Source organism: Drosophila miranda (assembly GCF_003369915.1).
Source record: "Drosophila miranda strain MSH22 chromosome Y unlocalized genomic scaffold, D.miranda_PacBio2.1 Contig_Y2_pilon, whole genome shotgun sequence".
In the NCBI taxonomy this organism is placed as follows: domain Eukaryota; kingdom Metazoa; phylum Arthropoda; class Insecta; order Diptera; family Drosophilidae; genus Drosophila; species Drosophila miranda.
The window spans coordinates 14103023-14175111 of record NW_022881614.1 but is presented as its reverse complement, the minus strand read 5'-3'; the positions used below and the strand labels follow the sequence as shown (position 1 = coordinate 14175111).

Genomic DNA, 72089 nt, shown 5'->3' with positions numbered 1-72089 from the left:
ATTAGAAGCTAAGTCAATTGTTGTGTTTCTACAACTGCAACGTAATGAATATTGAAATTGAAGTCTCACATTATATTAAAATATGAATCTTTTTGGATTGAAATGAATCTTTAAAATCATAAAAATGGCCTGTCGAGGATCCGTGCCAGGATCTTATAAAATGTGGTAAACCTTAGTAAAGGATTGATCAAGGGACAATGCAAGTACTCGAACGCAATGTCATGGTAGGGAGGGTACAGAAGAGAGGGACAATCAACACCTAGGTTCTCTCTAAATAGAAATGGTTCAGTAGGGCTTTTTTTTTTGGCGTGTCGGCGCTATCAGTATTTCAGTTTCCTTTGTTTTATATAATCACTTATAGTTCCCGTAAAGTGCACTAATTAAATGTAGTGGAGTACGATAGTACAATTAGGCGAGGAAGAACCCCGACCATCCGGCGAGCTAGACCCGAGCCTAGCAAGAGTGCACACGACCAACCCTATTTGTACGCCGTCCTTAAGTCAGTCATGGTCATCTGCTGATGCCGAGGGCCTATATATCTGTTTACATATATATATATTTAAACTCTGGTACACTACATATGTTCCCTCAGCACTGGCTTCAAACACATTCAAACACATCTAACACATTTGCGAATTATTCCCGCAACATATTTGCGTCCACCAATAGGCCAGAATTTTTGCCGAAGCAGTCCGAGCAATCCTTGAGCTCCTGCGTTGGAGAAACCTTTCGTGAAAGAAGATAATAATAGAGACAGTGACAGGATGTCTCTTAGGAAGCAGGATCGGGTGCTTCGCGTCGTAGTCCAATTCGGCATTTTGGAGGCGGCCTCCAACACGTAGCAATCCAAAGCTATCCAGAAATGGATTCAGTGAGGCCATCGTGCTTTTTGGGGGTAGGGCCTGTTTGCTGGCGAGGGCCCTTATCTCTTCCGAAAATTGTTGCTGCTGTATTGCCCTTATGAGCAAATGCGTACCATTTTTGATGTCGATTACGGTAAGTTGACCCTTCGACCGCGCTATGCCTTTGTCCTTGAGAATGCAGAATCGATATATGTAAGCAAAGACGCGCTGCATGGATCCGAATGAGTTTTGAAATTTGCAATCGTACGATACATCCCTTTCGTTTGAAACAACCAATGCTGCATGACGACGTTCTGGTACATCGGTCGACAGACGGACAGACGGACGGACGGACAGACGGACAGACAGACATGGCTCAATGGATTCGGCTATTGATGCTAATCAAGAATATTTATACTTTATGGGGTATATAAATATAAATATAATATATATAATATATAAAAAATTGTGAGATCTGTAACAAAAACAAATATCACAGACACCCTGTAAAAATTCCAATTGGGGAAGCTCCCATTCCAGCAAAAGAAGGAGATCAATTACACTTAGACATATACTATGCCCAAAACCTAACATTCATAACTTGTATAGATTCTTATTCCAAATACTTGGTGGTCAAGGAAATTCAAAGTAAATTAAACATTGAAAATAAGGTAATGGAAATTTTGCAACACTTTCCGTTAGCAACATCATTAATGACTGACAACGAACCAAGCTTTACTTCAGCACAATTTAGATCATTCATACAAAGAAGTAACTTAACTATTTATTATGCTGATCCCAGACACAGCACCTCAAATGGTCAGGTAGAAAGGGTACATTCCACACTAACAGAAATAGCGCGGTGCATCAAGGATCTAAATCTAACAGATTATTCGGAAATAATAATAAGGGCGGCACTGAAATATAACCTGACGATACATTCAACGACCAATCAAATGCCATATGAGATGTTGTATAAAAAAATAGAGCACAAAAATAATCCAATATTACTTAAGGAAGCTCAGACCAAAATGCTTAAGCTACATAACAAAGATAGAAGAGAACGAAGGGGAACGTTGTGAGTTGCTGCGGACACCGCAACTCTACAGTTATACCCGATACTTAGTCAGTATGGCTCTCCTCCGGCAGACGCCGCTAATATTAAACGACACGACAAAGAGTGCGTGCGAGAGAGACAGAAAATCAGTCTGAGCGTGACGTCGGGCGCTGCGTAGCCAGTGCAAATTGATTTGTTCCTTTTGGGTATAAAAATGATCCGATCTGATCCAGATTCAGCAGTCTGATAGATATGGTCATTATCTATGATTCAGCGTTTTTAGTTTTCTCGAATCTGCAATATTGTGGATGCAACAGATTTTCGTCCTTTGTGGGGGCGGAAGGGGGTAGGGCGAAATTCTGAGATATACGTTTTATAGTGAGATCTAACAGAAGTGCGGATACCAAATTTGGTTAATCTAGCCTTAATAGTCTCTGAGATTTGTGGATGCCCCAGATTTTCTTCCTTTGCGGGGGCGGAAGGAGGTGTGGCGAAATTTGGACACGAAACGGTCAAGGTCCGATATCACAGGAGTGTGGATACCAAATTTGGTTGCTCTGGCTCTTATAGGTTCTGAGATCCTTGAACTCATATTTTGCAATTGGCAAAGCCGACCATGAAACCTGTGTGTTAGAGAGAGACAGAGCGAGAAAGTATGAAATTGTTTTCTGGATTGTGGCTATAATAATTATACGATCTGGTTGAGATTTTACACTCTAGAACATATTGTCATCCTCTACGATTCTGCGTTTTTGGTTTTCTCGTATCTTTAAAATTGTGGATGCCACAGATTTTCGTTCTTTGTGGGGGCGGAAGTGGGCGGGGCGAAGTTTTGAAATATTCTTGTGGCAGTGACATATCACAGAAGTCTGGATCCAAACCATCGTTGCTCTAGCTCTTATAGTCTTTGAGCACTAGGCGCTGAAGGGGACGGACAGACGGACAGACGGACAGACAGACATGGCTCAATCGACTCGGCTATTGATGCTGATCAAGAATATATATACTTTATGGGGTCGGAAACGATTCCTTCTGGACGTTACACACATCCACTTTTATCACAAATCTAATATACCCCAATACTCATTTTGAGTATCGGGTATAAAAAGAATATAAAATAGGAGAAGTAGTTTATGAGAAGAAATTCGGGGAAAGAAATAAACTTCAATCCCGATACAAAAAGCAGGTAGTTAAGGAAAATCGACCGAATAAAATTATAATCAACAATAGAATCAGAATTATACATAAAGATAACTGTGGAGATAATGTTTTTATCCCCAATCGGCCGACTAATTATTTCGAATTAAATAAAACTCGGCGCAGAAATAAAATTACGATGTGTTCTTTAATGCGTGACATCCAAATTGCAAGTGTGGCTTGCCTGCCCTTTATATTGCCGCTCCGATCGCTAAGCGCAGCTTCGCTCGGCTGACGTCGGTAGGCAGACGCAAAGCGGAGATAGCGAAGTGCGAGCTGGCAGAGAGCGTTTAGCAGGGCAAGCACGCGCAAAGCTTTAACAAACAAATGAGTGACATAGACATAAGTATCAAACAAAATAAGCGGCTGAGGGCCAAGAATTAGGTGCTATTTGGCAAGAAGCTAATCGGCTGGGTTCTGCTCCGAACATTCACCCCCGTTGGAAGGCAAAGGCTTTCAACAGATCCATCCTGAAGGGGCAGAACCGCTATTTTTCCAACGGCCCTCTTGAAAAGGCCTTTTTGAGTGCGGATGACGGCTACTCTGATGGTTCCATCTTTTCCTGGGATGACGCTCTCAATGCGGCCAAGCGGCCACCTTAATGGTGGCAGCGTTTCCTCCTTGATCATGACGAGCGCTCCTAGCTTGATGTTTGGAGACGATGACCGCCACTTGCTCCGCTCCTGAAGAATCGAAAGATACGCCGTGCTCCATTTTCTCCAAAACGCCCGCCTCAACCAAAACGGTTGACCCGGAGATGCGCCACATCTGGCTTCCATTGAGAAAGTGGTTTGGCGTGAGCACATCTAGATCATCGGGACTTTCTGTAATTGCATAAAGCGGACGGGAATTTAACAAAGCAGAGATTTCACAAGTCAAGGTCTGAATTTCATCAAGAGTAAAAATGTAGGTCCCGACGATGCGATGAAAATGATATTTAGCTGCTTTAACAGCCGCCTCCCACAAACCCCCAAAATGAGGTGAGCGAGGGGGGATGAATTTCCAATCGATTCCACTAGAAACGCAGAGATGTGACACAGCCGACGTATGAGGATCGCTGAGGAACATTTGCCGAAGCTCCAAAAGCTCATTTTTTCTGTGGACGTTGACATGCAATGACTGCATCTTTCAAGAGGCGATGCAGTTACTGCACCGTCAAGTGGCCCGTTTGACACCAGCAGAAGGCTGTTACGCGCGGATCCCAGGCAAAACGCAGCCCTCCTCCCGCCCAACCGACCGAGGGGCGCTGCCGCATGACGCGCGGTGCGTAGCCGAACCAAACGCGAACATGCAAGAAAGATAGCTATTAGACTAACATTCGAGGAAAATTAGTACTAAACTTACTAAGAAACTAGGCATGCAATCAAAGTACAAATACCACTACAGTTACTAATTAATAGAAAGGTGTGTAAGGATTAATAATTTAATAAGAGGAAGAGAATTAGTGGTGGATATAATATGATAGAGGGAATTATAATCCGAGCATAAGACCCTAAACGGTTCATGCAAGGAATAATTCGATCTACAAAGTGGAAGGAACAACGGTATAAAATTTCTAGTCAGTCTAATAGGAATCGCGAAGTTTATGCGGCTCAACAGATCAGGGCTGTCTATGTCACCCCTGATCAAGTTGTGCATAAATATCACACCAAGCATTTTTCTACGGTTAACTAAGGATGGGAGGTTTACTAATAGTATTCTACTAGAGTAAGATGGGAGTCTTACACCCGCATCCCAGTTAAGGCCCCGCAGAGCAAAGAGTAAAAAGTTTTTCTGTACTGATTCTATACGGTCCTGGTGTACTTTGTACTGAGGGCACCATACACAGGAGCCGTATTCTAAGATCGGACGAACAAGCGAGGTATAGAGAGTCTTTGTTATATAGGGGTCGTCAAATTCCTTTGACCACCTCTTTATAAACCCAAGCACGCCCATGGCCTTATTTACCATGGTAGAAATGTGTTCGGAAAACTTTAACTTGGGGTCTAACATAACACCCAGATCATCCACCAGGGTAATTCTCTCAAGAGAACCACCAAATAGGGTGTAGGTAGCCAACAAAGGGCTAGAACGATGAAATGTCATAACTTTGCATTTCGAGGCATTAAGATGTAACAAGTTTGCATAACACCATGACTGAAAGTTATTGAGATCGGATTGCAGGCGAGAATGAAATGAAATGTCCTTGTACTGGACACAGAGTTTAACATCATCCGCATACATAAGTACTCGAGAGTATGTTAATACTGAAGGTAAGTCATTAATAAAGAGTGTGAAGAGTAAGGGGCCTAGATGGCTGCCTTGTGGTACTCCCGAAGAAACCTTTACTGGGAAAGAGAGGGAGTTTTTGAAGAGGACTCTTTGAGACCTAGAACAAAGATAGCTAGAAATCCATCTCAGGAGGTTGGGCGGAAACCCTAAAAGGTCAAGTTTATGAGCTAAAAGGGAATGGTTTACAGAGTCGAATGCTTTACTAAAGTCGGTGTAAATAACATCCGTCTGTAAGTTACATTGAAAGCCTTTAATAATGAAAGAGGTAAACTCTAACAAGTTCGTGGTGGTTGATCGCCGCCTTATAAATCCATGCTGAGTTGGAGATATAAGTGACTTGCAGAGATGTTGCAAGTGCGGAGTTAAAACCCTCTCAAACATTTTAGGAATAGCGGATAACTTTGCTATACCTCTATAATTTTTTGCATCAGACTTGCTACCTTTTTTATGGAGAGGAATTATAAACGATTCCTTCCAGATCGGGGGGAAGCAAGAAGAATCAATGGATAGGGTGAATAGTTTAAGCAAAGGTCCACACAGAGCCTCGGCGCAGTACCTGAGTACACAACCTGGAACCCCGTCTGGACCCGGTGAAAACACCGGCTTAACTAGTCGAAGATCATGAAGTAGGGAACATTCATTTAACAAGGGACTGAAAATGCCGTTCGACCTCGGTAAACCGTATGGGTACGGATGACCAGAGTAGCTTTCCTCAGAATAGGTGGTTTGGAAGAATTGGGCAAAAAGATCGGCAATTGCCTGATCATTATTTGCCGACGTATTACGAAATGATAGCGAGGATGGGTGTGCGGACGTTCTACGCTTACTGTTTACGAAGCTGTAAAACTGTTTAGGGTCCTGAGAAAAACGTATCCTGCATCGAGATAGGTAGTTCTTATAGCATTGAGCATTAAGAACTGAAAAGTTTGACGGAGCTAATACATAGCGAGAGTGAAAAGTAGGAGAACCCACTTCTTGAAATTTTTTATAAAGTCTTGATTTTAAGTTTTTTAGACTGGATAACTCTTTGGTAAACCAAGGGGGTTTTCCAGATCTAGTCGGACAAGAAAGCGGGACACAAGAATCGAAAAATGTGCCAAGAGCATTGTAAAAAATGTTTGTGCCTTTTATGATATCAGTGCACAAGTACAAAGCGGACCAATCAAAATCCCTAATGAGGTTATTAAGCTTCGCAAACTCGGCTTTACGAAAGCAGCGGACACGTTCGGGCAGCCTACTCGACCGATCCAATACAGTTGGTCCTATATCTAGCGACACCTCGAAAGTAGGGTGGTAGGCGTCTTCAGGTATAGTGAGCGGAAGGGCTCGGGTTAACAACACTATGGTCAAATCCGATACAAAGCACAGATCAAGCAATCGACCCAAGGAATTTTTCACATGGTTGACTTGAGACAGGGATAGGTCAAGCAAGCCGTCAACAAAGTCATGTCGTGACATGGGCACTAGGATACTAGACTCGTTTACCGAAGACCAAACAGTTCCTGGCAAGTTTAAGTCACCAAGAACTATCATACGATCTTTATCAGATAGCGAGGAAGAAACAGCGGTTAAAGCGGACAAGTGCTGCTCATAAATTGAAATATCCGAAGAAGGTGGGATATACGAGGAAGTAATGAATATAGCGAAAGCGGGAAGAATCAGTTTTACACACAGGAATTCCAGTTCCTGTTGAACTTGGACTGTGAAGTGTTCCGACGTGAAGTAAGAGTCCACTGCAATTAGAACCCGCCCTGCACGTCGAGACGAACGGTCCTTTCTAAAAGTTGTGTACCGACCTGCCAAAACCTCGGAACTAAGAATGTCCGGCTTTAACCAGGTTTCAGTAAACACAATAACGTGGGAAGCAAATGCAACACTATCCCGGAAAAGAATGCTGAGCTTACTACGCAAGCCTCTTACATTCTGATAGGTTACTAAAAGAGAAGTTAGTTTTTTGGAAAGGTGGAAGCAAGACGGGAAGTTGAGGAAGAGGAAGTTGAGGTTGAGGGTGGCACACTGGAAAGATTTGGAAGGGATATGGGGGGCCTATTCTTCTTCTTAGCCTTAAACTCCTTCACCACCAAATGCTCCGGCCAAAATTTGGCGGAGCAAATGGTGTCAAATTGAGTTGGGCAGATGCTTATCTTAAACGAGGCTATCTCCCTGGCATAAGAGAAGTTAAATTTCTCCACCTTTAAACCCACGGCTTTTATTTTGCTTTGAATAAAAGCAATTACATCATTAGATGTGAGGTCAGGGGCCAGCCGTGAAACAAAAACTTGTCGTTTTGGTGGGACTCCCACCAGTAGTTTAGTCACCACAGGCCTAGTACCTGTGGTGGCAATATCCGGAGGTCCGGAACGTCTATTTACTGGTGGGATCGGGATAGACGGGACAACTAGCGAACTTGCGGACACCACGGACACGGACGCTGCAGACGTACTTGGCTGCACATTCTCCGAGGCGATGAATTCGGCTACCGAATCTGCATCGCCAGCAGCTGTCGTTGCCCTTGGAGTGGCAAACGAGATCAACTGCTGCACACTTGGAGTGGTCGGAGTTAGTTTTTCGGCGGCGCACGGCTGAGTGACGGTTGGCAATTGCAGATCCCGCGGAGTGACCTTTTTGCGCCTCGGAGACTCATTCAGCAGTTTTAAACCGCTAAACTGAGCCTCCATGGCTAGGAGCCGATTGTATTGGTTTTTAAAACCAACGGTCAGCTCCTTAAAGCCACTCCGCGTCTGAAAGCAACCATGTCTTTCTCCACCGCACGGCATGCCTCGCAACTGTAATGCAAGCCATTACGCTTGGCTATAGCATCACTCACGAGGCCAGAAAATCCAGCGCATTTTGCGTGCACTACGCTGTCGCAGAGCCAGCAGGGGACATTCGGCTGATCGTGGGTGATCTGCTTCTTGCAGCTTTTTTTGGCACAGACCACAGCGTGTTCCATTTTATTATGTATTTATATACTATTATTTGCAAAACAAATTGGTATCAGACCAATGTGCCAGACAACGCTCAAAGCGGAATTGGTAAAAAAAAGAGAGCATAGTGGAGAGCGGTTATAGCGAGAGCTACTAAGCAGAGAGCGCTATTGCTCGTAAAGTTTGAAGAGCGAGAGAGAAAGAACAGTTTTTGCTCGTACAAAATTTGTAGCGTTGTCTGACCAGATGATTCGAGGTTTGGGACGTAGACTTATAAAACGCCTTAATGCTGCCAGAAAGGATTCTTTAGATAGATCGGCGACGGCAACTCAGCGTCAGCGCCCGACTGCATGTGGAGCAGTGTGTGATGCTTGGCTTGGCAATTTCTACATGCCCCTGACTTGCAGCGTTGCAATGAATGGCCTTTGTTGAGGCAGTTTAGACATAAATGGCGCTTCTTCACCTCCTTGTATCGAGGAAAAACAGGGAGATCTAGAAATGCCTGGCATCGGGATATGTAGTGATCGGAGGATTTGCAATACTTGCATGTTGAGCTATTATGATCGTTAATGGAGGTGATTAGGGTGCTAGGTTTACTTTCTCCCACCTGCTGGCTAGGAATTGTTACCATAGCCGATCCCAAATTTTCCAGCATCCGACATCTTGCTTCCAAGAATGAGGCCATGCTTGACCACCGAGGCAATCCTGACGTCGGCAAGTTCTCTTCCCATTTCTCCTTGGTCTTGTGGTCCAATTTCGTGCCTATGATGAAGATCAGCAACCCATCGGAAATCTCCTGCGGGGTCGCCAAGGTCTGAAGTGCACGCAAGTGCGATAGCCGAGCCCTTCTCCACCCCTTGCAGCCCGAAAATAGCCTTGACGTGTGCCTGAAAATGTAACAGAATCGCAACATTAGCAAATTCAACGCCTTGTCGTAATTCTCCTCAGAAAGTTCCAAGGAACGAATCGTATCCAGCGCAGCACCATCTAGACATCCACGAAGATATTGGAATTTTTCGATGATTGGTATACGATGGTCTTTGTGCACCATTGCCGAGAACATCGAGTGGAATTCTGGCCAATCCATGTAGTTCCCACCGAATCGCGGAAGCTGCAACTCGGGCATTCGAGAACGGCCTATACTATTATAGGCGAACAACGACGAATTCCCCTCGAGAGTATGCCGAGCCGTTGAATTGGCCACATTTACCGTGCGAGCAGCCATCAACTCCCGCGACAGCCTGGACCTAACCTTGACATAAACATTCGAAAAGTCCAGCCGGGCATCATGGGCTAACTGCAGGAAATCCAGCCTTTCAAGGCTCGTTTGAGCGGCATCGAAATCCGCATTCATTCGCTCGATTTGCTCTAAGCGAGCTTGAAGTTCTGCCTCATATAACTCGGCAAGCTCTTCCTTGGTGAGAAAGCGATCCATGGCCTTTAGTTGGCGCGCGATGGACTCGGCCTTGTGCTTGTAGAAATCTACATCACTCGGCATTGCTGCGTTCGCGACATTGGTAGGCTCAGGTGCTGCCATATTGAGGTTTTAAAAGAGTCACTCAGCACGACCGAAAAAGACACCCTGTATACGTATAAACGTGGGAACCGAAAGCAAAGGGATTACAGCTAACGCCTTTAGCTGTGCGGCTGTGCGAGCTGTCCGATTCCGCTTTGTACTCCGCTTGTGTGTATTAGTGAGTTCGCTGCACTGCCTACCTCACTGCACTGACCGAATTGTCGCGACAGAGAAATTAATAGCCAGCAATGCGTGTATGCAGGTGTATGTAAGTGTGTTTTAGCACCGAATTGTGCTTAACCGCCGAAAATTTGCTAGGGCTAACGAATGCCGATCGCGAATGATTATTAATTGACACCGCAACTCAGAGATCACGTCGGGGTCACCAAATTTTATGTGGAGATAATGTTTTTTATCCCCAATCGGCCGACTAATTATTTCGAATTAAATAAAACTCGGCGCAGAAATAAAATTACGATGTGTTCTTTAATGCGTGACATCCAAATTGCAAGTGTGGCTTGCCTGCCCTTTACATTGCCGCTCCGATCGCTAAGCGCAGCTTCGCTCGGCCGACGTCGGTAGGCAGACGCAAAGCTGAGATAGCGAAGAGCGAGCTGGCAGAGAGCGTTTAGCAGGGCAAGCACGCGCAAAGCTTTAACAAACAAATGAGTGACATAGACATAAGTAACCAACAAAATAAGCGGCTGAGGGCCAAGAATTAGGTGCTATTTGGCAAGCAGCTAATCGGCTGGGTTCTGCTCCGAACAGTAACATAAAATATTAAGGAAATGCTTTCCATTTTTCCAGAAAATGTATGCGAATATACTTATACTGACTTTTGTTATATTGACGACTTCGGAAGTAATTGACTATACGCATAGTGACTATCTATTGTTCAAAGACGACAGAGACGTTTACACTTATGAAACATACGCCGAACTTTTCCATATTACTAATTTGAGTTTTTATAGAGAGATATGTAATTGATATAGAATCCAAATATGTCAACAAATCAATTAATTCAGACGATGATTGGGAAATATCAATGGACTTAATTAATTTAATTAATTTAAAATTAATGATTTCAGAATTAGTTCCAAAACGGAATGAAAGGGGAATTAATGAATTAGGTACCATTTGAAAATGGATAGCAGGCAGCCCTGATCATGACGACTTTTTGAAAATACAAAATAAAGTAAATGAATTAACTGAAAATAATAATAAACAATTTATAATAAATTCCAAATTTTTCAAAGAAATTGAATTGCTATCAAATTCATTAAAAAATGTCATCTTCAATAAAGAAAGTCTCAGGCAAAAATAACGTAGACAATACTACTTTGGTAGGTTCGTATCTCCTTATATTCAACAACACAATTATAATAAATAATATAACCCACATAAATGATAAGGGTAAAATTCTAAAATACATATCGCATCATAGATATAGCGATTTTGAATTAGTTGATTATGTACAATCGAATGATAAACAATTTTCTTTTGATAATGTTAATATTTTAAATCCCCTTATAACATTAGGTAATACGGCCTTACCATTAACAACATTATTTTTAATCATTTTGATATTGATAATGTTATTTTACTTCGGCTATAAATTAATCAACTTTGTACTTATTAAATCAATAAGAATACCGACAGAAGAAATAGTGGAAAGCAGCATTCAAATACTATCAGAAGAAATTAGAGCTCTATCAGAACTTCAAAATGTATCGGGACGAAAAATTTAAGAATGGGCGGAGTTAACGTACCCAATTCTATTGAGCTCTTATACGAGTTGTAAACAATCTTTGGCTTTCTAAAACGAAAACAATTTCAAACTTGGGCCTCCGCCTAATTGATTTCTAAGATGTACAATCTCAATGGCTCCCGCCACAATCCCAATCTTTGACCCTCGCCTAAATGGAAAAACAATGTTTGGCCACACCCGGCTTCCCATAAACAATCTCACACCCGGCTTTCTGCAGACCCTGCACTTTGGGCATTTTACAGTTCTCTCTTTGGATGACGAAATCCAATACTCGGGATGGCGAAATCAATTGAGATGTTTATAGAAAAACTATTCCCGAAAGGGATCGACGATGCAAAGATCAAAAAGTTCAAGTCAGTCTTGATCCAGAAGCGACACCGAAAAGTCGAGCTAAAAACTAAGATCGCGCAAACCCTTTGTCCGGAATCCTTTGTGACCCTCAACTTAAATCTATATCTGTAAACTTAGAAGTTAAATAAAAACTTTTTAAAAACGCAATCCTCTACCGCAGTTATTTAATTTGTATGCAAAGGGCAAGTTTTGAGAGGCTCGTCGCGTGACATCATCACTGCCTAATCAAGAGCAAAACAACCACCGTAACCTCATCTCCCTCTCCCACACACCAACAACCGACGCGAGCATCACTATAAGACAAAGAGAGAATGCATGCGAGAGTGAGAATGGGAGAACGAGAGATCGGCCAGACTAAGCATAAATAGGTGGAAAATTGCTGAAAAATTCAATAAATATTGCAATAAATATAGCAACAAATATTAGCAGCCACTCGCCGCTACGGTATTTTGTTTTTGTTTTTTTTTGTGTGCTTCCGTGTTTTATGACCTCTGTATGTTTTAAGCTGTGTGTGAAAAAAGCTGAAATAGGAGTACGAATACGGGCAACAAGGAGGAGGAATGGAATTCACAGTTATTCCTATATTATTTGCAGTGGATATGACTTTTCCTGGCGCAAGTCTGTTTAATTATTCACCAATTTCGATTAATTGATACATAATATAATCTTCAAGTGGTAGATTTCCATTCCTATCTTGTTCCCCCTCCCGTTTTGTGCGTCTGAAAAAAAAACCTTTTATGAGAGCACCTTCTGGGATTTAATTGTTACACTCGTCCACTCGGAGGAGGATGGTACTAGGAAATCAACTGCAAGATGAAGTCTTTACTTGTTTGTTTTATTTTGACACAAATCGAATGTGCTTCTTCTGCCGCCGGCCGGATGGGGAGGGAGATGCAAACAATTCTGAAAGTTTCAATGGTGCTGTTGAGGCTTCCTCCCATGATATATAATCCACTGCGGAAGTTAAAACTTGTTGGCAAGTTCTGGTCGGTCTGATAAGCATAAATCATGACCAGAAAAGTTCAAAGCAAAGCAGCTCCATCGATAATGTTCGGAGCAGAACCCAGCCGATTAGCTGCTTGCCAAATAGCAGCTAATTCTTGGCCCTCAGCCGCTTATTTTGTTTGTTACTTATGTCTATGTCACTCATTTGTTTGTTAAAGCTTTGCGCTTGCTTGCCCTGCTAAACGCTCTCTGCCAGCTCGCTCTTCGCTATCTCAGCTTTGCGTCTGCCTACCGACGTCGGCCGAGCGAAGCTGCGCTTAGCGATCGGAGCGGCAATGTAAAGGGCAGGCAAGCCACACTTGCAATTTGGATGTCATGCATTAAAGAACATATCGTAATTTTATTTCTGCGCCGAGTTTTATTTAATTCGAAATAATTAGTCGGCCGATTGGGGATAAAAAACATTATCTCCACATAAAATTTGGTGACCCCGACGTGATCTCTGAGTTGCAGTATCAATTAATAATCATTCGCGATCGACATTCGTTAGCCCTAGCAAATTTTCGGCGGTTAAGCACAATTCGGTGCTAAAACACACTTACATACACCTGCATACACGCATTGCTGGCTATTAATTTCTCTGTCGCGACAATTCGGTCAGTGCAGTGAGGTAGGCAGTGCAGCGAACTCACTAATACACACAAGCGGAGTACAAAGCGGAATCGGACAGCTCGCACAGCCGCACAGCTAAAGGCGTTAGCTGTAATCCCTTTGCTTTCGGTTCCCACGTTTATACGTATACAGGGTGTCTTTTTCGGTCGTGCTGAGTGACTCTTTTAAAACCTCAACATGGCAGCACCTGAGCCTACCAATGTCGCGAACGCAGCAATGCCGAGTGATGTAGATTTCTACAAGCACAAGGCCGAGTCCATCGCGCGCCAACTAAAGGCCATGGATCGCTTTCTCACCAAGGAAGAGCTTGCCGAGTTATATGAGGCAGAACTTCAAGCTCGCTTAGAGCAAATCGAGCGAATGAATGCGGATTTCGATGCCGCTCAAACGAGCCTTGAAAGGCTGGATTTCCTGCAGTTAGCCCATGATGCCCGACTGGACTTTTCGAATGTTTATGTGAAGGTTAGGTCCAGGCTGTCGCGGGAGTTGATGGCTGCACGCACGGTAAATGTTGCCAATTCAACGGCTCGGCATACTCTCGAGGGGAATTCGTCGTTGTTCGCCTATAATAGTATGGGCCGTTCTCGAATGCCCGAGTTGCAGCTTCCGCGATTCGGGGGGAGCTACATGGATTGGCCAGAATTCCACTCGATGTTCTCGACAATGGTGCACAAAGACCATCGTATACCAATCATCGAAAAATTCCAATATCTTCGTGGATGTCTAGATGGTGCTGCGCTGGATACGATTCGTTCCTTGGAACTTTCTGAGGAGAATTACGACAAGGCGTTGAATTTGCTAATGTTGCGATTCGTTAATAAACTGTTACATTTTCAGGCACACGTCAAGGCTATTTTCGGGCTGCAAGGGGTGGAGAAGGGCTCAGCTATCGGCTTGCGCGCGCTCAGCGACAAAATCAATTCGCACTTGCGTGCACTTCAGACCTTGGCGACCCCGCAGGAGATTTCGGATGGGTTGCTGATCTTCATCATAGGCACGAAACTGGACCACAAAACAAAGGAGAAATGGGAAGAGAACTTGCCGACGTCAGTATTGCCTCGGTGGTCAAGCATGGCCTCATTTTTGGAAGCGAGATGTCGGATGCTGCAGAATTTGGGATCAGCCATGGCAACAAGTCCTAGACAACAGGTGGGAGAAGACAAACCTGTCACCCTTATCACCTCCAGTAACGACCATCCTAACCCCATATGTAACCTTTGCAATTCCTCCGAGCATTACATATCTAGATGTCAGGCATTCCTGAATCTCTCTGCGTTTGAACGATACAAAGAAGCAAAGAAGAGCCGCTTGTGTTTGAACTGCCTCAACAAAGGCCATGAATTGCAGAGGTGCAGGTCAGGACTTTGCAGGCATTGCCAGGCCAAACATCACACGCTACTCCACATTCCATCGGGAACTGGTGCTTCATCTTCCTCTTCACCGGCCGAGGAATCGATCCAGCAAGAGGCCGCGACTGTGCTTCTAGCAAGCGGGTGTTCTAGCCCTCCCCCTCGATCCAGAAATCTCAGCCTAGCCAGAACGTGTTGCTACCTACTGCCCTCGTCCATGTAACAGATCGTTATGGAGCACTTATCCCATGTCGTGCCATTTTGGATTCTGCATCACAGGCAAACTTTGTAACATCTAGACTTGCTGATCAGTTGCAGTTGGATCATCGCTCGTCTTATGTTCACATCTCTGGAATCGGAGATTCCATTCTACCTTCGAGCAAGTCTGTACATATAGTTGTACAATCCCAGGACGCAAGCTATCGAGCTTCCTTCGCTGCAATTGTCACCAACTCAATTACGGAAATGCAGCCTAACTTCGGCGTAGACGCAAAGGATTGGCCAATGCCGAATAATCTAAAACTAGCTGATCCTAATTTCTCCAAGCCCCAAACGAATCGATCTGTTGATAGGAATTGATCTTCGATTTAATGTGCGTCGGACAGATTCGACTATCAGCCCAATTGCCAACATTGCAGGAGACAAAACTTGGTTGGATAGTATCAGGAAGCATTGATAGCTCGGAGAATAAGCGTGCAGCTTTAGCCGCTTTTGAAAATTCCTCGTGCATCTCTATTGACGATTTTCGACCCACAACGCTGGAGTACCAAAACTAAGAGCAGCAATGCAGGAAGCAGCTGCTCGAGTGCCAGGTGCAAGTGGAAAAACTGCGATCGGAGAATCAGGAACTGCAGCGCGAACTTTTCCATATATTAAAAACCTACATATCCACGCTAAATGAAATTCAACTTTCAACAATTTCTACATTGCCAAATTTCCTGCCATTCTATGCAATTACAGAGGTTCCCGATGATCAAGACGTAATCACGACAAGCCGCCTTCGTAAAGAAGCGCCGATTGCTGCGTTCGACGATCATCCCAGCGTAGCCGTCAGCTGCGCCCAAGCAAGCATCTTCAAGAGGGCCGTTGGAAAAATAGCGGTTCTGCCCCTTCAGGATGGATCTGTTGAAAGCCTTTGCCTTCCAACGGGGGGTGAATGTTGTTTGTTAAAGCTTTGCGCTTGCTTGCCCTGCTAAACGCTCTCTGCCAGCTCGCTCTTCGCTATCTCCGCTTTGCGTCGGCCGAGCGAAGCTGCGCTTAGCGATCGGAGCGGCAATGTAAAGGGCAGGCAAGCCACACTTGCAATTTGGATGTCATGCATTAAAGAACATATCGTAATTTTATTTCTGCGCCGAGTTTTATTTAATTCGAAATAATTAGTCGGCCGATTGGGGATAAAAAACATTATCTCCACAGATAGAATTTATTGCTTCATATTCTGCCCTGCCCTGCCCTGGATGGGACCTACCCCGACCCATGATGCAATTATACAAGGTGGTCTCGTCGGCAAAAGTTAGTCCCTTAACGTATGCTAGCAATAAGTGCGAGTGAAGGGCACATAGTATAGTGAGTGTGAGTGAGACGGTACATTGTAGTATGTTGTATGCCAAATAGGCATATGCCCACCGTATTGTAGTGTATACAATATGTCAAGTGGTCATATGACTAAAGTTAATGTAGAGTATCACGCTCATAAACATAAAGACACTTTGTCACAATGTTTACGTAACACAACCACACTCAAGAGCCGTAATACGATCAGTCCCTTATATGTGGCCTGGCCTGCAGCGTGAGAACTGCAGTGTCGGCAATATATTCCAAGTGGTCAAATGAGCATTCCAATGTATATGCCTTCTGCATGTACATTAATACAAATATGCATACACCAATATACTTACACATAAATATAAGACATAGATATAAGCATTGCATGTTTCGGGTTAGCTGAACCCAACATGAAATTATAAGAATCATTCGGAATAAAGTAACACTGCGGAGCAGACGCTCCAAGAATTGAAGTTATCTTGTTATCACATTATTACTATTATTATCACACTTATTACATGGCGACCGTGACAAGTTTCACGAAGCTGTAATGCAATTACAAAAGCATTATTAAAAATTACATAAAAAGTGCAACAATATATAAACAATACGCAAAAATGTGCGACAATTAAAAATATTCAAAATGTGTGTGTATTCTGATTATTACTTTAACATACATATATAAAGAATACTACCAAACAATAAGACAAATTAAAAGTAAAACAACACATGGGTAGCCTGTGCGATGACCAGCGCCGGCACCGCTTAACGCGCCCAGTTAAGCCCTTATGAGTGACGACAACATAGATTCTGCTCCTATTGAGCAAAGGGACGCACCTTCCATTCAGGAGTAACTGGAGGTGTTTCCAAACGATGGACCACGCCCACTCACAATAGCTGAGTACCGGGCACGGCAGGAGAAAAAAAGTACAGAGAAAAAGAAGACAAAACGTGGAGGACAAGTGAGAAAGCTACTTCAACAAAAGCGCCTGCAACAAGATTTGCTGGCGGCAGCGACGACACCAGAAGACCGACAGCGCTACATAGAGCGCATCAACAAATTAAAAGATGAATTAAAACTTCGCAACCGAGCGAAGCCACGCAAGGGGGCCGCAAATATGCGTAAGCCTTAACTTGCCATAGATTTAATTTCTACATGCGAATTGACGCACGTTAGTGCAAGTCGCAAAACACTAAAACCTGTTAGGCTTTCATTACTAACATATGTGGTTGGAGAATTTTTATATATATATGAAATGTAACTTTGAATTGTGAGCCAACCACATAAACTAAATAACTAACTTTTCCATGTCTCTAGCGCTGAGTATTTATACTCAGCTGCGTTTAAAAACTTTGTGTAAATGATAAATCTTGCAATAAGTTCATTGCAATGAAAATATCACTCAAATTTTTATATTCGATTTTCAAAGGGAGGAATATATTTTTTCTTTCTTTATAAAATCCCATATAAGATTAAAAGAAAAAGATTAAATGAAAGACTAAACCAAGATTTTGGAAATAAAATTCATTTTTCTTTCATGAACGTTAGAACGAAAAAAAAATTCTTTTCATTGAATATATAAAAACAATTAAAACTACATAATGCGGTGGTTTAGTGATTCTAGTGAGGCAAAAGACAATACTGCCAACGTTGTAAACAACGTCAAGATAATTGATCACACGGATGACATAAGCTCATTGTGGATCCTGTTATTAATTATCACGATAGTATTGGTTTTGCAATTTCTGCTTACACTCTATGTTAAGCATAACAAAATTATCAAGAAAAGATACATGAGTAGGGCAAATAACCTAGATAATATCTAGAAATGAATAAAAAGAAAATAGATCGCGTCTACGAAAGCTATCCAAATTTTCGCATTAATGCGATTAAAGTTTTACATTCGTATAGCGAATACATATCAGTACATCAGTTTGAGACTGATTATATAGAAGCTTTCGACGCAATCTGTAGCCCACTTATTCACTGCGATAAAGCAGAAAAGAAGACCCATATTTAGGTATAGGAACTATATATGTACGCTTACAAAAGTAAGATAATTCCATGAAAAGAATGGAATGGAACGAAATCGCGAAAAATATAGACTCATTTCGTTACAAATTCGATAACTCTTACAAATGCATTAATAAAGATGCAGTCGTAAAAGCGGAAACTCTGAAAAACCATATAGAAATATTAGTAAGGGAACATAATAATATAGTTACCTTAGTAAATCGTTTCGAAAACAAATTCACATCTGAACCCAAAAGTAAATGTTTAAGGGTAATAAAATCCCTAAACACAAGATTAATTACTGTCACCAATAGGCGACACATTCAGATAAAAGTGCCAGAAAGTCTAAGTCAATTGCCGGAATTTGATCCCGACCAATTAAAAGAATTAGACGAATCGACTCTGTCAAGCGACGCTGAACCTGATAGTGACATCGAAACACTAGAAGAAAGCGATACAATCGAAACGAAACCGGAAACGATAAAAATCTCTGAAATGGCACAAACAGTTGCAGAATTTATCAAGCTAGCCGCATCTATATTACCAGAGTTTGACGGTAAGCAGGAAAATCTGCAAAGTTTTCTAGATTCTTTGAATCTATTAGATACCTTAAAAGGCACGCATGAGCTAACAGCCATAAGCCTTATAAAAACAAAAGTTAAAGGCCATGCGAGAAATCTAATTAGTAATGAGCAGACAATTCCTGCAATCATTACGCAACTGTCAAATGCAGTAAAAGGAAAATCGGTAGAAGTTGTATCTGCCAAGCTACTTAATCTGCAACAGAAAAACAAAACGGCTAACCAATACACCCAAGAGGTGGAAAAACTGGCAAAGGCCCTTGAAGGAGCCTATATCAGTGAAGGTCTAAGCCAATCACTTGCAAACAAATACAGCACTACATTAGCTGTAAAAGCTATGACCCTAAATTGTTCGATTGATAAGGTAAAACTTATCATGCAGGCAGGCACATTCACAAATATGAATGATGCCGTTTCCAAATTTGTCAATAGTTGCACGGAGGTAACAGGTCAAAGTAACACTGTCCTGTATTATCGACGAGGTGCAAATCACAATAATAGAGGAGGCCGAGGTTATAATCGTGGCAGAAATTACAACCAAAACTATTATAACCGAGGTGGTAACTGTTAAAGTTATTTTATTTGTAAGACAGCAGAAGATCAGTATACAGAATTATATGTGCTTCCGAGTAACATACGCAAGAGACAGACGCCGAAAGAAGAATATCGATATGAGAACATCGATATGAGAACATCGATATGCAGCAGGGCACATGCGCAGTGTTGTTAGAGATCAATATCTAATTATCGTGGCGGTCACTTTGAACACTCCTCCTCAACACAACGCATGTTTACAAACTTTAAATATACTTAGCTAATATTTAATAACATGTCAAGCACTTATAAACGATCTTTTAAACCAAATGCGAATACAAATTTATGGTGCTTAACCTTGGCTAAGTTCTTTGTGAGGACATCTGCTATCATCTCATCGGTTGGCAGATACGCAATGTTGACTTCACCTCTCTTGAGAACCTATCGAATATGATGTATCTTGACGTCGATGTGCTTTGTACGTGCATGAAACATGGGGTTTCTAGCAAGCTGCTGTGCTCCAATGTTGTCGCCGTACATCTGAATAGCTGACTCCTTGGACATCAGCTTCAAGTCAATCAGTAGGCTGCGAAAGTATATCGCCTCTTTTGCTATGATAAGGCTATGTACTCTGCCTCCGTGGAACTGAGGGCAACCGTCGATTGCTTTCTTGACTCCCAAGAAACCGCTCCTCCTGCCAACATGCATACATAGCCAGTGAATGACTTTCGGTTCGTCATATCACTTGCCCAATCCTTGCTTTGTGTAGCATATCTCCCAGTCGATAGTTTTTGCCAAATATCGAAGGATGTGCTTGGCTGCCGCTTCATGCTCGGAATGAGGATCCTTGTTACGTTGTGCTAATTTGTTCACCGAATGCGCAATGTCCGGACGAGTCATAACAGCAAGATAAGATAACTCTCCAAATAGCTTTTGGAACGATGTGATGTCGACCCTGCGGCAGTCTGTCGACAATCTTTCAAATTGTACTGTTCGAGCAACTCTCTTAAATACTTCCGTTGGCTGATTGAAATCGCACCCGTACTGCCTTCACGTTTCACCTCAATACCTAAAAAGTATTGCATAGGCCCGATGTCAACCACATCAAATTCTGCTGCGATCTTTATCTTGATATCAGATATATCATCTAGGTCCTTGAACGCCAAAATAATGTCATCTACGTAGACAGCTATTAGACACATATTTTTACCTGGCTTACAATACAGACAGGGTTCGTTGACAGTCGGTATAAAACCAATGCGTCTCAGCGTTGCATCCAACGTAGAGTTCCACACTCTTCCTGATTGTTTTAGGCCATATATACTTTTTTGAAGCCTCAAAACGTGATTTGGGTGAACTTCGCTGATGAAGCCCTCAGGTTGTCTCATAAAAACCTCATCTTCCAATTCGCCGTTGAGATACGCCGTGACAAAATCTATTTGATGTAGGTGGAGACCATGTTCGACTGCAAGTGCAATTATCAACCTGATAGTTGCGTGGCGTACAACTGGTGCAAATGTTTCCTTGTAGTCGATCCCGTAGCGTTGGCTACAACCTTTCGCCACCAGACGTGATTTGAGCCTGTTCACGCTTCCATCCGGATTGTACTTAACTGCGTAAACCCATCTGCATCCAATGGTTTTTTTCCCGCTAGGCAATTTAGTAAGCGACCACGTGCCGTTCTTCACGAGATTCGTACTCGTCCTTCATTGATGCCTTCCATATCTCGCCTTCAGTAGACCGTTCAGCTTGTGCGTAGTTTTGTGGAACTTGTACGTCTGCTGCCAGTATCGCATTGAGCATATGATACTGCTTCCTTGGTCGTCCTGGTTTGCCCGTCCGTACTATGGTTGGGCGTCCTGGTCCTCTTATTGGTTCTGGAATTACAAGAATGTCATTACTAGACCTAATCTCCTCCTGATTTTCTGGCTCATTTTCTGGATCTTTAAAGTGCTCGCTATCCATTTCGGGTTCAGAGACCTGGTTTTGTTGAACCTCAATTGATGCCATGTCATTGGAACATGATGCATCTAGTTTGCCCCCTTCAGGTTCTACAAAAATGACATCCCTACTCTCTACGAGTTTCCTGGTTTCTTTACTGACCAAACGGTATGCCTTGCCCGTATCCGAGTAGCCCACCATTATATACTTTCTGTGCGAACTTTGATTTCTTTGTTTTATCTAGAGCTATCGCTACTGAGCCAAAAACTCTTAAATGCGATACCACTGGCTTTCTACCTGTCCATATTTCAAAAGGTGTCACCCCGCTCAAGCAGCAGCTTGCCACTCTATTTCGCAAATACGTGGCAGTTCGAATCGCTTCTGCCCAATAGCATTCACTTAACCCAGCATGCAGCAGCATACTTCTTGCCATTTCTACCAATGTTCTGTTGGCCCTTTCTGCAACTCCGTTTTGTTGAGGTGTATATGGCACTGTTAAGTTCCGCTTTATTCCATTTTGGTTTAGGTAATTATCAAAAACGTTTGATATGTATTCTCGGCCATTGTCGCTTCGTAAAACCTTGACTTTTCTCCCAGTTTGGCACTCAACTTGACTTTTAAATTCTTTAAAAGCCTCGAAAACCTGATCTTTGGTTTTTAGGAAACTTACTGATACATATCTTGAACAATCATCAATAAATGTGGCGAAATATCGATTGCCTCCCATTGACTGCTTTTGCATTGGACCGCATACTTCTGTATGTATTAAGTCTAGAACGCCCTTTGACCTGTTTGTGCTCGATTGAAATGGTTGCACGCAAATTTTACTTTTTGCGCATGTTGCACACACTTGTTTTGGCTTGTATATGCCCTTGAGACCTATTACCATCTCCTTGTTAACCATTTCCTTTAATGCGTCAAAATGTACATGGCCGTTTTAATTTCCATGTTTTAATAGTTTTGTGACCGATATAAAATTGTAATGCAAATCTGGTACCAAGATAACCTTTTCCAGCGTAACGGATCTATCACCGAACTTTACTTGAACAGTTCCATGCCCTTCAGCAATAAGTGATTTACCGCCGGCTAAAAATAGTTTTTGATTATCTTCCGTGAACGACACAAAGCGTTCCTTGTCACAACATAGATGCGCCGTTGCGCCACTGTCTATGCACCATGCATTTAACATCTGGTCACTTGGCTTAGCTAAATTTAGGATTGGTACATATTTTTCTGGTTCCACTTTGGCATATTCGGTTACGCAAAGCATTGTACCCAATCTTTCCCCGCTTTTACTGTTTGCGCCCTTGTTGTTTGCTCCTTCCTGCTTGCTTTTAGCACGGCATTCCGACTTAAAATGTCCTTCCTTTCCGCACTTAAAACCCTTTTTGCCCTTCTTAAAGTTTTTCTTAAAATTGTTGTTGTCATAACTGACGTGTAGTTCCGCGCTACTTGTAATTTCCTTGCTAATGCTATCTTCCTGCCTATTCGCTTCTTCAGAAATTTTTATTTTTAGCATGCTCCAGCTCGGCAAATCATCTCGCGTCTCAATCGCAACAACAAAACATTCATACGATTTAGGCAAACCATTTAGCAACACAACTGATAAGATCTTTTCATCAACCTTTATGTTGACCTCTGCTAAAGCCTCGTGTACCACCTGGAATTTCCGCAAATATTCCTGTGCACTTATACCATCCAACATTTTTAACGTCAACAATTGTTTAATTAAAAGCACTACCCTTGCTGGTCCGCTTGGCCTGTGAATTTTATTTAGCTTTTGCCATGCCTGTGACGACGATACACAATTTTTAATATTGTTTAGTTGGGTCGATTTAACACAAAGTAAAATTGACGCCAACGCCTTTTGATCCTTTAGTTCAAAAGCTGCACGTTGCTCATTTGTTGCATTTTCACTAAGCTCAGTTTTACCACTGACGATTGGCCACAAATCATTTTGTATGAGAACACTTCTCATCAAAACTTCCCATGTGCTATAATTGTTTTCGTCCAGTTTCTCAATATTGAAATTCATATTTCCACTCATTTTTTATACTTATTGTCCCACAGTGCAAAATTTGTAACTGTCGATCGTCTCATGCACAAAGCAACTACGACGACAATACTGTTGTCCGTGTCTTTCTTTTGTTTTTTCGTTTTCTTTTAAGTATCCCTCCGAGTTGCTATTTACACACACACACTCGGGATTTTCTATGCCTTGGTATACAGACTTTTGGGTATACACACTCGCGGTTTTGTGCGGCTTGGCATAGGCACTTTTTGGTATACACACTTGAGTCTCCGTTCGCTTTTGTGTTTCTTGATCCGTTGGGACTGCTTTACTTTGGACTTTAAACCACGGCAACGGTCCGATTCGCTGCAAAATTCTAATCAAAAAAACATAATGCGAATCTCCGTTGAATTTGTTCAACTTGTTCTTTTGCCTTTCTATGTACACACTAATGAGTCTATGCAATTTTTGTAGCACTGCTTTTCACTAAGCACCAAACTGTAAGATATGAATATTAGTTTATAAGATTTGAATATTAGTTTAAGATTTACTCATCGATAGTATTATAAGAAATACCAATGTACTCGATATATCGATACACATTCATTCGAATACGACGATCAAGAAAGAAGAACATATAATAAAACCGTGCTATTAAAAGTTTACAAAACAATGTTTATTGTTTCTGACTGTTTCTGTTTTATACTGTTTCTGGGTGAATTGGTGTCTGGGCCCATAGCCTGTTAAAGCTATTTTATTTGTAAGACAGCAGAAGATCAGTATACAGAATTATATGTGCTTCCGAGTAACATACGCAAGAGACAGACGCCGAAAGAAGAATATTGATATGAGAACATCGATATGAGAACATCGATATGCAGCAGCAGGGCACATGCGCAGTGTTGTTAGAGATCAATATCTAATTATCGTGGCGGTCACTTTGAACAGTAACAACAACAACAACAATAATTACAATATCCGTGGAGGGAGACGAGGCCAAAATCGAGGAAGAGCCCGAGGTAACTCCAACCAAGGTTACAATAATAACAATGTGAGAGTGACGCAAAATGCGTCGAAAAACTCTCAGAACCCTTTAGGAAACAATCAGTAAATGCAAAGGTTCACTCCATCAATTACAGTCTTAATTTATTTGTCACTTTTTATAATCATTCAACTGAAAATAAACTCACATTCCTAATAGATACTGGTGCAGACATCTCACTTTTAAAAATAAATTCAGATAATTTCAATATTCAAGAAGACAAAATTATAAACATCCAAGGCATAGGCCAAGGTGTTATAAAATCTCAAGGAACAACTTCAATAGAACTTCAATCATAAAAATATATTATTCCACACGAATTTCATTTAGTAAATTCAGATTTTTCAATACCGTGTGATGGAATAATAGGCATTGATTTTATAAAAAAATTCATTTGCCAATTAGACTTCAAGCCAAGTGAAGACTGGTTTATAATTAGACCTCAAAACTTAAATTATCCTATTTATGTTCCGATAACATATAGTGCTGGCAACAATACAGTTCTTCTGCCAGCCAGATCCCAAGTAATTCGAAAAATAGACATTAATACAGTAAACGATTATATATTTGTTCCTAATCAAGAAATACATAATGGAATTTATGTTGCAAATTCAATAGCAGCATCCAAACATGTCTACATTCGTCTTCTAAACACAACTAATTTCGACCAATTGGTCAAAGTAAACAAAATCCAATATGAAAATTTAACAGATTACGACATTCATAACACTAATCCAAAAAATAGAAGCGAACAAGTACTTTCAAAGTTAAAGAAAAATTTTCCAGAACTATTCAAAAATCAACTAACAGAATTATGCACCAAGTATAGTGATGTGTTCGGACTGGAAACCGAACCAATAGCGACAAATAATTTTTATAAACAAACATTGAGACTTAAAGATGATGAACCCATTTATATTAAAAACTACAGAAGCCCGCATAGCCACGTTGAAGAAATTCAAAAACAAGTAGGGAAATTAATAAATGACAAAATCTTAGAACCGTCTGTATCCGAGTATAACAGCCCACTCTTGGTAGTTCCGAAAAAATCATTACCAAATTCGAAAGAAAAGAAATGGCGATTGGTAATTGACTATCGCCAAATCAACAAAAAACTACTTTCTGATAAACTCCCGCTCCCCAGAATTAATGATATTCTAGACCAACTGGGCAGGGCTAAATACTTTTCATGCCTTGACTTAATGTCAGGTTTTCACCAAATCGAACTTGAAGAAAATTCAAGAAATATAACATATTTTTCAACGAGCAATGGCTCATATCGCTTCACGCGATTACCATTTGGTCTTAAAATAGCACCAAATTCATTTCAGAGAATGATGACAATAGCATTCTCGGGTTTAGAACCCTCTCAGGCATTCCTTTATATGGATTACTTAATGGTGATAGGATGTTCCGAAAAACACATGATTAAAAACTTAACTGATGTTTTTAATGTATGTAGGAAATATAACCTAAAGTTGCATCCAGAAAAATGTTCATTTTTTATGCATGAAGTGACATTCTTGGTTCACAAATGCACTGACAAAGGAGTATTGCCAGATGACAAGAAATTTGACGACATCAAAAATTATCCTGTCCCTCAAGATGAGGACAGAGCGAGACGATTTGTAGCATTCTGCAAATATTATCGTCGATTTATAAAAAACTTCGCCGACTATTCACGGCACATAACTAGATTATGTAAAAAGAATGTTTCTTTTGAATTGTCAAGTGAATGCCAAAACGCATTCCAATACCTAAAAGAAAAGCTTATGCACCCCACATTATTACAATATCCTGATTTTCGCAAAGAATTTTGCATTATAACAGATGCTAGTAAACAAGCTTGCGGAGCGGTTCTAACTCAGAACCGTGACGGAATTCAGTTCCCAATAGCTTATGCATCTCGTTCATTTACAAAAGGGGAAAGCAATAAGAGCACAACAGAACAAGAGTTAGCGGCAATTCACTGGTCAATTACCCATTTCAGACCATATATTTATGGCAAACACTTTACTGTTAAAACGGATCACAGACCATTAACATATCTTTTTTCTATGACTAATCCCAGCTCGAAATTAGCTCGCATGCGGCTAGAACTTGAAGAATATGACTTCACAGTAGAATACTTAAAGGGGAAAGATAATTTTGTAGCAGACGCACTTTCACGTATTACTATAAAAGAACTCAAAGACATGCAACATAAAGTCCTGAAAGTCACTACCAGGCGACAAAGTAGACAAAATAAAAACTGTACAGTAGAAAAATATGAACTTCTGCCAAGGCAAAGTCATAACGAGGGGGAACGTTGTGAGTTGCTGTGGACACCGCAACTCTACAGTTATACCCGATACTAAGTCAGTATGGCTCTCCTCCGGCAGACGCTGCTAGTATTAAACGACATTCTGATTCTGGCTATAATAATTATACGATCTGGTTGAGATCTTACATTCTAAAACATATAGTCATCCTCTACTATTCTGCGTTTTTGGTTTTATCGTATCTTTAAAATTGTGGATGCCACAGATTTTCGTCTTTTGTGGGGGCGGAAGTGGGCGGGGCGAAGTTTTGAAATATTTTTGTCGCAGTGACATATCACAGAAGTCTGGATACAAAACATCGTTGCTCTAGCTCTTATGGTCTTTGAGCACTAGGCGCTGAAGGGGACGGACAGACGGCCAGACGGACGGACGGACAGACGGACAGACAGACATGGCTCAATCGACTCGGCTATTGATGCTGATCAAGAATATATATTCTTTATGGGGTCGGAAACGATTCCTTCTGGAATCCACACATCCACTTTTACCACAAATCTAATATACCCCAATACTCATAAAGACTCACACAAAAACTTCTTTGACTCTCACAGAAACACCTGTGAATGCTTTCGATATAGTAATAGTGGATACAGTTGGTCCGCTACCTAAATCAGAAAATGGTAATGAATACATAGTCACATTAATTTGTGACCTTACAAAATATTTAGTAGCCATTCCAATAAAAAGCAAAAGCGCAAATAATGTCGCAAAGCTATATTCGAAAATTTCATACTCAAGTTTGGTCCAATGAAGACGTTCATCTCGGACATGGGAACAGAGTATAAAAACCAGAGTTTAACTGATCAATGCAAGTATATGAAGATCGAGAATCTCACCTCTACTGCATATCATCACCAAACATTAGGGACAATAGAACGAAGTCATCGAACGTTTAATGAATACATTCGTTCTTACATCTCTGCAGACAAAACTGATTGGGATGTCTGGATTCAATATTTCACTTATTGTTTCAACACGACACCATCAGCAACGCATGAGTATTGTCCATACGAACTAGTATTTGGCAGACTACCAAAACAGTTCATAGATTTAAACAGAACTTATTACATAGATCATATTTACAATTTAGATGACTACTCTAATGAAATAAAGTTTAGATTAGAAATAGCATACAAAAGAGCTAGAATTATGTTAGAAAAAGCCAAGGCTTATAGGAAATTAGCATACGATGAAAAAACAAGAAATTTTGAATTAAAAGTAGGATATAAGGTACTTATAAGAAATGAAGCAGGCCACAAATTAGACCCAGTATATTTAGGACCAAATATAGTAGAAACGAGGGGGAACGTTGTGAGTTGCTGCGGACACCGCAACTCTACGGTTATACCCGATACTAAGACAGTATGGCTCTCCTCCGGCAGACGCCGCTAATATTAAACGACACGACAAAGAGTGCGTGCGAGAGAGACAGAAAATCAGTCTGAGCGTGACGTCGGGCGCTGCGTAGCCACTGAAAATTGATTTCTTGCTTTTGGCTACAAAAATGATCCGATCTCATCCAGATTCAGCAATCTGATAGATATGGTCATTATCTATGATTCTGCGTTTTTAGTTTTCTCGAATGTGCAATATTGTGGATGCAAAAGATTTTCGTCTTTTGTGTGGGCGGAAGGGGGTGGGGCGAAATTTTGAGATACACGTTTTATAGTAAGATCTAACAGAAGTGCGGATACCAAATTTGGTTACTCTAGCCTTAATAGTCTCTGAGATTTTTGAATATCCCCAGATTTTCGTCTTTTGCGGGGGCGGAAGGGGGTGTGGCGAAATTTTGAAACAAACTCGTCTCGGTCCGATATATTAGGAGTGTGGATACCAAATTTGGTTGCTCTAGCTTTTATAGTCTCTGAGATCTAGGCGCTAATGTTTTACTCTAAGCAAAGCCGCCTATGCTACGTGTGTGTTAGAGAGAGACAGGAAGAGAAAAAATGAAATTGTTTTCTTGATGCTGGCTATAATAACAACACGATCCAATTCAGATTAAACAGTCTTAAAGATATGGTCATTCTCTACAATTCTACGTTTTTGGTTTTCTCATATCTTTAAAACTGTGAATGCCACAGATTTTCGTCCTTTGTGGGGGCGGAAGTGAGCGGGGCGAAGTTTTGAAATATTTTTGTAGCAGTGACATATCACAGAAGTCTGGATACAAAACATCGTTGCTCTAGCTCTTATGGTCTTTGAGCACTAGGCGCTAAAGGGGACGGACAGACGGACAGACGGACGGACGGACAGACGGACAGACGGACAGACGGACAGACAGACAGGGCCCAATCGACTCGGCTATTGATGCTGATCAAGAATATATATACTTTATGGGGTCGGAAACGATTCCTTCTGGACGTTACACACATCCACTTTTACCACAAATCTAATATACCCCAATACTCATTTTGAGTATCGGGTATAAAAATTCGTCCGTGAACAACCTTCATCATCAACAAGCAAGCATGCACTGACGATAAGGGACAACACGAACGAACTTCGGCTCCCGACGAGACCACCTTGTATAATTGCATCATGCCCCGACCCTTCCTTAGGAGCTCCCCAGAATAAGTTAGTTTTTAATTGCATGCCAGCTGCCGCCAAAGAGATTTCAATTGAATTGCGCGAGACGAGACCCACAGAAGCATTACTCTCGGTTTCAATTGTTTTAAGGCTGTGTAGGGGGGTGTGTATTTTGGGGGGTTATGCTTGGCACTCTGCTGCAAAGTGTCTTGCAGCCGTCATTCATTATTCGAGCTGCCTGCCGACGACGTCGTTGTTATGGGCATTGTTGGGGCTGGGCGAATGGGGCTTTTAAGTGCATCATTTCGGACTGCTAATGGGGACAAGGACGCAGCCGAAGAGCTGGCGATGGATCAGCATTTAACAAATTGATGATTAGTTCTCTCTTGCAGGAGAGGCCTGAATATGATGGCCCTGCACTTGAAGTTTTTGCCACATTTGTGCCTTGGACCGTGGCCAGAATAAGTCTCGTTTAAACTGCATACATTTTTATGATGCCCTTTGCTTTACGACTCTAAGACAGAACTAATAAAAGTTCTGCAGAAGCTTGGTCAACGTCAGAGAGGGTGGGGGAGGTGGGGAATAAAATGCATCCAAGGCTAGAGGCATCCCAGAGGCCGGAAGGTGGACCCCCTCGCACATGAACATAAAAATATTAACACCAGCTACTGGGAAGACGCTGGCACGCCCCGCCCACTTCCGCCCCCACAAAGGACGAAAATCTGTGGCATCCACATTTTTAAAGATACGATAAAACCAAAAACGCAGAATCGGTGAGGATGACCATATCTTCTACAGTGCAAAGTCTGAACCAGATCGTATAATGATTATAGCCAGAATCAAGAAAACAATTTCATTCTTTCTCGCTCTGTCTCTCTCTAACACACAGGTTTCATGGTCGGTTTTGTCAATTGCAAAATATGAGTTCAAGGATCTCAGAACCTATAAGAGCCAGAGCAACCAAATTTGGTATCCACACTCCTGTGATATCGGACCTTGACCGTTTCGTGTCCAAATTTCGCCACACCCCCTTCCCCCCCCGCAAAGGACGAAAAACTGGGGCATCCACAAATCTCAGAGACTATTAAGGCTAGAGTAACCAAATTTGGTATCCGCACTTCTGTTAGATCTCACTATAAAACGTATATCTCAGAATTTCGCCCCACCCCCTTCCGCCCCCACAAACGACGAAAATCTGTTGCATCCACAATATTGCACATTCGAGAAAACTAAAAACGCAGAATCATAGATAATGACCATATCTATCAGATTGCTGAATCTGGATGAGATCGGATCATTTTTGTAGCCAAAAGCAAGAAATCAATTTTCAGTGGCTACGCAGCGCCCGACGTCACGCTCAGACTGATTTTCTGTCTCTCTCGCACGCACTCTTTGTCGTGTCGTTTAATATTATCGGCGTCTGCCGCAGGAGAGCCATACTGACTTAGTATCGGGTATAACTGTAGAGTTGCGGTGTCCGCAGCAACTCACAACGTTCCACCTCGTTGTGTTTGTCTTTGTCGTTCTACTGAGGGGGGCAACATGTGTAAGCCAGCGCCAACGACGTCATAAATCTTTACACACCTTCCGCGTGCTGTACACCCCCTCCCCCACCATGCCCATCCTTTGCTGCAGGTCGGAAGCAGAGTCAACCATCGGGCCTCTCTCTCTCTCTCTCTCTCGATAGCCGCTCGAACGTCAGCAGCGTAAAAACGTGATTTCCGCTAGTCGGCTGCCACTATAATTGTTTAGGCCCGTCGGCTTCCAGCGGAACACTCGCCATGTGCTGCCCAGGAAGGAGGGAGGGAGGAGCACTCCAAAGTGCTTTCTCCTTGACAGATCCTGTACATGTGTCGACCCCCTCTCTGCCGGCGAGTGCCGCCACGCCGGAGAGTGGGTGCCAGTGACAGTTGCCTTGCAGCGCATTCTCCTGTTGACACCTGACTGCCGGAGAGAACTTCTGAAAGGCTTTCAGGAGATTGCAGCTGCTTCTCGCGTTGGTTCAAGGGGGTTGGGGAGGGAGGGGTGTAAATTCTTTAGGACAGTTTCTTCAAGGCATATTCCGCCTAATCAAGCCATTTCCATTATTACGTAAATGTCAATTATGTTGCAGGGCCACAGCACAGCGAGGGACGGGGTCAGGAGAGGGAGAGGGCCCAAACAGTGGCTACATACGGCAGTCCCTTTGACCGCCCAGGTATTGATTTTGAGCATTGTCACAGCGACAACGACAACGACAGCGACAGCGACAACAATAATAGCTCCCGCCAGAGCAGTGGTAACAACAATAACCAGGTTACATAGCCATTGTATGTAGTTGTTGCCAAGGCCCCACTCTATCACAATCAGAGCAGGCCTGCCAGCATTTCTGCGCCACTGCCACTACCTCAGTCCCCGTCCCCGCCACATCCAGAGATCCTCCATGGAGCTGGAGATAGCAGAAATCAGCGACACTCGACGCACTCGAAAGAGTGTGAACTGCTCCTAATGGTCTCGCCTTAGGATACTAAGCCAGTGACCTGAATCTGTCTACGAACCGAACGAAGAGCTGATGCAGATGCTGATGCCGCGCTTCGGGTTAGAGGCAGGGTGTATCGTGTGCCAGCGACGGTTTGGGTTTAATTAAAAGAAAGTTACGTGGGCTTTTAATAAATTCTTAAAATATCGATTCGGCTTTTACAGAATTTTAGAGAAGAAACTGAAAAAGTCAACAGTTACGAGTGGTCGTGGCTTTGCTGTCTCTTTTGCATTGTCTATTTATAAGGTATTTGTATTCCATTGTTACCCCATGTGCCGCCCAACCGCCCAGAGACACGTGGGCTGCCACGCGCTTGAGCCCCCCAGCCCCACAGAACGGAAACGCCAAGCCTGTTACTGGAGGACAGGTGAAGGGGGACGGGGTACGAATATGTTAAGTAATTATGTAGCCTTATCTGCGAGCTATGAATATTCTATTCATTCCAAAACGGAGTGATTGATTGGACCCATGTCCCCTGAATGTAGGAGGGTGTCATCCGAAGGATATGTAACCAAAATGCGTGACATGTAACCCCCACCACCCCCCTAATATGGCGTTGGGGCTGCCACAGATGATGGCCAAAGTTCGCTCACCAATTTCCAATTTCCGAATTCCTTCGGCTTTGGGTCTCGCAAAGTGCAAACGAAGAAAAATGCAGTCATTAGAAGAGAATTCCAGCCAAGTTCCAGTGTATTGCAATGACAATTAGTAAATAAATCGATGTGAATAGTTCATGGGATGTGTGTCAGTTAGGGACTGTATTTGGAAGGCGAATGAATGTTTAATTGGAAAATAAATCGAGGCCCGAGGTCTGCCCCTACCAAATGCTATCAATCCTGCGTATCTTTATCTACCACAATAATGTTTCCAATTCGCGTCCACCCACGCACTGGCACTTGTTCAAACGCAACAAAAACGTGATACCGCACCGCATTCAGCAGACCAATAACTACTGATACAAGCCAGTAGATACAAAGATACAGATACGACGGCATTAGAGGAGCGGGGCGACAGACGCGCGTCAGAATGTTTAGCACTTGGTAATTAGTGAGCAGTCCCCTTATAGGCCACTCCCCACACCCCAAACCACCCGCCAGACGCCACCCCGCCAAACCGCCTCCCTCCTACCGCCTCCTGCTGCCACGGCAACGTGCTGGCGAATTGCGTGCTGAGATTGCTAAACAATATTGATTTTTATAGTACGTCGAGGTATTTAATCATCGTCATCGTCAGAAGGAAGCCTCATTTGATCCCTCCACCGTCCCCTCTCCACCGTCCCCTCTCTCCACACTCCCCAATATTCAATCCCCATCACACAATTCGCATTTCGTATCCAATTAGTAAAGGAGATTTATTTTTTATAAAGTGACATTTTTAACGATATTAAATTCCACGCACAAGCCTCCGGCTCTGCCCCTCTGTCTCTCATCTGTCCGTCTCGCCGCCTCCGCTCTTGCCCCATTGTGTCCGCTTCATGATTTTGCACTTAACATTATAATTAATTCACAATTTTGTTTTGAGCATTCGCGTTTCTAGTGCGGAAAAATATCTGATTCTGTTTTGCTTCTTATATTCCGTATAGCCGATTCTCTATTCCTCCCCCCCCCCCCCCTGCGCTCCACCAACATGCCAGGTGAGTAAGTTTAGTGGGGGGAGGGGGCCTAGTCGGCAGACTGGTTCGCTCGACTAACGGATGGGATGCCACGCTTCCTTGTTCTGCCACTCGGAAGTCTCAATCGGATCAGGTTTGCTTTCCATCCGGCAAAGAGACCCCGTTCAATTTCCACTTGAATTTCAAAATATCTCAACTTTCCCCGCTTCAAGGGTCGTGGGAACATTTTCGGGGCGGGACGCTGTGGCGACACTCAATGCTAATTAACCTCCTTGACGGGGGCAGCCCTCCTTGCAGGGCCTTGCAGCTCAGAAGAGAGCAAATACAGTAAATATTATCTTTAGCCAGAACCAAGCGGCGTGTCGATCGCTTTCCACTTCAACACGCAGCTGCGGCTGGAAAAACAATGAGAAAAATCGATTCCGAGGAGGAGAGGTCCCCCAAATGCCAGGGGCAGGGAAGGTGAGACCAAAGACCAATATGAGTCACGAGGCAACATTTTCCAGAGGCAAAGGCAAAGCCAAAGCCAAAGGCGTCTCCTGCAGAGAGTTCGGGGAATGGGGACTGAGGGCGACGCACTCCTGTTGGTTGGTGCCCCTGTGGGGGCGTCTCCATGGTAATGTCGACTGTAGCCCCTGTACAAGATGATCTGCCAGCCCTGAAATAATACCCGAATTTCATATGATATACGACTGCAGCGGCAAGTACCCCGTCGATTGGGCCATAATTTGTATAGCAAATATTTTATGGGCTGCCAAGCAGTCAATTATTGACTCTTATCGGAGGAGCTGCCGCTTATCGCTCGCCTGCCCCTGTTTAGCCATCCAGGGGCAGGTGGAGTGGCAAATATTGCATCAATCAAAGATAGGTACGAGTGCATTTGTCATTTATTGCTGATTCCGTGGCGGGGGGCTTTGTTTGGCCATTGTTTACATTTAATTAATGGCTTTTAATCGTTCTGGTGCGATGTGTGCTGTGACTCGTTGCTGTCTCTGATTGATGGAGCATCGACAACAGTTCTAATCCCCCCTCGTTTCACGGCAATTTAACAGGCCCCAAACACCATATCGTCTGAGATATCAGACGATTGAAGCGCGCAGCAGCTGTGCAAATTCGGGGCGGAGAGTCAGTGCCCCCGCATGTGGCAGGCTTCGTTAGACAAAGGTCGGACGGAGTCTGCACGTTGTCAAGGGGCTTTGCACTTGTTGGTAATTTTTCTGCCACTCATTTCGCTGCCACGTGCCAAGGTGTACAGAGGGTGTACAGACGAGTAATTTGCAAACAAAGAAACATGAAAATCGATTTGTCAGTGGCCTTTGGGGAGAAAGCCATTACCCACAGCCTTTGACATTGTTAAACTTTTATTCCGATTGCGGGAGTTAATATCTTTGGCAGTCATTAAAACAAGTTGAATGAATCAGACGAGTGCTTTCTTTCGAGGGCAAACGAGAGAGAACAATGCCTTGGCCTGCCCCAAAATGATCCTCAGAGATGGGAGCCCACTCAACTGTGGCTGCCCCCTCATGTGGCGCCGTTCGTTGGAGTTGGAGTCCCCCCCGCGAATCGATTCGACAACACTTCACTTTCTCCCCATATCGGGAGTAGCTTTTTGGCTGCGATGCTGGTTATTCTTTGTGTGCTCATTAAACGCTTTTTACTTTCGTTTCATTGTGGGCTCGTGGGGACTAAAAGGTTTTTAATGAGTGACAGCAGACGCAATGTCTGGCTGCATGCCTCCAAGATCCGTGCTCCGTAATTATGACACAAAACGCTCTTCAATTAGCATGATTTGCATTTTCAGAGGCAGGTGGTGCCCCCCCCCCCCCCTCGCTCTGAGTCATTTCGATGTACGACGATCGATTGGAGCGTACCCATTTCCCGGCCTCCATAACGTATTTGTTATTACAGCGTTTACATTTTACTGTAAGCAAATATTTGCTTGGCACACATTTGACATAACCTTTAACGAAGCGAGCCCCACCGAACCGGTTAGGCAGTGCATTTCGAGGCTGGGGCTGACCTCTGCACCCAATGAATATGCAGCATGTGGCCGAACTGTGGCCCGGCCGTAAATCAAATTACAGCCATAATTAGAATAGAGCTTTGGAGCCCGTTTTAGCCGCAACTGAGACGCACTCAAGGGCCGTTCAGGCAGCAGTTTAGAGCCAAACTAGTTTCGGGCCAACAATTATAAACAGATTAGGAAACTGATATTTACTCGTGACTCACGAGCGAAGGGCGAGTTGGGCAAAAACAGATTTGATCGGGTCTTTTCAGTCCATTTTCTTAATGTGTCCGTCAATGAGAGGTTTTTATCAGAAACGCCGAAAGTGTCAACAGTTATTTGCGAGCTATGCTCGTGAGTCTTTATCGGATAAGAGGGCAAAACAATTGGCAAACGATCCCAGGCTCCAGGCCTCGGGCCTCCAGCTAATGAACTAATGCAATAAGCAATTTATGTTCGTTAACGTTTTCATTGGATCGAACCGGTCGCAGCTTGATTTTCGCCTGGCCGTTGGAACCGGATGACAGCAACGGCAGGCAGTACGGTGCCAGAACGGTGACGTCGAGTCGGGTCTGCCCAGGCAGGGGCCAGGCAGCTGGTTTTTAGCCGGTAGTCGTATTAGCCCCCGATTCACGGCACTGGGGGCGAGCGCTTGACGTCACGTCCAACCCGATAGAAGCAAAACGTTCCGGAATCAATTGAATGGCTCTGAATTCGAGGCTAGACAGGCTCCCAGATACCAGTGATAGTGCGGAGCAGACCATTCTGGTCAGGCTCACATTGGAGGCTAGAGGGGCGGAGGGCAGAGGGCAGAGGGACAGCAACATCGCGATTGCATGTGCATATGCATGACGGGACTTGTGTGATGTAATTTGTAATGTGCCCCCGGGCCCAAGGCTGGGGGGACACTCCTACAAACTCGGGCGATTAAAAATGTATGAAAGATTTCCCCAAAACAGACAAGGATGGGCGCCAGTCGGTGAGCGAGAGGCATGACCATGAGAGAGGAGGAAAAACACAGTTGGTGACCATGGGGATTGGGGAATGGAAGGGAATGGGACTCCGTAAGGCGGTATTGATTATTCTGTCCATCCTAATTATGGTTAAAGGAGATGCCCTGGCATCTCTGAAGAAGATATGGCACCAGTTCGCTCAACCCTTCCACCGTCCTGTCCCTTGAATGAGAGAAACTAAAAGTAGGAAAGTGCTGTGTGCTTTGAATGGGGAAAAACTGCACGTAGATGGTTCCAGTGGCACAATTTGCTGGAACAAACTGCACCTCCACCTCCTCCTGCACCTTCACCTCCTCCTCCATCTCCTCCTGCACCTCCTTCTCCACCTCCTCCTCCTCTTCCACCTGCACCTCCTCCCCGTCTGACGGCAGTTTTCATCGAAGCATGGAAACGATTAAATGCTTTTCACTTAATTCCCCGGATGACTGTCAAGGCGGGGGAGGGGGTGTTCGATGCACTGCCGACACTCCACTCCAGACCATGGACGGTGAACGGTTGGACGGATGGGCATGTGCATGGGGTGGAGCGAACAGAGAGATATAATAGCAGGGAAGGCAACGACATATTGGCATTGGCTAATATAGACAATGACGTGGAAAATTGCAGATTAATTGATATTGTTTGTGGTGGGCCGGTCGACGGGCGATAAAAGACGGAACAGACGCATCCCAATCTTCAGTGGCAGGTGAGGCAAGAGAACAATGGCACAACGCCGCAATGAATGCGGAAATGATAGTGCAATTCGCAGATAAACGATACACACAAGCGACACAATTCGTTGCCAAAAATGCAGCATTAACGAGGGGGAACGTTGTGAGTTGCTGCGGACACCGCAACTCTACAGTTATACCCGATACCAAGTCAGTATGGCTCTCCTCCGGCAGACGCCGCTAATATTAAACGACACGACAAAGAGTGCGTGCGAGAGAGACAGCAAATCAGTCTGAGCGTGACGTCGGGCGCTGCGTAGCCACTGCAAATTGATTTGTTCCTATTGGCTATAAAAATCTGATCTGATCCAGATTCAGCAATCTGATAGATATGGTCATTATCTATGATTCTGCGTTTTTAGTTTTCTCGAATGTACAATATTGTGGATGCAACAGATTTTCGTCCTTTGTGTGGGCGGAAGGGGGTGGGGTGAAATTTTGAGATACACGTTTTATAGTAAGATCTAAGAGGAGTGCGGATACCAAATTTGGTTACTCTAGCCTTAATAGTCTCTGAGATTTTTGAATATCCCCAGATTTTCGTCCTTTGCGGGGCGGAAGTGGGCGGGGCGAAGTTTTGAAATATTTTTGTAGCAGTGACATATCACAGAAGTCTGGGTCCAAAACATCGTTGCTCTAGCTCTTATAGTCTTTGAGCACTAGGCGCTGAAGGGGACGGACAGACGGACGGACGGACAGACGGACAGACAGACAGGGCTCAATCGACTCGGCTATTGATGCTGATCAAGAATATATATACTTTATGGGGTCGGAAACGATTCCTTCTGGACGTTACACACATCCACTTTTACCACAAATCTAATATACCCCAATACTCATTTTGAGTATCGGGTATAAAAACAAAACGAGAAGAATATTTTAATCGAACCTACAAAAAGTATCTGTTGTTTATTTATCTCGTGTGCTTGTGTCAGTGTGTGTGTGTGTGTGTGGGGCAAACAGCTGTTGGTGCAACAAAATTATCTTGATTGATTATCTTGAGTGTGGAATAAATTTCGCGACCAGCCGCCAACAACAATAACAAAAACATCAACAAATTTGTTGTTTCTGGACCAACCCTATACCCCCACCCCCACCCCCCCTCACGGGACCACGCAGGTGAGTTTATTTCATTCTCATTGGCATTTTGTTTGTTTGTTTTTCTGTTGGAAGAGAATGTTGAAATTTATTTTCTGCCTTTGCTTTTGCTTTTGCTTTCGAAAACTCTTGTCTGCGGATGACGACGCGGCTGATAAGTGATAAGAGCAGCGCTTGAGCAACGCAGAGGCATCCACGGACTCGAATCTGAGTTCAAAGCTAGCCCTCGCTCTGGCTGAAGGTCTGGGGGAATCTTTGATTCGAGGGCTTTATAATTGCTACAAAAATATTTCAAAACTTCGCCCCGCCCACTTCCGCCCCCACAAAGGACGAAAATCTGTGGCATCCACATTTTTAAAGATACGATAAAGCCAAAAACGCAGAATCGTAGAGGATGACTATATGTTTTAGAATGTAAGATCTCAACCAGATCGTATAATTATTATAGCCAGAATCAAGAAAACAATTTCATTCTTTCTCGCTCTGTCTCTCTCTAACACACAGGTTTCATGGTCTGTTTTGCCAATTGCAAAATATGAGTTCAAGGATCTCAGAACCTATAAGAGCCAGAACAACCAAATTTGGTATCCACACTCCTGTGATATCGGACCTTGACCGTTTCGTGTCCAAATTTCGCCACACCCCCTTCCGCCCCCGCAAAGGACGAAAAACTGGGGCATCCACAAATCTCAGAGACTATTAAGGCTAGAGTAACCAAATTTGGCATCCGCACTTTTGTTAGATCTCACTATAAAACGTATATCTCAGAATTTCGCCCCACCTCCTTCCGCCCCCACAAAGGACGGAAATCTGTTGCATTCACAATATTGCACATTTGAGAAAACTAAAAACGCAGAATCATAGATAATGACCATATCTATCGGATTGCTGAATCTGGACCAGATCAGATAATTTTTATAGCCAAAAGGAACAAATCAATTTGCACTGGCTTCGCAGCGCCCGACGTCACGCTCAGACTGATTTTCTGTCTCTCTCGCACGCACTCTTTGTCGTGTCGTTTAATATTAGCTGCGTCTGCCGGAGGAGAGCCATACTGACTTAGTATCGGGTATAACTGTATAGTTGCGGGGTCCGCAGCAACTCACAACGTTCCCCCTCGTTTGTATTGCGTTGCGTTGCGTTGCTTTGGCGTTGCTCTGCAGTCGGCTTTAGATATTTCACTCAGCCAATGTGCTAGCTAGTCGGACCTACTAATGTTTTCCATTCAGCAAACAAACTATCTAGCCGCTCAGCGACCCTCGACACTCAGATACAGACTCACAGATACGCGCAGCGCGTAGCGGAGCGAGCTGGCATTGGCGCCAGCCGACAATCAAATGGTTTGGTATCCAACAGATACGGAAAACCCCCAACTGACTCGAACAACAGAACGCGAAGTGCGAGCAGACGCGCCGAGTCGCTGCCGCGCTGCATGGCCCGACAGAGACATGGAGAACCACACAGAGAGACACAGAGAGAGAGGCACACAGAAAGAGAGAGAGAGAGAGAGAGAGAGAGCGGGACGGAAAGCGGACTACCTTCAGCTGTGTGTGGCAAGATGTCGCTGCTCTGGGGTATATTTTCACCAAAGGCTTTGCTTATTTATAGATCCGAGCCTCAGCTCTGAGGCACATGTCACATGCCCACAGTGCACTTTCCCTGTTTTGCCATTTGGCAGTGTGCAATGTCCGCCTGCAAGCCCGGATCCGCTAATCAGCTGTGCTGCTGTTGACCAATTCTCAGGTAAACAAACCAATACACCTGCACGTGCAGACAGTCTTCGTCACTGGCGATAAGACCCTCATCGAACTCTGCTCTGCTCTGCTCAGACAAAGCAGCGTGACGTGACGGAATGGCTAGAAGTCTCGCTCTATCCGTCTGGAGCACAAGTATCGCCAGCGTCTTGGTCCAAAACAAAGGCTGCTGGCCGTCTGCCTGGCGCTTGAAAGTTAATGAGTCGTTGACGCCGACTGGCCAAAGCGTTCAATGGCTTAGCATAGAACAGACCCCCGACACTGACAGATAGCGGGTAGTAGCGGAGCAGAGGGTAAATCCATGACTGAGCATTTGCATGCAAAAGTTGCCACTGATGCCGGTTCCCACCAGACAGCGGCGCAGAGGTAACGACAGGGCTCACTGGTGGCCCTCTTAGGCATAATTTCATTGGAACGCCGATGGAACGTCGATTGGACATCTGCAATCGAAGCGGGCTAATGAAAATTCGCTTGCCCTTGCGCCTCTTGTGCTGCGTGGCACCACCAGATTGGATATTGCATCCTTTCGTCCTGCGATGGGTAGTGCAGGTTGTATTTTCCATTTTCTGTTCGATTTCCATTTTGCAGTAGGGTCGGGTTGTCCGTCCGTCCATCGGAGCTTTGATTATTGGCCTTGCCCGTCGCTTGCTTTGTGTCAGTCGGTTGACAATTTGTGCCGGGCGGCGCTTTAGTGTTCAAAAGCCATACAACGATTGCAATGAAGTCCAGGCCAGTGGTAGGACGTTTATAGAGTCAAATGGGTGATTTGAAATTGATGAACTTTGAAAATGGATGATTTATTCTCCCTTCTCCAACACGACTGTAGACAGAAATACAGTACGATGCCTGAATTATGCATTCGTTTTTAATTGATTTTGGTTGTCTATTTGCTCCTTTTTCCATCGTTGAATGATTTCTATTACGAATTATTTGAAAATCCCAAGTAGCCGCCATAGTAGCAAAGAAAAAAGGTTAATGCTATTGAACTTAAGTCGTTCTTCAACTTCGCCGCGTCTGCTCTGTATGATATTTTGAATGTTAGAACTTTCATACAATTCAGCTATTTGTCAGGGGTTGCCAGTAATTTACCTGACAAAAGCTAATAGCTCCATGCGCCACCTGGTGGCTTTTTGTAGCAATTGCGCAAATGCAGCAATAAGACACTACGTTGCGTCTTAGAGTGCGGACAGTTGTAGTCAGGTGGCGCTACTGAAACATGTAGTTGATATGAAGATTTAATGTAGATCTGTAGACATTTGCTATCTTCTGATGTAAAATGTAAGGTCTTTGCTGTAAACAAGCTGTTACACCAAAAACAGTGCTAGAAAGTACTTGAAACAGTGCTGGGAAAAATACATGAAAATTTCAAAACTTGCGCGCGCTAATGGGTCCACTGATAAGAGCACATTGTATTATTAAAAGCCAAATACTTCAGGTACCAGATCGATTCCCATCTACTGGCCAAGAAGAACGTCTGGGTCTTCTGTACGCTCGCCCCGCGATTTATTGACATTCAAAGATGACTCTCATTTAACCTTTTATTTAATAACTTTTACTATTTATTGTAATGCATACACTTTATTTTGTTTTTACTTAAATACGTTCTTGTGTGCTATCATATTTAATATTAAAATATTTTATGTGTGTTTCTTCTTGAGCTTATAAATTGTTCACACTATGCCAGGGAAATCAATCGGATGATCGGTTCGATTGTTGTTCGATTTCTTTACAAAATAGATTACAAAACGGTTAGATCTGTGCGTGGGTGTGGAGGGGGGGTTCCTTAAAGATGGATGCCTTTGATTTACAAAGCGGCGTCTGCGAATACATATTTGTGGGTGGTGGGGGGTGCACGTCTATAGGGGAAGATAGGGGAACAGGTGCCAATGCCGTCTATACAAATAGAGATTGCCTAATAGAACACTTAGGACTACAACTAATGTTCGTATTTGTAATTCTTGTTTTGTTTTTTATACCCGATACTCAAAATGAGTATTGGGGTATATTAGATTTGTGGTAAAAGTGGATGTGTGTAACGTCCAGAAGGAATCGTTTCCGACCCCATAAAGTATATATATTCTTGATCAGCATCAATAGCCGAGTCGATTGAGCCCTGTCTGTCTGTCCGTCTGTCCGTCCGTCCGTCTGTCCGTCTGTCCGTCCGTCCGTCCGTCCGTCCGTCCGTCCGTCCCCTTCAGCGCCTAGTGCTCAAAGACTATAAGAGCTAGAGCAACGATGTTTTGGATCCAGACTTTTGTGATATGTCACTGCTACAAAAATATTTCAAAACTTCGCCCCGCCTACTTCCGCCCCCACAAAGGACGAAAATCTGTGGCATCCACATTTTGAAATATACGATAGAACCAAAAACGCAGAATCGTAGAGGCTGACTATATGTTCTAGAGTGTAAAATCTCAACCAGATCGTATAATTATTATAGCCAGAATCAAGAAAACAATTTCATTCTTTCTCGCTCTGTCTCTCTCTAACACACAGGTTTCATGGTCGGCTTTGCCAATTGCAAAATATAAGTTCAAGGATCTCAGAACCTATAAGAGCCAGAGCAACCAAATTTGGTATCCACACTCCTGTGATATCGGACCTTGACCGTTTTGTGTCCAAATTTCGCCACACCCCCTTCCGCCCCGCAAAGGACGAAAATCTGGGGCATCCACAAATCTCAGAGACTATTAAGGCTAGAGTAACCAAATTTGGTATCCGCACTTCTGTTAGATCTCACTATAAAACGTATATCTCAGAATTTCGCCGCACCCCCTTCCGCCCCCACAAAGGACGAAAATCTGTGGCATCCACAATATTGCACATTCGAGAAAACTAAAAACGCAGAATCATAGATAATGACCATATCTATCAGATTGCTGAATCTGGATCAGATGAGATCATTTTTATAGCCAAAAGGAACAAATCAATTTGCACTGGCTACGCAGCCCCCGACGTCACGCTCAGACTGATTTTCTGTCTCTCTCGCACGCACTCCTTGTCGTGTCGTTTAATATTAGCGGCGTCTGCCGGAGGAGAGCCATACTGACTTAGTATCGGGTATAACTGTAGAGTTGCGGTCTCCGCAGCAACTCACAACGTTCCCCCTCGTTTTTTATAAAATAACATTAAAAATTTTGGTACAGTCATCGGTAATCGGTCATCGGCAGTCGATAGATCGATATTATCAATACTACTAATTGCAAACGTTGCATTACAATCTACGTCTGAGGAGGGTGAGAGGGGGATAGGGGGGGCTGTGGCGGCGGCGGGTGGTGGCCGTGGCGTCTGTGTGAGCCACAGCCCAACCCCTGGAGTCCGTCTATTGCTGTCGGCTTGTTTGGTTACTTCTGCGTATTTACAACACTTTCTTAAACCTGGCTTGCACTTTTGATTATATACCGTTCGATATAAAACTTAAATAATACACAATAATGTTAATAATAATAATAATAATAATAATAATAATAGCAGATATTGCCTCAAATGCTTTGTAAGCTTTGACGTATTCGATTACTTAAATGGAAATTAATCGCAAGTCTCGAAATAATAATATCAATAAATACACTATCGTACAATCGTGGTGAGGGGGGGGGGGAGTCCGGGAGTCGGGAATAGGAACTAAAAGCACCAGCAAATCGTATCCTTTGCTCAAACGAAACAAAATCATAATCAAATATTGTCCTTAGGGCTACGAACAAAACTAAATAATCGGTTAAGAATAGACATATTGCATTTCGATTCTGTTCACAGTTTTCAAGTCCGCAGCGGCGGCAGAGCGTGGGCGGCGGGGCACGTTGCAGGCGGCGGCGGATGCGGGTGCGGGTGGGGGCCCTGCATCTGGAGCTGCAGCGGCCGCTTGGCCCGATAGCGCTTCAGCTTGCGCCGGGCCATGAAGAGCGGGCCGGGCTTGAAGCTGAGCTCGCGACAGGCCATGTGGTGCCCCAGTCCCGGACTCAGCTCCTGGTCGAGCTCGAAGGGCGGGAAGTATATTGGATTGGCAGCCCCGGTTGCCCAATCCCGCCACATGTTTCAATCCTGCCCTGCCCCCCCGCCATTCAGCTGCGTCAGGGGCGGCCCCGTGGCGGCCATCTCGCGCCGCTGCTCCAGCGAGAGGGACATCCCCTGGCCGGCAAAGTCGTCGTCCATGGAGGAGGACTGCTTGGAGCCCACTGACTTGCAGTCCTCGTCCATTGTCACGCCCAGATGGTGCATGCCGGCCGCCGCATGGTGCCGCTCTTCCGGCGGCAGGATATTCAGCATGCTCAACGGCAGTCCCGGGAAGCCGCCGGAGAAGTCGGGGTAGAATCCTTGCGGATTGAAGGGATTGAACAGGGCGTTGGGTCCGCCCAGCAGATCAGGCTCCGAGCTGCCGCTCCGGGGCCCGCCCGGCGGACCCAGTGGCAGTCCCAGCTCCAGGTCGAGTGGCCCCAAGGAGCCCAGGTCGCTGGGATGCGGCATGAGGGGACTGTTGACACTGCCGGAGCCGCTGTGGGGTCCGTTGCCGTTGCCGTTGCCACTGCCATTGCCCGAGCTGCCCGAGGTGTTGTTGCTCGAGGAGCCCTTCTCCTTGTCCTTGTCCTTGCGGTCCTTGTTCTTCTCGCTCTTGCCGGAGCCGCCGCCGCCCCCGCTGCCCCCATTGATACCCATCTGGAGCATCTCGATGGGTGGCCCGCTGATGCAGTCCTTGCGGAGCTGCTCCAGCTTCAGGCTCTTGCCGTACTTCCCGCGGACATACATCAGCAGGGAGTTGTACGGAATTCCGAAGATGCGGGAGGCCTGCGAGGTGGTCATCTTCTTGTTCCACACGTGCTGCAGGGCCTCCGTCAGCTCTGTGTTGGTCCACGAGCGAGGTGGTCCGCCCCGCGGTGCCGAGTGCTGTCCCTTGGGTCGTGGCACTGCAACAAAGAAGGGAACAAAATGTCGATTAGAAGGGAGGGGAATAGAGTGCAGGGGGGGCCTAGGGCCTTGGGGGAATGGTTGGAGGCGCCACAAACACACACAAATAGCGGAGCTTATCTTGTGGCTCAAATCTGCTAATGTTTCAATCTCTTGGCCCCATATGCTGCCTAGCCAGCTCTTCGCTCTTGCTGAAAACTCAGTCGCCCATTGTCTCGCCCAGTCCTGCCTTCAGCTCGTGCTCGTACACACCCTGCTATGGCAGGCACTCGCACTCGTACTCGCACAAAGAGCGATCACCTGGAGACCAGCAAACAGAGCAAGCGCTGCGGTGGTTCCCATCCAGGCAGCGGCTCCGGCACCGGCTCTCGTTCTATATGCAAATTACGACTAAGCATCGACAGTGGCGTCACATGCACCGCTAAAACTCAATTTAGATCCCCCAGATATCGACTTGCAACAGCCACAAACACAGCCACAGGTTGCTTTCATGACTCTGTCGATGGCTGTGTGACAATGGCCGCCCGAAGAGCATGCCGCATGCCGCATGCATGAAGCCAAGCAGCACTCGTAATTCCGATTCGACTGATCATATTCATTTTCCTCAAATTTCGAGTGATCTCCCAGGAAGGAAACTATGGAATTTCCAGGGAATTTGGCTAATACCAATACCCGAAATAAATGTAGTCTTTCCAGCGAAGACAGCCTCCTTTCGGTACGGCGCGGAAAGCACCCAAACAATCGCCAAATGAACAAATGAATGTGAACAAATCAGTTAATCACACCCACACGGCTGCAGGGAGGGCCATGGAGGGTCGCAGGGGGGCCAGAGGAGAAGGAAGACAACGTGGAGAGCTCCAGCTCCAGCTTCAGCTCCAGCTCTAGATCGGTATCAGTGGTTGAGTGGAACGGGTTTTAGCCGATTTGCAATAAAGAATATCGTGCTATACGCCAGATTTGCGTTTTGTTTACCGTCTTACATTGTTGTAATTGTGTTTGTGGGCAGATGGCAGATAGACCATTGAAAAGCTCTCTGGTATCACGATTTTGGCTTTGATGGCCGATTGACCAGAAAATGAAGCAATTATCTTCAGTATGAGACTTTGACCTCTTGAATCGGGGCGCCTCAACCCACACATGGACCAGCACTTAGCTACGACAACGTCAGATAAACTGTCAGGGGGGAGAGGGGGGGAGCTCACATGCTGATTGTGGCACTTGTGGCTTGTCAATCGCCTGGCAATCACAGGAGGAATCTAATTGATTTCTGAACCACATTTAAGAGTCAAATACAGAGGAAAACTTCATTGCTTTCTGAGGTTTCACTTGCATCACATGGAGCGCAGGTGAACAGAGTAGAAACAGGGTCTAGAGGGGTCTAGGGGGGTCTAGAGGGGTCTAGGGGGGCTCGCTCGCCCATTTGTCAATCAAAAAAAGCGACGCTTACGCTTGCGCTTTCGCGTTCACGCGATATGCATAGGTGCACATGTTGCCCCATTGAGGAAACGAATAAAAGACACAAAGAAACAAACAGCAAACACAATTTCTTGAACAGAAAAACCACAGAAACAAATTTATCGCCTCACATGATCGCATCTGGAACGATCTGGAATGGAGGAGGAGGATGTGCCATGAGAGGGGGAGGAGGGGAAGAGGGGAATATCAGCGAATGCTGTTTGCTCTTTCGCCCGAGATCGGCCACAATTTGAAACCGGTTATGACCCTTTCTATTTACTCTTCAATTACTCAAAATCGATCTGGAGCTGCCCCCAGCTCAAAGACGTGCAACAGAGTGGAGCGTATCGAAGGGGGGAGGGGGAGGGGCAGGGGCAGGGGTAAAGGGCAGCAGCGCGAGATCAATCAGTCAGGTGTGAAGTATTGGCAACAAGGCAAGGAAACCGAATGCCATGCCATGCCTTGCCCCAACGTGAGTGAACCTTTCACGCTGCAGCGCAGAGGGGGGCTCGAGGAGCTAATTAGTTGTTTGCTCATTCTTGTACTTACTTTTCTTCTTGAGGAACGGCGGTGGCCCGCCGGGCATGTCCCGCGGATCGCTCATCTCCATGAGCGGATTGTAGAGCTTGCCGGGATCGATGCCGGGCGGAAAGAGGCCGAGCGGCGAGTCCAGGCCAAACACTGCTGGTGGAAGAGCATTATAAGAGTTAGTGAGAAGCCCTGATTCAAATGACTCCAAAGAACGAGTGCACTTGTCACTGTCTCGCGTAAGCGGGTAATTTTCCGGCTCACTGATTAGCCGGGACGAACAATACGGAGGATTCCGGTAGGGACGGACGCTAGACAATTGTACGTCGTTATCCCATTAATATTTTACGCTTGGAGCACACTTCTACACATGAGTGAAACAATTGAAGCGCTGATGAGTCGCCAACGAAGGCAGGCACGAAGGATAGCCAGGCTCTGCCCCAGGAGGAGCGTCAGGCGAGAGGCAACGCGTAATATTGACATTGCATAAGTCGCGCCGTGGATGCCAGGACGAAGACAATGCAGGAGCATGTGACTGAGGGCTGGATGGCTGGGACGACTGGCTGTATCTGTGTCTCGAGGATAAGTTGTATCTGCCGCATAATGACACAAATAACGAGCGCACATTGTTTGGCTCTGTGACTCTAAAGTAGACATTACAACACTCCGCACCGCCTCGCATATACGTAATATTTTCCTTCGCTTTTCTTTTATTTCTGCATTTCTTTTGACGTCGTGCAGAATTAGTGGATTTCCTTTCATATTTTCTGAAGGGGTCTACAACAGATAGACTTGTTGTCTTCTAGCCCCCACAGCGGCCCGTCCGCAGCTATTAGTTTAATGATTTTCACGCCGAAAATATATTTCGCCGAGAAAAAATAAATCACATTCCCCATACGAGCGGGAAAGTCGGTGGTAAGTCTCTTCCTGAGATGTCTGCCAGTCTGGGGGACGCCTTGGGGTAGCATGGGCCTGGCCAGGACCTGGTCCTGGGTCACAGGTACAAAGAGGAATCTTCACGGACTCCCATTTGCTGGGTAGAGTGTCACGAGTACACGGTAAAAGGCAGTCCATGCCTCGGCACAATTCTTTGGCTTTACGTCTGACTTGGCCTGTATCCTTGTGACTGGATCCTTCATTGCCTGCAGCCTGTTTATGCAGTAGTTAGCGACTTCAGTGCACAGTCACCGCCACCGGCACCGGCGTGGGCGCCTTGCCTTCGTCCTTGCCACATAGCAGTCCCTGCTGATATGCTGGCTGAAATTTGTGTCGCATCAAAAGGTATTGCGCTTCCTGCCTTCCTTTCCATCCACTTGTGCATTTTCGTACAATTTTTCATATTTTTGTGCCTTAATTTATTTTATATCCTGTGTGCCAGGTAAAGGTCCTGGGTCCTGGGTCTCCGTCTCCCCAAACGGATATTATTAATATGAATATCGCGCGACTTGTATGCAAAAAGCAAAATAAAGGGAAGCCCAGCCACGAGATGTCATATTCCTTCTTCGAGTCGGTCCCCCCTTTTGGCGTTCGGGCCTTTGGATTCTTATTTATGCCACCGACGCTGCCAAAGTTGTTTGCCAAAAGGTTTAACTTGTGCGCTCCGGCATACTTTAAGCACAACACATGGAAGGGGGAGGGGCTCGGAACACGGGGCACGGGACGTGGGTAAACTTAAAAGTCATTTCGCTAAACGTCTGCTGACAGTTTGAACCCAGTCTCCTCACATGTTGCAACAGAGACACAACATAAATTTCTTGCGCTTTCTGCACTTACCCCACCCACTGGCACCCCCTCGTCGCAATACCCTTGGCTACCCTTGGCACCTCAATTTGCGTCTGACTCTCCCCGTGACATAAATGTAAGATTAATAATAATGTATCGTTTATTAATAGTGTTTTTCGAAAAAGAGTACAAAGTGTATGATTTAAGATGTGCAATTAATGAGTCTGTTTTTCCGACTTTTTGTTCAACTTTCTGCTTCTACTTCCAACAACCGACTCTCATATCGATAACCCCTTATCGGTTAGGTATTTTAAACATCGGTTAAGTCTGGTTATATCGGTTAGGTCTTATCGATGGTATCTTAAGTTAAAATGTTAATTTAGATGGGATAGTTTTAACTGCTTGATACACTGTCCTTTACATTCGGCCTGCCTGCTCATCTTCATCTGCCCCAGATGATAATATATCCTCGTTCTCTGAGACAAAACGCCACAGCTTCATATTGTCACTGCTCGTTGCGGTGATGTTTGGCCCCTCGACTTGAGCAACCTTTCTGACGTCGTAGCGACCGTTCCGCTTTACCTTGGTGACTTCATATGGGCCTAGATACCCGCTGGCCAACTTGCGTCCTGCGACGAACTGCGTCCTCTTGATCGCGACCATGTCTCCTAGTCTGTAGCCGTGCTCAGGTCGTCGTTTTTTTATCATAATTGCGCTTGTACACCTCTTGCGCCTTCTCAATGTTTTGTTTCGCTTGGTCCCGCAGTTCTTGGCGCTCGTTGTTAAACTGCGTAACCAACTCCTCGTTGAGCACCTCCAATAGTCGACTTTCAGCTTGTCTGTGCATCTTTGTCCCGAACATGACCTCGAATGGCGACGACTTCAACGTAGAATGCACATGCGAATAAATCGCCATCTGGACCTGTGGCACATGCTTGTACCACTTCGTTGACTCCTGAGCTGAGAGCTTTGCGATGATACCCAAAATTGAACGGTTCCCCCGCTCAATCTGACCGTTGCCTCTCGCCACACCTGTCGTTGTACACACATGTTCGACTTTGTTCTCGTTGAGAAACTCGCTGAATGCGTTGGATGTAAACGCTGCTCCTCTGTCGCTGACTATGCGCTTGGGAAAACCAAACACAAATGACCAATCTCTCAGCCTCTTCACAACTACTTCGCGACCTGTTGACTTAGTTGGAAACAGCCACACAAACTTGGAGAATGCATCTACCCAGCAAAAATGTACTTGTATTGCTTGGCTGTCGCATCCATTGGTCCCAAATGATCAACGTGCAGCGTGTATAGTGGTGTGTCACCCTTGTCAATGCAATGAAGATAGCCTTCTTGTTTGCCCAACTTTTTGCTGAAAATTATACAACTGATACAATTAGTAATCAACTTATTTACTTTACGTTCAAGGTGCGGAATCCAGTATTGCTGCTGAACTGAGTGCATTGTCTTCGCTGTGGAGAAATGACCAACTTCATGCGATCCTTGAATGATTTCCCTTTCCATCAGCCTTGGAACCACCAATACGTCATTGCCATTTACAGATTTGAAGAGAAGACCTCCTTTTAGCTTGTAGTCTTGATATGGGTGCTGCTTCAGGATCTCAACTGTGGCTTTGATGAAATCGTCATCCTGCTGTGCTTTCTTTATCCGAGCTGTTAGCTCCGTCATCACGAACATGCATGTCTGCGGAAAACGACTGAGACAGTCCACGTGTCTCATTCTGTCCCCTGGGCGGTGTACTGCTTTGAATGTAAAGTCCTCCATATACAGAATCCACTGGGAAACTTCTCTGGGTATATCTGCTTTCGTTGTTGTCTGCTTAAACGCCGCACAGTCAGTGGCAATATCAAATTTGATCCCCAACAGGTAGTGACGAAACTTCTTGAGTGCGAGGTATGCAGCTTTGACCTCCAAAGAGTAACTGTGACGTTTGGACTCAGCTTGTGTAGTCTTTTTACTCCAATAGAAAATCGGGTGGAAATTGCCATCAAACTGCTGCAACAAAACTGCTCCGAAACCTTCTTTGGATGCATCCGTGTGGAGTTCCGTTGGCACTTCTCGTGAGTATAAATGTAATACAGGTGCGATTACAAGCAGATCCTTCAAGGCTTGTAGCGACTGTTGCTCTGCTTCGCCAATGTTGAAACTTCGCCAATCCGTGAGCGGCCGGGAAAATTGTGCATAGCCAGCGATGAACTTTCTGAAAAAGCCTGTGAGTCCCAGAAATGCTTGAACTGCTTTAATGTCTTTGGGCGTAGCAAACCGACTGACAGATGCTGTCTTCTCTTTGCCGGGCCAGATTCTCCCGTCCTCAATGATATGGCCCAGAAAGCTACTGCGTGGCTGCATGAAGCTACATTTCTTCCACTTGATCTTTAGGCCAAACTGCGCAGCTGTCTCCAGAACCAACTTCGTCTTCCTCATGCATACCTCGGGCGACGCGGCGTAAACAATTATGTCGTCCATATAAAGCAGCATAGTGTCAGAGTTGATTAATTCTTGAAAAATATAGCTTACGAACCGAATGAACGCAGCTGGCGAGTTCTTTAATCCGAAAGGAGCTTTATTCAACTCGAATAATCCCTCCTTTGTGACGAAGGCCGTATACGACTTGCTTTGCTCTTCCATAGGCACATGGAAAAATCCGTTTTCAAGGTCCATTATGGTAAACCACTTAGCCGACTGCAGCTTTTCCAAGACTTCCTCCATGATCGGGACTGGGAAGCAGTCCAGCAATACCATGCTGTTTAACTTCCTGTAGTCTACGCAAACTCTAAGTGTACCATCTTTTTTCTTCACGACGACAACTCTGCTCGCTACATTTGAAGACGACTTGCGCACGATTCCTTGCTCGATCCATTCTTCGACTTGCTTCTGTGGGCATTTGGTAACTGTTTCTTATCATCTGTTCAACGTCTTTTCGATATTGCGGCGGAGCTACAAAGGATGACTCTTCAGTTACATTATATATAAGAGCATGCTCATCTGTTGGCACAGGATCTGCGTCATGCTTCAAAAACGTGTATCCTTGCATATCAGCGAAGAAACGGAACTTTTTAATGAAATCATGCCCCAAAAGTGGGGACTACTAAAAACTTCTGTTTGGTCTGCAACTTATCCACGGTAACTTCTGCATTAAAGTATCCAACAGGCTTTGTTGATATCTGACCCAGACCGCGCAACATAGTTGTGCACTTCAAAAGTTTAACGTTTTTCATGGTCTTCAACATACTCTCTTTGATTATGGTTACATCTGACCAACTGACTACAACTGATCAACTACAATGCCGTTTATTTGAATTTTTTCATGCGACTGCGATCAAAAATGTCGCGAACTTTATCAACTTTATCAGCTTCATAAGGACAGTTACGCGAAATGTGACCATTCTGATTGCACTTAAAACACTTCGTTTCGGCTTTGCAGTCTTTGCGTATTATTGGATGAATTCACAATATGGCTTATAACAGCCGCGTCTTCAACATGTCCGACTGCTGCTATTTTTCTCATCTGCAGCAAGTACTCGTGCATCGACTCACTACTCTTCCTCTTTCTTTCTTGCAGCAGCTTATGAATGTCTGCACTGTTATAGCTACATGTGAATTCATCCAATAATACGTTCTTGAGTTCCTCATAGGTGCACACGCATTCAGCTTCAAGGAAAAGCTTAGCTGCACCGGTTATTTTTCCTCTGGCCTGCACATACTTTTGCTTTTTAGTAAGCTCATATGCGTCGGCATTTTTTTCGAAAATCTCAAAACATTTTTCTGTGGGAACCGATTTTTCATCACAATCGCTCACAACTTTTGAAAAATTATCAGGAGCGATCTTCATTTCTCGTTGCTCATCGCAAAGCACTTTCAAACATAGCAACTTTATCATTTCATCAATCTTGTCATCAGTATTGTTTTCCGCATTTTCTAAATCTTCCATCTCGTTTGCACTCGGGCGCGACGTTCCTGGTACAGCTTCTTCCTTCTCTCTCTCTCTTTCCAGTGCAACGGCGGCGGTGTTTGCATCATTTTGCGGCTCTTTTCGACTTGTGTCTGTGTACCCGACGAGTGCTTGGCTTTTCTGTTTAGCCCTGGATTGTTGAAAAGTTGTTAAAGTTGTTGTTTGTAGCTACATAAAGTTGTAAAGTTGTTGTTGGTGGCTATAAACAGTAAGTTGAACAATCCAAATTCTGTGAGCATAACAGTAGACACGGAGTTTAATAAAAGATCGGTCGTTTAATTCGGTTGGAAAATTGTGAAATTCATTGTCGCGCCGCAGCGTCGCCTTGTCCGTGCGCAGTACGTACACAAGCAGAAACGAGGGGGAACGTTGTGAGTTGCTGCGGACACCGCAACTCTACAGTTATACCCGATACTAAGTCAGTATGGCTCTCCTCCGGCAGACGCCGCTAATATTAAACGACACGACAAGGAGTGCGTGCGAGAGAGACAGAAAATCAGTCTGAGCGTGACGTCGGATGCTGCGTAGCCAGTGAAAATTGATTTGTTCCTTTTGGCTATAAAAATGATCTGATCTGATCCAGATTCAGCAATCTGATAGATATGGTCATTATCTATGATTCTGCGTTTTTAGTTTTCTCGAATGTGCAATATTGTGGATGCAACAGATTTTCGTCCTTTGTGGAAAGAGGTGGGGCGCAATTTTGAGATATACGTTTTATAGTGACATCTTAAAGGAGTGTGTGTACCAAATTTGGTTACTCTAGCCTTAATAGTCTCTGAGATTTGTAGATGCCTCAGATTTTCGTCCTTTGCGGGGGCGGAAGGGGGTGTGGCGAAATTTTGACACAAAATGGTCAAGGTCCGATATCACAGGAGTGTGATATCCACTCATGTGGATACCAAATTTGGTTGCTCTGGCTCTTATAGGTTCTGGTTCAGATTTTGCACTCTAGAAGATCTAGTCATCTTCTACGATTCTGCGTTTTTAGTTTTCTCGTATCGTCGAAATTGTGGATGCCACAGATTTTCGCCCTTTGTGGGGGCGGAAGTGGGCGGGGCAAAGTTTTGAAATATTCTTGTAGCAGTGACATATCACAGAAGTCTGGATCCAAAACATCGTTGCTCTCGCTCTTATAGTCTTTGAGCACTAGGCGCTGAAGGGGACGGACAGACGGAGAGACGGACGGACGGACAGACGGACAGACAGACATGGCTCAATCGACTCGGCTATTGATGCTGATCAAGAATATATATACTTTATGGGGTCGGAAACGATTCCTTTTGGACGTTACACACATCCACTTTTACCACAAATCTTTTATACCCCAATACTCATTTTGAGTATCGGGTATAAAAATATCGTATAAAACGCAATTGAATTTATTTCGACTCGGCCGCAAATCTACCCCCAGACAGTTGCAGTGGGGGGAGGGGGAGGGTGCCTGAACCCGTCAAATTATTGGAAGCCCATTGCCTTGTCATTGCTTTTCAAAATTTCTTACGGGCTGTCTGCAGCGCAAACTTTTTTACGACTTAATTAGTCTTCGTCCCCGGCCTTTTGCATGCCACTCCAGCACCGAGGGCTCCAGGAAGGGGTCCTTAATGGGGGCCTTCCGCTGGGTTCCTGGTGCACCGCCCGACCTGACCCGACCCGACCTGACCGATAACCCAGTGACCTCTTTGGACTCGAAACGGATGAAGCTCGAAACGTAATCAAATCTTGTACTCACTGTGCGGCAGCGTCAGCGTCATGGCGGAGGACATGCCGGGAAACGGCAGCGGCGATGGCGGATGCGTGTGTCCAGGATGTCCGTCCTGCTGATTGAAGTGTCCGGGCAGGCTCATGGGCGAGGAGGGGCCGAACTCCTTGGCAAACTCCTTGCCGAACTCCTTGCCCAGCTCCTTGCTGAGCCGGTTCATGCTCTCCTCGAGCCGCTCGTGCGGCGCCTGGCCCGGACATCCGCCGCCGGGGCCGCCACTGCTGCCGGGCGGCCCGCCGTTGGGTCCCCCGAAGGGGGACATGCCCATGTGCCCCAGCATGCTGTTGGCAAAGGCGCTGTGGTCGCGCGGGTCTCGCGGGTCCCGCTGGTGCATGGCAGCGGCCGCAGCCGCCGCCGCCAGCGACATCTCCATCTGGTGCTCCATGTGGTGGAAGGGATGCTCGCCAGCGCCGGCGGCAGCCACGGCCGCTGCGGCTGCGGCGTGCATCTGGGCCTCCAGCGCCTCCATGTGGCAGGGCGGGCTGTCCGGGAGGCCGGGCGGCCGCATGCCAGGCGGCGGGAAGCTCAGCAGTCCGTTGCCGATGGGCGTGGACGAGGCGTTCGGGTTGGCGTTTAGCTGTCGGATGTCCTTCAGGGAGAGCATGATCCGCTGGTTGTTGTCCTGCAGCTTGCTGCTGTTGTTGTTGTTGTTGTTCGATTCACAATCGGATGAGTGGGCGGTGGTGTGGGCGGTGTGGCCGGTGTGGCCGGTGTCCTTGTCCTTCTTGGTGGTGCAGAGGTCCTCGGGCCCGTCGCTGGGGCAGGGGGAGGGGATGGGCGACATGGCTGCCGCATTGGCGGCCGCCACAGCCGCCTGGCGCCTCAACTCGTTCGTCGTGTGTATAAGCTGTTCAATGTCCTGTTCCTCCTCGTCGTCGTCCTGCTCCTGCTCCTGCTCCTGCTCCTCTTCCTCCTCCTCCTCCAGCTCCCGCTCCCGCTCCCGCTCCTGCTCGTGCCGGTGGCTCTCCTTGGGATTCAGAGGCTGCTCCCTGTCCTCAGGCTTGGGCCGCTTCTCCTTCGGCTCCTCCAGGGACGCCTCTGAGGCCCGCGAGGACTCCTGCTGGCCCTGGCCCTCCTCCTCCTCCTCCTCGCCCCGCTCCATTCTCTCGAGCAGCTCGTGCTTGATCACAGTTTGCAGGGGTTCCGCTTCGGGCTTGTTCAGGGCAAAATCGTGCGGGACGTCGCCCGAGCGGCGGCGGGGTCGCGCCTGCTTGCGTCTGGGCATCGGCGAGCTCCCGCCCAGCTCCTGGTCGCTCTCGAGCTCGCGATCCCGCTCGCACTCCTGCTCCCTCTTCCGGCGCAGACTCAGCGCCGCCATCGAGCTCGCGGGGTGGTTGCCGAAGAGGTGCTGCCGGGAGGGCATGATCAGCTTCCCAGCCGCCGCTACTGCCGCTGCCGCTGCCTGAGAGGCTCGCACCATCGACGGCGACTCGTCCTCAAAGCTGGAGGAGAGCATCGAGGCATCGAGCAGGCCAAAGTCGTCGGGCGACGCCGCTGGCGTGGGTGTGTGCTCCGGAACGGAGCTCTCGACGAGTCCCCGCACCTGCAGCGACTCCCCGGCCTGGATCAGGGTCTGCAGCCGCTGCTGGGGCACGCTGATTTCGCCGCGGTACATGAAGTCCACAATCGCCTGAACCACCCAGCCGCGGAAGTCCTTGAGCACAATCACCGGGTGCTTGCAGGGCGTCTCGGCGAACACGCGCTGGAAGAAGGGCGAGCAGGCGGACAGGACCATTTTGTGGGCACGTATCGAGGTCTCGGCACAGACGAGAGTCACGTCCACCAGCGTCTTGGTCTGCAGCAGGGCGTCGAAGGCCCGCAGGATGTGGTTCTGATGGTTGTTCCAGCGCAGGCTGTAGTGATCCTGAGGGGCCGTTGCCACCACGGCTCCACCGCCCACCGACGTGGGCGTGGCCGGTGGACTGTGGCCGGCTGGCGATGTGTGGGCCGCCGCGGCCGCTCCTGTGGCCGTTTGGCTCATGTTGAGGGGCAGGGGCGGCGGCATGGGCGGCGTGGTGGGGGGTGTGGAGTGCATGGGGCCGTGCTCACTGGTGGGGGTCTTGGCCAGCAGTGGCAGGGGCAGCGGTAGGGTCGCCACCTGGCGTCCAAAGTCGTTCATGAGGCGCGACGTCAGTTTGCGGCGTTTAATCAACTCCTCGGCGTCCTTTAACATTCCCCGCTCCAGTCACGTGCAAAGCTGCGCTCCGCTTCTCTGCAAAGAGATGGTGATAGAGAGAGAGAGAGAGAGAGAGAGGGGTATTAGAGGGGGGAGCAGAGCTTAGGGATAAGGCGCGTAATGTATTCTCGTATTCATGACATATGATGTGGGGCAATATGTGTGATAATATGTTAATGAGTCGCGGCATATATCATATTTTTCGGCAACACGCAGGCAGGACTCAGGCAGGACTCAGGCAGGACTCAGGCAGGACTCAGGCAGGAGGCAAAGCAAAGCCCAACAAAAGCCAAGGACCAGACAATCACAGTTGCTACGTGTCGCAGCGCATATCCTTGAGGATATTGAGCAAAGCCACAGTCAGAGCTGGAGCGAAAGGATAACCACGCTCGAGTGCAACAATGTGCAATTAGCAGGGAACTGCTCCGGTGGGCTCTCTCGCCTTTCGCATTCTTGGGTTCTTCGGTTTTTGGCCCGTTTCTCATTTGCGGTTCCCCGGCAGCTGAGACAACATTTTTATTTATTTATTATACCCGATACTCAAAATGAGTATTGGGGTATATTAGATTTGTGGTGAAAATGGATGTGTGTAACGTCCAGAAGGAATCGTTTCCGACCCCATAAAGTATATATATTCTTGATCAGCATCAATAGCCGAGTCGATTGAGCCATGTCTGTCTGTCCGTCTGTCCGTCCGTCTGTCCGTCCCCTTCAGCGCCTAGTGCTCAAAGACTATAAGAGCTAGAGCAACGATGTTTTGGATCCAGACTTCTGTGATATGTCACTGCTACAAGAATATTTCAAAACTTTGCCCCGCCCACTTCCGCCCCCACAAAGGGCGAAAATCTGTGGCATCCACAATTTCGACGATACGAGAAAACTAAAAACGCAGAATCGTAGAAGATGACTATATCTTCTAGAGTGCAAAATCTGAACCAGAACCTATAAGAGCCAGAGCAACCAAATTTGGTATCCACATGAGTGGATATCACACTCCTGTGATATCGGACCTTGACCATTTTGTGTCAAAATTTCGCCACACCCCCTTCCGCCCCCGCAAAGGACCAAAATCTGAGGCATCCACAAATCTCAGAGACTATTAAGGCTAGAGTAACCAAATTTGGTACACACACTCCTTTAAGATGTCACTATAAAACGTATATCTCAAAATTGCGCCCCACCTCTTTCCACAAAGGACGAAAATCTGTTGCATCCACAATATTGCACATTCGAGAAAACTAAAAACGCAGAATCATAGATAATGACCATATCTATCAGATTGCTGAATCTGGATCAGATCAGATCATTTTTATAGCCAAAAGGAACAAATCAATTTTCACTGGCTACGCAGCGCCCGACGTCACGCTCAGACTGATTTTCTGTTTCTCTCGCACGCACTCCTTGTCGTGTCGTTTAATATTAGCGGCGTCTGCCGGAGGAGAGCCATACTGACTTAGTATCGGGTATAACTGTAGAGTTACGGTGTCCGCAGCAAGGTAAAAGCAAGTTAATGGCACGCCAGCCAGCCAGCCAGCCAGCGAGGCATTCGAGTTTTTTAATTAATTGTAAAGTAAGTTGCTTGAATCTTTCCTGACGGACTCTTACCAGTCGAATTTAATGTCAAAATTTAAGAGGGAACATCCTGTCACATAACATACCATCTACGAATTTTCGCAGCAATTTTCAAGGGAATATCCGTAGGGAATACACTTTAAATGTCTCTCACAAACGATGATCCAAGACTGAACAGGGTATCCTTTTTTTTTGCTCAAAAGGGGGAGGGGGTGGGTGCTGTAGGGCAAACGATTTCACGCGTGTGCGGAACAAGCGACCGTCTGCGATCTCGTCGAAGGTTCGCAACAAACTGAATGCGAGGTCTATGCAAATATGCACCTATGAGAGGCAAGGCACGCACCACACACGCACCCCGCACACACATGCAACCCCGAAACACCACCAGCCACCAGCAGCCACCACTCGGTCTGCCTGTCCTGCTCTGTGTACCCTGTGTTTGTGGGCAGGAGCAGGATTAGTTGAGATTTGCTCTCAAATTGCCCCTCGCTCGACCTGCCATAAAGTTTCCCTCTTCCACGGCCTTGCAAGTGATAATCAGGTGCGTGCACACAGAACAACAACAAATAAAGAGAAACAAAGACGGGCCGAATAGGTAGACGGGCAGAACGGGCAGGATGGGCAGGATATTTATTCTTTAATGGCCGCTGACAGACAGGTCGAAGGGTACGCGTGTGTGTGTGTGTGTGTGTGTGATTCTGTCGATCCTCTCGATTTGGCCACCAATATTCGCGGAAACGCGGCTGGATTGGGTTTCCCGTGAAATGTTTCCCATATGCTTCTTCATGACGTGGCGTGGTGGCACTTGCAACACTCGAAAAACACACACTTTCGGCCAAAGTTCGTTGACGGTCTTTATGGGAGTCTCTCTAACAATTTGAAAGGTAAAGCCTTTAAAGGCTGCCCAAAACTCATGGAACTGCTGCCAGAAGGGCAATGGAATGGCACTGATCCTTTCTTCAAAGCACTTTGAAACGATCGTTTCTTTGGGGTCCTTCCCCTGGAACATACATTTTGCATCCACTCTATTGTTGGTTTGGGCTTTGTATTGGCGTCGGCGTCGGCGTCGGGGCTATAGACGGCCTTTGAACATCGTAACGGTTAGCGGTTGGCTAGTGGATAGTGGAAACGCTTAACGTACGAGTGCGAGTGTGTGCTGCCGCGCGCGTGTGGAGTCGTCGCGTGTAGATTCGAACCGTTCAAACGTCACGAAGCGACTAATTCAAATGATGTCGGGCCTGGCCCGAAAAAACACAGTAACGTCGCAGCAAACAGAAGCAGCAGCAGCAGTGGCAGCAGCAGTGGCAGTGGCAGCGGCGGAGGCGGTGGAGGCGGAGGCCACCCCCCAATTGCCACGCCCCTAGACCGCGTATGTTGCAGCCGCCCACGTACGCGCACACGTATGAGCAGCGGGCAACAAACAGTAACACCTTGAGAAACACATGAGGATGCTACGTTCGGCAGGACGAAGCGAAGCCAGGACGAAGATTGGATCGGGCAGCGACGATGCAGCGACGTCGACGTCTTTACTCCTTCGTCATATAAAATATATATTTTTTGCCTTATCACAACAACAACAGCAGAAGGAGCAGCAGCAAGGATGTCCTCGCACGTCACGTACACCGAAAAAAATATTTATTATACATATATGTATATGTATGCATGTATATGCATGTACATGTGTATCTGTATACGAAATACATTTGCATACACATGCGTACCCGGACCCGAAGGCCACACAACCAAAAGCCGAACGCTGCGACAGAAACGAACGGAGCGACACGAAGCAGCACAAAAAGAGAACGAAGGAGCGGATCCCATACACACACACACACACACACACACAGGCTTTGAACGGTCGTAAAGAGTAATATCCACCACCGGGAAACAACAACAACAACAACAGCCACCCACGCACCACCATCTACCCCCCCACCCACCGCTCTGGCACTGTTGTTGTTGGCCCCCATGGAGTTGTCACACGTTGGCCGCCAACTGCGCGTGAGTGTAACATTTTTTAACGGGATACCCCCCGCACCACCCACCTAACGACGACTCTATGCCGCTGCCTCTGCCGGCGTCAACATACTCGTATAGCCCTTTTCTGCCCAGCTTATGGAAATTTTCGAAAAGCTGCGAGTTGAGTTTTTCCACATCTCCCGTAGGAGAAAGACAGAGAGAGAGCCACAATCTTGAAGAGAGAGATAGAGAGGTAGATGGCGAGAGAGAGAGAGAGATAGTTAGAGACCTAAACAACGTACGTGGATGGGGGTGTATCTTTTTTTATACCCGATACTCAAAATGAGTATTGGGGTATATTAGATTTGTGGTAAAAGTGGATGTGTGTAACGTCCAGAAGGAATCGTTTCCGACCCCATAAAGTATATATATTCTTGATCAGCATCAATAGCCGAGTCGATTGAGCCCTGTCTGTCTGTCCGTCTGTCCGTCTGTCCGTCCCCTTCAGCGCCTAGTGCTCAAAGACTATAAGAGCTAGAGCAACGATGTTTTGGACCCAGACTTCTGTGATATGTTACTGCTACAAAAATATTTCAAAACTTCGCCCCGCCCACTTCCGCCCCCACAAAGGGCGAAAATCTGTGGCATCCACAGTTTCGACGATACGAGAAAACTAAAAACGCAGAATCGTAGAAGATGACTATTTCTTCTAGAGTGCAAAATCTGAACCAGATCGTATAATTATTATAGCCAGAATCAAGAAAACAATTTCATTTTTCTCGCCCTGTCTCTCTCTAACACACACGTAGCATAGCCGGCTTTGCTTAGAGTAAAACATTAGCGCCTAGATCTCAGAGACTATAAAAGCTAGAGCAACCAAATTTGGTGTCCACACTCCTAATATATCGGACCGAGACGAGTTTGTTTCAAAATTTCACCTAACCCCCTTCCGCCCACACAAAAGACGAAAATCTGTTGCATCCACAATATTGCACATTAGAGAAAACTAAAAACGCAGAATCATAGATAATGACCATATCTATCAGATTGCTGAATCTGGATCAGATCAGATCATTTTTATAGCCAAAAGGAACAAATCAATTTGCACTGGCTACGCAGCACCCGACGTCACGCTCAGACTGATTTTCTGTCTCTCTCGCACGCACTCCTTGTCGTGTCGTTCAATATTAGCGGCGTCTGCCGGAGGAGAGCCATACTGACTTAGTATCGGGTATAACTGTAGAGTTGCGGTCTCCGCAGCAACTCACAACGTTCCCCCTCGTTTTTTATACCCGATACTCAAAATGAGTATTGGGGTATATTAGATTTGTGGTAAAAGTGGATGTGTGTAACGTCCAAAAGGAATCGTTTCCGACCCCATAAAGTATATATATTCTTGATCAGCATCAATAGCCGAGTCGATTGAGCCATGTCTGTCTGTCCGTCTGTCCGTCCGTCCGTCTGTCCGTCTGTCCGTCCCCTTCAGCGCCTAGTGCTCAAAGACTATAAGAGCGAGAGCAACGATGTTTTGGATCCAGACTTCTGTGATATGTCACTGCTACAAGAATATTTCAAAACTTTGCCCCGACCACTTCCGCCCCCACAAAGGGCGAAAATCTGTGGCATCCACAATTTCGACGATACGAGAAAACTAAAAACGCAGAATCGTAGAAGATGACTATATCTTCTAGAGTGCAAAATCTGAACCAGATCGTATATTTAATATAGCCAGAATCAAGAAAACAATTTCATTTTTTCTCGCCCTGTCTCTCTCTAACACACACGTAGCATAGCCGGCTTTGCTTAGAGTAAAACATTAGCGCCTAGATCTCAGAGACTATAAAAGCTAGAGCAACCAAATTTGGTGTCCACACTCCTAATATATCGGACCGAGACGAGTTTGTTTCAAAATTTCACCTAACCCCCTTCCGCCCACACAAAAGACGAAAATCTGTTGCATCCACAATATTGCACATTAGAGAAAACTAAAAACGCAGAATCATAGATAATGACCATATCTATCAGATTGCTGAATCTGGATCAGATCAGATCATTTTTATAGCCAAAAGGAACAAATCAATTTGCACTGGCTACGCAGCACCCGACGTCACGCTCAGACTGATTTTCTGTCTCTCTCGCACGCACTCCTTGTCGTGTCGTTTAATATTAGCGGCGTCTGCCGGAGGAGAGCCATACTGACTTAGTATAGGGTATAACTGTAGAGTTGCGGTCTCCGCAGCAACTCACAACGTTCCCCCTCGTTTTTTATACCCGATACTCAAAATGAGTATTGGGGTATATTAGATTTGTGGTAAAAGTGGATGTGTGTAACGTCCAAAAGGAATCGTTTCCGACCCCATAAAGTATATATATTCTTGATCAGCATCAATAGCCGAGTCGATTGAGCCATGTCTGTCTGTCCGTCTGTCCGTCCGTCCGTCTGTCCGTCCCCTTCAGCGCCTAGTGCTCAAAGACTATAAGAGCGAGAGCAACGATGTTTTGGATCCAGACTTCTGTGATATGTCACTGCTACAAGAATATTTCAAAACTTTGCCCCGACCACTTCCGCCCCCACAAAGGGCGAAAATCTGTGGCATCCACAATTTCGACGATACGAGAAAACTAAAAACGCAGAATCGTAGAAGATGACTATATCTTCTAGAGTGCAAAATCTGAACCAGATCGTATATTTAATATAGCCAGAATCAAGAAAACAATTTCATTTTTTCTCGCCCTGTCTCTCTCTAACACACACGTAGCATAGCCGGCTTTGCTTAGAGTAAAACATTAGCGCCTAGATCTCAGAGACTATAAAAGCTAGAGCAACCAAATTTGGTGTCCACACTCCTAATATATCGGACCGAGACGAGTTTGTTTCAAAATTTCGCCACACCCCCTTCCGCCCCCGCAAAGGATGAAAATCTGGGGATATTCACAAATCTCAAAGACTATTAAGGCTAGAGTAACCAAATTTAGTATCCGCACTCCTGTTAGATCTTACTATGAAACGTATATCTCAAAATTTCGCCCTACCCCCTTCCGCCCACACAAAGGACGAAAATCTGTTGCATCCACAATATTGAGGATACGAGAAAACTAAAAACGCAGAATCATAGATAATGATCATATCTATCAGATTGCTGAATCTGGATCAAATCAGATCATTTTTATAGCCAAAAGGAACAAATCAATTTGCACTGGCTACGCAGCACCCGACGTCACGCTCAGACTGATTTTCTGTCTCTCTCGCACGCACTCCTTGTCGTGTCGTTTAATATTAGCGGCATCTGCCGGAGGAGAGCCATACTGACTTAGTATCGGGTATAACTGTAGAGTTACGGTCTCCGCAGCAACTCACAACGTTCCCCCTCGTTTTTGTATTCAATTACTTTTATTCTGCTTTAATACTAGTACTTATATAAGGTTAGCAACTAGTTGTGAGGGTCTGGGACTGTGGTTTGTTGGTGGGGTAATGGGGCGTAGATATGCGGTACGGCCGCAAAGCATTGCTTCGCACAGCCGTTCCTCCTTACTCCTCCGACACTTTCCTTTCCCTCTCTGCTCTCCGTAGTTGCCGCATTATAGTGGCGGCGAACCTAGTGGTGGCATCCCATGCCTTGGGATTCGCTACCATGAGCGGCACGATCCCTCCGACGCTAATGCTGGTGGCTAGCTCATCCTCTAGCTGGCGCCTCTCGTACTCGAAACGCTGGCATTCAGAGAAGACGTGGTGAGCGTCCTCCACGATACCTCGACCACATGATGGCCACCAGTCCTCCGTTTCGTGTCCAAACCGCTTCAGGTACGATCTGAAGCATCCGTGACCGCTCAGCATCTGAGTGAGGTGGAAGTCCACCTGTCCGTGCTTCCTCTCCAACCACACCTTGATATCCGGAATAAGCCGGTGGGTCCAGCGTCCTTTAGTCGAGGAATCCCACTTCATCTGCCACCTCCTGACGTTCTCGTGCCTGGGTGATTCTCTCTCGACTCCGGTGGGAGGATTGTGGGTGTCCCTGCGAGATAGCTCGTACACCTCGGCCCTTTGCCTCGCTTGCTCTGCTATTGGGACTAGTCCCGCGATGCTGCGTCGTCGGATATGGTTCTAAACGCGCAGGCGATGGCACATAAGCGGTGCGTTGCTTCGACTCCTCGCATATAGCTCGGCACCTTCGTCGCTTTGGACCACACTGCGGCAACATACAGGAGCTGAGAAGAGACGACGCTGGTGATCAGCTTCCTCTTTGCTTGCTTTGGCCCCCTGGTGTTGAGCAGGATTCGCGAGAGTGCTCGGCAAGTCTGTGCGGCCTTTGTGTTGGCGTACTCCAAGAGCTCTCTAAATGAAAGCCTAGTGTCCAGCATAACTCCTAGGTATTTAAGCGCCCTTTGCGATGAAATGTCGTGTCCGCCGACCGACACTCGGGCCGTCTCCACCTTCTTCCTGCTGCTAATCAGAACAGCCTCTGTCTTGTGAGCCGCCAGCTGTAATCCCGCTATGGCGAGCCACGTCTCCACGGCACGGATTGCCCCGTTTGCAGCTGCTTTAACTGCTGCAAGGTCCTTGGCTACCACTACGATGGCGACGTCATCGGCAAACCCCACGACCGTCGTGCCCTCGGGAAGGTTCAGTCGCAGAACTCCATCGTACATCGTATTCCACAGGAGCGGCCCCAGCACCGACCCCTGCGGGACTCCAGCAGTTACTCTATATGATCTTATCTCTTCGCTCGTCTCGTACAGCAGCACCCTCTCGCTGAGGTAGCTGTCCACTATTCTCAGAAGGTATTCCGGGATCCGTAGCCTCCGTAGGGCTTCCATCGTTTTACCCCAGTCCGCAGAGTATGGGGGTGTATCTGTGAGTGTGTGTGTGTGTGCTGCCCTCACACATGTACAACTCTTCTGCTCATCAGTCTTGGGGGCAGAGCAGCTTTTTTAAGCTTTTCCAGCTGCTGGAACTGCTGCCGCCGTTGCCGCTCTGCCGCTGCTATCTTGCTATCCTTGTCGCATGTGCTCAGTTTTTAATATGTTATCTATTTCGTGCCATGCATGCGAGCAGCGTTTTACATAAGAGAGACCCCCTCCACCCCCCAACAAAAAGAAATCATATACACAACATATTGTACACACACACACACACACACAAACACACAATTCATACATATGTCTCTCGCTCTCTGGCATGTATGCGAAAGAGAAATGAATGTGGAAATGGAAGTGAAAAAAGTATATGTACGCGATGCGATGTTCGGAAAAACCAACTCCTGGCCAATCGCGATTTTCATTAAATGCGGAAAAGCGGTTGTGGGGACAGGGACGGGGACGAGGGTGGGGTAGAGGGTGGGTCAACATTTGTTTTTGCAACATTTCGATTTGTTGGCGCAAATCTCTCGCCCACCAATACCAACACAGTAGCACATAGGACAGGATACGGCACACACATATGTTCGCCCACATGTGTGTGGCAGGCAGGCAGGCAGGGCAGGATGGATGGATGGATGGATTAGTCGAGGGGTCAGCCGAGGCCAGACATTGGTCGAGGCGCTGTCTTCCCATGAAAGAGAAGGATGTACATATGTACATGTGTGTGTGTGTGTGAGGGCTAGAAAGATGGAGGGAAATGCATCCCAACAGATACATATGTGAGGCTACAGCCAAGATTGACCGAGGGGGGACCCACGTCAAAGCCTAATAGGGTTCTAGGACTCATTTCTGGGCTCTTTGCAGCCTACTTTCCTTTTGCTTTTGTTTGCCTTTGCCTTCTTTCTCTTCTGCTTGCAGTTCATTTGCATATTTAGACTTGTTTGCCTGTGCTTTGTGCCCTTTTTTAATTTTAATTGTCTTTCTTCGATTTTTGCATTGTGCTGGCAGGGCAGACAGTGGAAGCCCTAGTCGCAACTTTTGTGGTGTCTGTCCACCCATTTCTCCACTTCCTCCATTTCCGAAACTTTTGCCCTGAAGTAAAACAAAGCTGTGGCTTTGCTGCTGCCGAGTTTTCAGAGATTTAATAATATTTCGCTCCTAGTTTCGTGGGAAATGTGCGTCGGGGAGTGCCGTTCAATCAGCCATAAAACTATCCGGAAAAGTGGTGCGCATATTTAAAGAGGAAGCGTCCATATGTCAACTTACCAGGCGCAAATTTTCAGATCAGATCGGATCGGTAGAAAAAAAAACCAAAACTGCACGCATGCGCGATTCGATTATGCAAATGTGGGTGACGGGGGAGGGGGGGACGGGGGACGGCAGAGTGCTGCGTTTCATATGCAAATGCAGTTCAGACAAAGAACAAATAAAGAATACGTTTACACATTTTTTACACCTTCCAACAAAGCGTCGAGAGCGAGTGATGGAGAATGGAACTAATTCAAGGGGTTGGCCCTGGTCCCCTGTTCCCCTGGTCCCTGCACCTCTTTCCAAAGGTGTTCCAGGGGGTACCAAAGGGGATTTATTTCGATTTTATACAAATTGGGTTTTCAACTATTTCGAGGGAGCGCATGCCGCTCCCGTCTGCCGTGTGCCGTGCGGAAAGCCTGGAAAGCCCGAGTGGAAATTTACATTTTCATTGCCCGAGCCGGAGCCGGAGCACGCTTTCCGCGCCACCCCTTTCCGCGTACGTTTTCGCAGGACACGTGCGCATTTCTTTGGCCCCGAACGCAGTTATATTTTTCGTATTTTCCCTGGCTTCTCAATTTTTCACGCTCGCGAAAATGAGCGCGTTTGGAGAAGATGAATTGTAGGGGGGTTGGGGGGAGGATGCGCCCTTTCTCTCTCCCTCTTCATATCTTTGCTCTCCCTCGTTATCCTTTAGATTTTCAATCTCATAGTGGGGTTGGGGGGGGGGGGGGAGGTAGGTGCGCCCGTTTGTGATAAAGGGGTTCTTGACTCGCCTGATAATTATGAAATGTATGAAATTCCCTTTTGTATGGGTTATATACGAGACCCCCCCACTGCAGTGGTGGGGCAGGGGGATGGCGATGGGGGTTCTGGTCTGCTTGCTACACGAGCCCTTCTGGGCTGGGTGGAAGCCGAGCAGGAGCCGCCATAATGGCCAACATTTACTAATTAAGAGCTCACAAGTTGCTCCATGTCCGCCGTCACCCCGGTCCTTCCCCCCCCCCCACCCCCCCCCCTCCCTGGAAGGCTGGCAGGCTGGGAGGAGCGTGTTTGGAGAGCTTCTATCTTCTTTATCATTAAATGTGAAGATGGCCGGGGAGGCTGCTCTGGGGATTGGGTAATTATTAATGCATGTTAACGAGGTACACTCCCCGACACTTGAATACGACATACTAAAATGTACACTTTAGGCAGCAATATTTCCGGCACAAGCCAAAGAAAACGGTGAATTTGAATTTTTCTCAAATCTCTATTCAATTTAGCATAAATTAAAAAAAAAACGAGGTGTGTTGTGAGTTGCTGCGGAGACCGCAACTCTACAGTTATACCCGATACTAAGTCAGTATGGCTCTCCTCCGGCAGATGCCGCTAATATTAAACGACACGACAAGGAGTGCGTGCGAGAGAGACAGAAAATCAGTCTGAGCGTGACGTCGGGTGCTGCGTAGCCAGTGCAAATTGATTTGTTCCTTTTGGCTATAAAAATGATCTGATCTGATCCAGATTCAGCAATCTGATAGATATGGTCATTATCTATGATTCTGCGTTTTTAGTTTTCTCGAATGTGCAATATTGTGGATGCAACAGATTTTCGTTCTTTTGTGTGGGCGGAAGGGGGTGTGGTGAAATTTTTAGATACACGTTTTATAGTAAGATCTAACAGGAGTGCGGATACCAAATTTGGTTACTCTAGCCTTAATAGTCTCTGAGAGTTTTGAATATCCCCAGATTTTCATCCTTTGCGGGGGCGGAAGGGGGTGTGGCGAAATTTTGAAACAAACTCGTCTCGGTCCGATATATTAGGAGTGTGGATACCAAATTTGGTTGCTCTAGCTTTTGTAGTCTCTGAGATCTAGGCGCTAATGTTTTACTCTAAGCAAAGCCGGCTATGCTACGTGTGTGTTAGAGAGAGACAGGGCGAGAAAAAATGAAATTGTTTTCTTGATTCTGGCTATAATAATTATACGATCTGGTTCAGATTTTGCACTCTATAAGATATAGTCATCTTCTACGATTCTGCGTTTTTAGTTTTCTTGTATCGTCGAAATTGTGGATGCCACAGATTTTCGCCCTTTGTGGGGGCGGAAGTGGTCGGGGCAAAGTTTTGAAATAATCTTGTAGCAGTGACGTATCACAGAAGTCTGGATCCAAAACATCGTTGCTCTCGCTCTTATAGTCTTTGAGCACTAGGCGCTGAAGGGGACGGACAGACGGACAGACAGACATGGCTCAATCGACTCGGCTATTGATGCTGATCAAGAATATATATACTTTATGGGGTCGGAAACGATTCCTTTTGGACGTTACACACATCCACTTTTACCACAAATCTAATATACCCCAATACTCATTTTGAGTATCGGGTATTACGAGGGGGAACGTTGTGAGTTGCTGCGGACACCGCAACTCTACAGTTATACCCGATACTTAGTCAGTATGGTTCTCCTCCGGCAGCCGCCGCTAATATTGAACGACACGACAAAGAATGCGTGCGAGAGAGACAGAAAATCAGTCTGAGCGTGACAAAAATGGCTACAAAAATGTTCCGATCTGATCTACCAAATTTGGTTGCTCTGGCTCTTATAGGTTCTGAGATCCTTGAACTCATATTTTGCAATTGGCAAAACCGACCATGAAACCTGTGTGTTAGAGAGAGACAGAGCGAGAAAGAATGAAATTGTTTTCTTGATTCTGGCTATAATAATTATACGATCTGGTTGAGATTTTACACTCTAGAACATATAGTCATCCTCTACGACTCTGCGTTTTTGGTTTTATCGTATCTTTAAAAATGTGGATGCCACAGATTTTCGTCCTTTGTGGGGGCGGAAGTGGGCGGTGCGAAGTTTTGAAATATTTTTGTAGCAGTTACATATCACAGAAGTCTGGATCCAAAACATCGTTGCTCTAGCTCTTATAGTGTTTGAACACTAGGCTCTGAAGGGGACGGACAGACGGACGGACGGACGGACGGACAGACGGACAAACAGACATGGCTCAATCGAATCGGCTATTGATGCTGATCAAGAATATATATACTTTATGGGGTCGGAAACGATTCCTTCTGGACGTTACACAATTAGAGGGTCCTTATTACGAGAAACAAATTTGGGTTGTGGTAAGTCCTTTTCAAAGGACGAAAATTCGACAATAAATGCCTCGAAGGAAGTAGGTTCATCAATAATGAAAATAAGTGATAAAATTGGTAAAACTAGGTGTGTTCTGAGTGATTTCATAAAGAACGGGTCAAATTATAGCAAAAACATAAAAAACCGAACCAAAATTGCTACTTCCGAGACCTCTATGAGATCTCATCTGTTCGGAGCAGAACCCAGCCGATTAGCTGCTTGCCAAATAGCACCTAATTCCTGGCCCTCAGCCGCTTATTTTGTTTGTTACTTATGTCTATGTCACTCATTTGTTTGTTAAAGCTCTGCGCTTGCTTGCCCTGCTAAACGCTCTCTGCCAGCTCGCTCTTCGCTATCTCCGCTTTGCGTCTGCCTACCGACGTCGGCCGAGCGAAGCTGCGCTTAGCGATCGGAGCGGCAATGTAAAGGGCAGGCAAGCCACACTTGCAATTTGGATGTCATGCATTAAAGAACATATCGTAATTTTATTTCTGCGCCGAGTTTTATTTAATTCGAAATAATTAGTCGGCCGATTGGGGATAAAAAACATTATCTCCACATAAAATTTGGTGACCCCGACGTGATCTCTGAGTTGCAGTATCAATTAATAATCATTCGCGATCGACATTCGTTAGCCCTAGCAAATTTTCGGCGGTTAAGCACAATTCGGTGCTAAAACACACTTACATACACCTGCATACACGCATTGCTGGCTATTAATTTCTCTGTCGCGACAATTCGGTCAGTGCAGTGAGGTAGGCAGTGCAGCGAACTCACTAATACACACAAGCGGAGTACAAAGCGGAATCGGACAGCTCGCACAGCCGCACAGCTAAAAGCGTTAGCTGTAATCCCTTTGCTTTCGGTTCCCACGTTTATACGTATACAGGGTGTCTTTTTCGGTCGTGCTGAGTGACTCTTTTAAAACCTCAACATGGCAGCACCTGAGCCTACCAATGTCGCGAACGCAGCAATGCCGAGTGATGTAGATTTCTACAAGCACAAGGCCGAGTCCATCGCGCGCCAACTAAAGGCCATGGATCGCTTTCTCACCAAGGAAGAGCTTGCCGAGTTATATGAGGCAGAACTTCAAGCTCGCTTAGAGCAAATCGAGCGAATGAATGCGGATTTCGATGCCGCTCAAACGAGCCTTGAAAGGCTGGATTTCCTGCAGTTAGCCCATGATGCCCGGCTGAACGTTTCGAATGTTTATGTCAAGGTTAGGTCCAGGCTGTCGCGGGAGTTGATGGCTGCTCGCACGGTAAATGTTGCCAATTCAACGGCTCGGCATACTCTCGAGGGGAATTCGTCGTTGTTCGCCTATAATAGTATAGGCCGTTCTCGAATGCCCGAGTTGCAGCTTCCGCGATTCGGTGGGAGCTACATGGATTGGCCAGAATTCCACGCGATGTTTTAGACAATGGTGCACAAAGACCATCGTATACCAATCATCGAAAAATTCCAATATCTTCGTGGATGTCTAGATGGTGCTGCGCTGGATACGATTCGTTCCTTGGAACTTTCTGAGGAGAATTACGACAAGGCGTTGAATTTACTAATGTTGCGATTCGATAATTAACTGTTACATTTTCAGGCACACGTCAAGGCTATTTTCGGGCTGCAAGGGGTGGAGAAGGGCTCGGCTATCGGCTTGCGCGCGCTCAGCGATAAAATCAATTCGCACTTGCGTGCACTTCAGACCTTGGCGACCCCGCAGGAGATTTCCGATGGGTTGCTGATCTTCATCATAGGCACGAAATTGGACCACAAGACCAAGGAGAAATGGGAAGAGAACTTGCCGACGTCAGGATTGCCTCGGTGGTCAAGCATGGCCTCATTCTTGGAAGCAAGATGTCGGATGCTGGAAAATTTGGGATCGGCTATGGTAACTATTCCTAGCCAGCAGGTGGGAGAAAGTAAACCTAGCACCCTAATCACCTCCATTAACTATCATAATAGCTCAACATGCAAGTATTGCAAATCCTCCGATCACTACATATCCCGATGCCAGGCATTTACAGATCTCCCTGTTTTTTCTCGATACAAGGAGGTGAAGAAGCGCCACTTATGTCTAAACTGCCTCAACAAAGGCCATTCATTGCAACGCTGCAAGTCAGTGGCATGTAGAAATTGCCAAGCCAAGCATCACACACTGCTCCACCTGCAGTCGGGCGCTGACGCTGAGTTGCCGTCGCCGAGCACGGAATCGACCCAGCATGATCCTGCAAGTGCCCTAGTAGCAAGCAAATATATTAGCCCTCCCCCTCGAGTCAAAAATCTCTGCCTGGCCAAAACGTGCTGCTAGCTACTGCAATCGTATATGTCAGGGGCCGTTTTGGATCGCTTATTCCATGTCGTGCCATTTTAGATTCCGCTTCTCAGGTTAACTTTATAACATCGAGACTCGCCAATCAGCTGCAGTTAGATCCTCACCCGTCTCACGTTAATATCGCCGGTATTGGAGAGTCAATTCTACCATCCAGCAAGGCTGTGGACATCGTCTTGCAATCTCAAGACGAAAGCTATCGCGGTTTCCTCTCTGCAATTATCACTGCCTCAATCACAGGAATGCAGCCTAACTTCGGCCTAGACGCAAAGGATTGGCCAATGCCAAATAATTTAAAACTGGCTGATCCTAATTTCGCCAAGCCCCAGCGTGTCGATCTGTTGATAGGTCGATCTGTCATCTCCGC

At 45.8% G+C, this 72089-nt stretch overlaps 1 protein-coding gene across 1 annotated transcript; it reads right to left on the bottom strand.

The window, feature by feature from the left end:
- Positions 1–43226: 43226 nt before the first annotated feature.
- LOC117193363 (protein jim lovell-like) lies at positions 43227–47332 on the bottom strand. The gene is made up of 2 exons (XM_033398080.1): positions 47024–47332; positions 43227–45018 (listed from the first exon to the last, which is right to left on the bottom strand). Exons 1-2 carry the CDS (start codon positions 47082–47084, stop codon positions 44153–44155), a joined length of 927 nt encoding a protein of 308 aa, XP_033253971.1. The 5' UTR covers positions 47085–47332; the 3' UTR covers positions 43227–44152.
- Positions 47333–72089: the final 24757 nt, after the last annotated feature.

Coding starts and splice junctions, on each gene's coding strand:
- LOC117193363 (XM_033398080.1), bottom strand. CDS start 47,084: ATGGAGATGAGCGATCCGCGGGACATGCCCGGCGGGCCACCGCCGTTC. Junction 45,019..47,023: donor GCCGTTCCTCAAGAAGAAAA/GTAAGTACAAGA, acceptor TCTTTGTTGCAG/TGCCACGACCCAAGGGACAG.